Raw genomic sequence first — 60,948 nt, 5'->3', positions numbered from 1 at the left:
CACCTGATCATGGCCCCCTGGTCCACGTGATGGGGCCAGCAGTGGACATCAGATCCAGATTAGGTGAATTGGATTCTCTTTCTTGGGAAGTTGAAATGAGGGCACTGATTTTTAAAAACTGGGCTCCAAAATGGGAACTCATAAGAAGCAAGCTGATTGGGAGAAGGGAGAGCAGAGAAAATAGTTTTTAAAAGTAAGAGGCCAGGTTGAGAGAGCAGTTGGTTCCAGAGGAAGAAGCTGCCTTGGTTTCTGACAGCTTTCTAGTTCTGGGTTCTTGTTCCTCAAGGGGATCTGCCTCCAGCTTACATGCAGTAACCCTAGTCTTCATATAATTTCAAATGCTTTTGGCTGCAAGTAATAGAAATTGTAATCCAGAGTATTTTAAACAATAAGAAAACTTATTCATTCCTTTAACAAGTATAGAACCAAGGTGGGCATCAGGCAGATATGATCAGAGTTCCAGCTACATTGTTCTGCAATTCTCCCTAGACTTTTCCCTCCATAATATGTAGGCTTTGATCTCACACTGGCTTTCCTCATGGTTACAAGAAGGCTGCCAGCAACAACAGGGGCAACATGATTCCTTGTTCCCATCCATGGAGCCAGGAAAAGCATCTTCCCTTCAATCCTGGACTGTAAGTCTTTTCTTTCTGTCTGATTAGGCCACTGCCATTTACATGCCCATTCCTGGACCAGTTGCAGTCTCTGGGAGAATGCTGTGCACAGACTGGCTTAAACTTAGGTCTAGATCCAGTCATCGGCAAGGGATGGCTGTGATTGGCTAGGAGTCATTGAGATCTATCAATTCTCAGTCATAAGGAGATGTGTGTGAAACTTCCCCTGGTCATGTAGGCTGAATGGGGAGTGATGGTTACCTGAATAAACTGGGATCTTCCAGGAAGGAGGAGGGGAGAACAGATGCTGAGAGGGGGAAAAATCACTTTGAATTATTTCGAGTGAGTTTCTGATCTCTGTAGTCACAGGGTCCTCGGACAATCAGCTTCCTGGTCTGTGGCCAAATGCCTTTGCCCAGCTCCTCTGCAGCTTGATTCTAATTTTCTCCATTCTGTAGACTCTGCTGTCGCCAACACTTCTCACTGCTAGCTCATCGTTTTGGCAAGCTGACGTCTCGTTCTGCTCCAAGCCCCACTGATGGAGCTAAAGATCCCTTTAGCAGAATTGATTCTGGCATGTTCTAATTTTAAAAGCCTTGCACTTCTCTGCATGTGGGATGCTGAGATCTATGCCCATGAAGGCAGAAAGAGTAAATTCTTCTGAGGAAATCCTATTTTTAACAAGTCCTGAACCTAATTGAACTTAATCATTTTTCGGTTGTTGACACTTGAAATATGTGAGTCACTGGGCTCTGTATGGAGCTGAGGGCTAGAGTGGCCCTTTAAGTATCAGAGACATGGTGCATATCAATCAGCCTCCAGAAGAACTCCTGAGGTTAGGAGCTGTGGCTGCACTCAGGTTTGTGGGAAAGCACAGAGCTCTCGTGGTGGACAGCCATGGGTTCAAATACTCACTTCCCCACTTACTGCAAACATCACCGTTTTCTCTCAGCCTCAGTTTCCTCATCTGTAAAATGAGATGGTTACACGTGTCCTAAAACATGTGTGGGCCTTGAGAAGAAAAGACTCGTTGTGAGTAAGTGGGTACAGACTCATAACCAGAGTCTACCAGCCATTGCTGACAGAGGCCTCCCACCCATCATTCTACACTTCGGGGGAAAGCCACAGACTGAGCGATCGGCCTCCTGCGCCCTGTTCCTGCCGACTCATAAGGGAACTCCTGATGCCATCTTTCAACCAATGGGCTGAGATCTGCTCTGGACAATCAGAACTGCCCTGACCAGTGAGGACAGTGCCATTTGGACCAATCAGACTGTGCAAATTTGGATTCCTCATTTGCAAAAAATAGACCAATCAGGAAACAGGGTGGGAACTTTCTATAAAAAGCGGGCTCCCCCTTGTCTGGACAGAGCACACTTTGGTTTCCTTCTGGGGTGGTGATTCCCTGGGTTTCCAAACCTGAATAAAGATCCTCCATTTCCGCACCTCAGATTGGGAACTTTTGCTGACAACTTTGTGTGAGTCATCAAGGCCTGAAATGAGGCTACTCATAATCTTTATTTATTCTATTGGCATTAATTAGTATATATTTCCTTGCAGAAATGTTAATGTGTTTGATTTTGACAAGTTGCCCAAACCCCATAGGCAATAAATATACTTTCACACTAACATCCTTCGTGGCTATTATATGGCTGCCAGCAACATCGGGGGCAGCAGGCTTCTTCCTGTACCATATTACCTTCCTGAAACCCCCAAATTTGGTAGTTCTGACACATTTGTCCAGAGAGTTTAGGGATAAGAGCATGCAGATCTTCGTATGGTTGAGCTGCAGTTCCCCCAAGGGGCCAGGAGGCAGGGTGGGCATCTCATGAAGTCCAAGTTACCCTAGGAAACCAATCATTTCCCTTCAGCAGTGTGGCGGCTTCTTGAGTTGAGCCCCAGAGGAAGTGGTTGGCTTGTATAATGTTCCAGGGCCATTTGTATAAAAAATATTTATCTTTAAACTACCAAACTCAGGCCAGGAGTCAGAGGCGACTCGGTTCAGGCTGGGGTTCCCCGTTTCCTGCTCACAGAGAGCGGGGCGCGGCGGTGGGGGTGCTCCCGAGGAAAACTGATGGGCAGATTCCCTTGTACTGGTAAAGCTCTCAAATTATTTCTCTCCCCACCCCCTCTCTCTTTTTTGCAGAGCAGAAAGAATTGGGTTTCTTTGAGACCGTGCACGTAAAGTACCACCATTGGCAGTACCACCCGGCAGGTGCGCGCGAGGGTGAGAGGGAGTAAGGGGGCGGGGCCAGGAGACGGTGAGTGCAGGTGCCGGTGAATGGCAGCTGAAAAGGCGGAGTGATCCGCAGGGTCAGGGAAGCCGAGCGTCCCCTGAGTCAAGAAGTTAGTGTCATGAGGATCGAGCTAGTTTGGGGTCGCTGAGAAGTGTGTCATCACCCCCTCCCCCCACCAAAAAAAAAACCATCTTTCCATTCACCAGCTGTTTTATGGTCTCCACTTAAGAGCCTTGTGCCCTCCCAGCGCGTTCCAGGGGAGAACGCCCCATCCGTCCGGGTCACAAAGGCGCCTGTTCCAGGGGTCCGAGAACACCGGGGCTTGCGGCGGGGGGTTGGCGCAGCACGGGCCGCGCGGCAGGGAGGCCTCGCGACGCGGTGGGACACGCCGTCACAGCGCTTCTGCGGGCGCCCGGGTAAATTCCCTGCCGCCTGTGCGGTTGCACCTGCTGCTCCACAGCGTCCCCTACTGGGAAAAAGCAAAGGTGTGGCTGTCCGCCGCCCATCCCAACTTGGGGCTCTCTAAGCTTGGAAAATACATGACCTCCTCACTTAAACATAAATTACAATGTGTCAAATAACCCCAAGAAAGTCCAGCAAGCTTCCACTTCACCCCGTAGTGATCCCCCAATTTTGTTTTTAATTTGTGGGTGTTACTGCGTCCCTGCGACGCTGGTGCCGCAAGTTTATATTTAGCATTCCACCAGGTTCTGCAGCCCGGGCTGTTTTTACAGGCTCCTCCTCTCCCAGAGCTGGCATTTATAATCCAGGCAGTGGCTTCTCCCAGGGCCCCCGCAGAGCCCGTCACGAGTCAGGCTTTTCTTTTAAAGGCAGATCGTTCAGCTTTAGCAGCAGAGGAGGAACCGGCCTCCTCGACCCCAGCTAGTTAAATATTAGACAGTCAAGATGCTACCCACCCGGGAGCAGACTTCATTCGTGCAAACAGTGGGTGCTAAGAGCTTCTCGCAGGCCCAGCACTGCAGATACTGTGGTGGGTAGACCGGGGCCCAGGGAGTGAGAGGCACTTGCGTGATTCCCCTTGACCCGGACCTCTGGGGTCCTCAGCACTTTCTGTTGCACACAACTGCTCCCGGGAAGTGGGCGGCTTTGAGATGCTTCCTTGGAATTGCAACCTCAGATTCCCGCTGGCTCCAGGCCACGGCAGGAAATGTGGAATTGGCGGAAGGAGGAGGAAGTAGGGAGGAGTGGAGCCTGCAGCCGGGAGAGAGAGTGCATGACCCACATTCCCATTTTAAAGCATTGCCTGCCCGGTGCTGGGCAGAACTGAAGGCAGGCTGCATTTGCCGTGGCGGCCTTGGGCGTGAGACCCCTGAGTGAGACGGGGCGTGCCTGGGGCCAGGACATTTTGAGGCCTTCTGAAGGCCTCGCCGTGAGGATGGGCCGGATTTGTTCTCGGGTAACAGAGCGGGCCCAGGGAACTGAAGTGGCTTGCCCAAGGTTATAAGTGGCCAAAGCGGAATTTTTGCTGAGATCTGATGATTGACCTTGACTGTTGGGTCGATCATCAGGGGTCCTGCAGTGCTTAAACCTCCACACGGCAGGACCTCTTGGTGGGGAGCAAAGCTGGAAGTTCCTGCCTTGGGCATCTAGCCCCTGAGGTCTGGGAGCAGAGGTGCAGGGGGTCTCACAGCCCCCGAGGGTCTGTAGGGTTAACATTGTGGTCCTCTCCTCTGGATACGCCCAGGCCAAATGAGTTTCAAGTTATGACCCAATAAGAACACCTTTCAGTACCGGTGGCCCCCGCTTCAGAAGACAGGGTCCCACACAGCCGAGACGGGACGAATCTCGGTTTAACCCCACGGGGGGACACACTGCCTGGGCACACCATTCGCTCACTCGTCTCTGGGAACGCAGGGAGCAGGAGGGTGACGGACACGTCGGAACCATCTGCCCGGCTCCTAATAATAAATCGTGAGAGGAATTCAGGCAAATGTTGCTTAAAAAAAAAAAAAAGAAGAAGAAGCCTATTTTCACACCCGGGCAGCCATCTGCCGTGTCCTCCTCATGTGCCAAGCTGTGGGAGGAGGAAGGGACCGCGGGGGGCGGGGAAGGGAGACTGCGCCCCCGGGTTCCTGCACCACCAGCAGGGGCGGCTCACCAGTTCTCTCCCTTTTGCCACTGTGGACAGGGTGGTGCAGAGAGAGGAAGGACCGGTTGCTGGCTTGGACCCCCCTGGGTCCGGTGTCTGAGCGGAGGGAAAGCACAATTCCTTCAAGATGCCGGTGGTAGGTATTAATAGCTCCCGTGTAGAGAGAGCGTACTGTGGGCCATCCAGGGTGCCCACGCCAGCCTGTGTAATCGTAACAACCAGTGTGTGGGTGCCCGTTTTGTAGGTGAGAGACTGGAGGCTCGGGGAGGTTAGTGACTCACCCAAGGTCACGCAGGAAGTCTGTGTCTTCACTATGCAATGATGAGGCCTAGCCGCCTTCCAGCCTGGCATCTTCAGGCTGGAAGGGAGGGAACAGATAAGCAGTTGACATCGCCCAAGGGTAGTCTTCCACCGTCAGCCTCCGGCCTTGCCCTGGTCACCCCCTCCTCTCCTCTGCCCCTGAGCTGAAATAGGGGCTCCTCTAGTCGCCTAACCTCTAGCCACCCAACCCGTTGCTCACGCCCCCATCTCGCCCAGTCGAAGAAGCACTGGAGAAGAGACTCCGAAGATCTCCAGGAACCTTCGGAGAAGGCAAAAGAGCAGCAAGCCGAGGTGGAGCTTCGGAAGCTGAGGCAGCAGTTCTGGAAGATGGTGGAGAGTCGGAAGTCCTTTAACTTCCGCTCCCAGCAGGCGATCGCAAACCAGCAGTAAGTGCGAGTTTTGTGCTAAATGAGCTTGGAGAAAAGTTTGGTTCTGGTTCCCTGGGGCTGGCCTTCTCTCGTGGCCTCGGGCCAGGGACCTACTTCTGAACTCAGTCTGGGGATGATCTGGGATAACTTCAGTGGGGAGGGGACATTTATTCTCAGAATCCAGGGTGTCTCAGGGACACCAAGGGGAGCGGGGCATCCGTGTGCCAGGCAAGGACCCTATTGAGAAAAAAAACATTTCTGGGTCTTAGGTCTTATTTCTTTCTACTCATGGTTTTTCTCTGTCTGAGTCTCAGCTGCGGCTGGTTGGAGATGGCTTCTCCAACTCCTGAGCTACTGAGGGCCACACAGAGAGACTGTCATGAATCACTTCCACTCCCGATTTCCTGAGAGAGAGAGAAACTGATTGGGCCAGCTTGGGTCAGGTGTCTAGCTCTGGAGCAATCATCTGTGGCCAGAGGCGGGGCTGGGGCATAGGACAGGGGGTGTCTTTCCCGTGGTGCTGGCACTGGGGGTGGGAGTGGCAAGAGGAGCAGAGTCACCAGGCCAAGGACACCCCAAAGGATATTTCCTGCTTGTGCGTCCTGATGGGACCTGCAAGAAAGAATGTTTGAAATCGGGTTGCCCTGGAATGATGGTGTGTGTAGTTTCTTTGGGCAGTAGGAAGGTGCTCCCCAGGGTTGAATAAACCAAAAAAACTCCCAATTTTCTTAGATTCCCTCCGAGGGAATGTCATTTCTTAGCTCCATCCATAATGTTTGTACAGGCAGAAACCATTGTTGGAAAGAAGATCTTGCCGTTAGGTGGTGAGTGACGTTCAGAGGATAGGAAAAGGGGTTCTTTAGATCTTCCATGGATTTGACGCAGTCACAGCCACTGCTGGTCCTTGCGGGATCTGCATGTCAGTTAGAAAGAGGCGGGGCACTTCTGGCCAAGATGACGGTGTAGGTAAACACAGCTCGCCTTCTTGCACAACCAGCTCGAAATCACAACTAAACTGCAGAACCGCCACCAATCAGAACCATCAGAAATAGAGCTGAATGGAAGTCCTCCAACGACAGAATTAAAGAGCCAGCTACATCGTGACTGACAGGAGGGGCAGAGCTGTGGAACGGGCTGGTCCCACACCCATGTGTGGTGGATAAACATCGGGAGGGATATCTCAGGATCGCAGGGTCCCAGCCCCACAACAGGCCCCCCAGCCCAGGGTTCCAGTGCCAGGAAGAGACGTTGTCATAACTTCTGGCTGTAAAAACCAGTGGGGATTGAGGCTTTGGAAGACGGAAACTGCTGGAATCCCTGGAAGTTCCTCTTAAAGGGCCCATGCACAGACTTACTCACACTCACTCGCTCTGAGCTCCAGCGCAGGGGCAACAAAGATGCCAGCAGGGACCACTATTTCTTTTCCGAGCCCTCTCCCCAATGGAGCCACGGATCCAGCAGTCTGGCTCCACCAACCTGGCTCCACCGACCTGGCTCCTGTTGGTTCCACCCTGCTGATTCCCTGAAGCCCTGCTCCGCCCAACTTTTTGGTCAGCCTAAGCTGTTTCCAGAGGCTGTTCCATACGAATGGCTCGTCTTGGCCCATGCCTCACATTTTCCTAAATTCTCTCAAACAAGCAGCATGTGGCTTTGACAAGCCCTACACCTCATGCTAAGTTGCCCCCGGCCTGGCACTAGCAGCAGCTGGCCTTGGTAAACAGCTTAACCCTGCCTGAGCCCCCTCAGCCCAGCACAAGTAGCAGCCATCTGCAGATCACTTTGTAGCTTATGCTGTGCGACCCTGGACAGAACACAGGTGGTGGCTGGCCTTGGACATGCCAAGAGCAATCAAGGCTCAACTACAAGAGGAGGGTGTACACAGCCCACACAATGGGCGTACCTCAAGTACCCAGCTTGGGTGATAGGGGAGGCTGTGCCACTGGACCCTATAGGACACCTACTACATTAGGCCATGCCACCAAGACATGGAGTCAGAGTAGATCTACCTAATACATAGAAACAAACACAGGGAGGCTGCCAAAAATGAGGAGACAAAGAAACATGGCCCAAATGAAAGAAAAGAACACAACTCCAGGAAAAGAATTAAACAAAATAGAGACGAGCAAGACAGGCAGAGCTCAAAGCACTGGTTATCAGGATGCTCAGTGAATTAGGGGAAGAGCAGATGAACCCAGAGAAAACTTCAACAGCATAAAAAGGGACATGAAAACCATAACAAAGAACCAGTTAGAAATGAAAGATACACTAACTGAAATGAAGAACAATTTACAGGGAATCAATAGTAGAGTGGATGAAACCAAGAATCAAATCAATGATTTGGAATATAAGGAAGCAAAAAACAACCAATCAGAACAGCAAGAAGGAAAAAGAATAAAAAAAAATGAGGATAGTGTAAGGAGCCTCCGTGACAACTTTAAGCAATCCAACATTTGCATCATGGGGGTGCTGGAAAGAGAAGAGAGAGAGCAAGAAATTGGAAACCTGTTTGAAAAAAATAATTAAAGAAAACTTCCCTAACCTGGTCAAGGAAATAGACATACAAGTCCAGGAAGCACAGAGAGTCCCAAACAAGATGAACTCAGAAAGACCCACCCCCGTACACATCATAATTAAAATGCCAAATGTTAAAGACAAAGAGAGAATATTAAAAGCAGCAAGGGACAAGCAGTTAGTTACTGACAAGGGAGCCCCATAAGACTGTCAGCTGATTTTTCAAAAGAAACTTTGCAGGCTAGAAGGGAGTGGCAAGAAATATTCAAAGGGACAAAAGCAAGGACTTACAACCAAAATTGCTCTACGCAGCAAAGATATAATTTAGAATTGAAGGACAGATAAAAAACGTCCCAGACGAGAAAAAACTGAAGGAGTTCATCATCACCAAACCAGCATAATATGAAATGTTATAGGGTCTTACTGAAGAAGAAGAAAAAGAAAATCAATGAACAACAAAATGTCAACAAATACATACCTATCAACGAGTGAATCTAAACAACAACAACAACAACAAAACAAGCAGAACACAAACCGAACCATAGATACAGAGAACATTTTGATGGTTGTCAGATGGGAGGGGTGTGGGGAGGTTGACCAAAAAAGGTGAAGGGATTCAGAAGTGCAAATTGGTAGTTACAGAACGGCCATGGGGATGTCAAGTACAGCATAGGAAACAGGGCAGCCAAAGAACATACAAGGTCTGTGCAGAAGGTATCCAGCCATGCAATATGAAAAATAGAGACATTTATTCAAGAAGATACAAGAGACATTTGTACACAGGACAATGACCCTTCAGTCCCCTTCAAAGTAGGCACCTTGAGACCTCACACAGTTCTCCCAGTCACCATCAGCTGCCCCGTTGTATTTTCCTGAATCTCATTGACGGTCTGAAATCTCTTCTCTTTCAAGGTAATTTTAGTTTTGGGAAAAGTCAGAAGTCGCAGGGTGCCAAATCTGAGCTGTAGGGAGGCTGAGTCACCTGGGTGATTTGATGTTTTGCCTAAAAACCCTGCATGAGACATGATGCACGAGCAGGTACATTGTCGTGATGAAGCTGCCAGTCATCAGTTGCCCACAGCTGCAGCCTTCTAAATCATCCCAGTAGTTTCCATGAAGGAATGTTCAAGCTTAACACAAAACTTGGTGCCGATTCGCTGCTCTACTCGCTCAGTCATTTTGAATGCAGCGGCCACACAGTGCACATGCTCACTCAACGGTGCCTACCACCCCCACCAACTAGTACAGTGAAGCCATCACTGTTCACGCATGCACATTCCAGGCCACTCTCCTTGGCTGCCAGGCTACAGCGATGTCAGGTAAACTGTTCTCATTATATTACCAATGGCTGCACTTTTTCCAGACAGACCTGGTATGTGCGTGACCCATGGACAAGGACAACGGACTGGGGACGACCGAGGCAGTGGGGGTGCTGGGTGGAGGAGGCCAAAGGGGGAAAGTGGGACAACTGTAACAGCATAATAAAATATAATAAAAAAAAGAAAAGTAAAAGGCACCCTTTCTCAAGACACTTTATTGCCATCTGTTGTAAACATTGTCATTACCTAGGGATTTTGTTAGAGCAAGACGGAGTGTCTCCCAGAAACGTGTAATAAGTCAACGAATCAGTGAGGGTTTTTGCGACAGACAGTGCTGCTCTGGGCCGTGCAGTCCACCACCCGCACTTCGGAGCCTGGCGATCCGGATCGCCCCACGGGGGACACTGGGAAATGCCTCTTTCCCGGCGTGTCCCGGACAGTTTTTCCTGAACCGCCCTTCTGCACCCCACGCTACCCTGCCCCCGGCCGTCGGGTCTGGTGTCACTGGGACACAGCAGAATGGGAGAGGAGTGGAGGAGCTGAGACTTTCCGTGCTTCAGAGCGAGAGCCCCGTAAATAGCGCCGGAGCTGGGGTGCGGTGAGCCAGGTGCCTCGGGTGCAACAGTGAAGGAAACCCGTTTCCCCAGCGCTGCCCCCCCCCCCCCCACACTCCACGCTCCTGAGCTACCCTGAGAGCGAAGACCCCCTTCAGCTCTCCTGTGCCCCACACCCCCTCACCGCAGTCCCGGCCCTGCCTGGGGGACAGCCAGACCTTCCCTTTGTTGTGACCCCTCCCTCTGAGAGCCTCAGTCGGAGGGACTGTCCTGCTCCCTCTCCGTCTTTCCTCTTCCCCTTTGCAAAGACCCCCTGCCAAGAGGGGCTTAGCCAGGAGAGAAAGGTCCCAGCTGCCGGGTTTGGAAGACTAGACGCTCTAAAACTGAGTGTGCGCTCTGGGGGTCCCTAGCCACGTGTGGCTATTTACATTTGCAATTAATTAAATACAATTTACAAATCAGCCTTGGCTAGTGGGATTCAGTGGATGGAGCGCAGGCCTGCGAACCAAAGGGTTACCAGTTCGGTTCGATTCCCAGTCAGGGCACATTCCTGGGTTGCTGCGGGCCGGGTCCTGTGGTGGGGGGTGCACAAGAGGCAACCACACACTGATGTTTCTCTCCCTCTGTTTCTCCCTCCCTCCCCCTCTCTAAAAATAAATAAATAAATAAGTAAATAAATAAATAAAATCTTAAAAAATAAAAACCAGTGCTTCAGCTGTACCAGCTACATTTCTTTTAAAGATTTTATTTATTTATTTGTTTATTTTAGAGAGGGAAGGGAGGGAGAAAGAGAGAGAGAGAGAGAAACATCAATATGTGGTTGCTGGGGGCTGTGGCCTGCAACCCAGGCATGTGCCCTGACTGGGAATCGAACCTGCAATGCTTTGGTGCACAGCCCGTGCTCAATCCACTGAGCTATGCCAGCCAGGGCTGTACCAGGTACATTTCAAGTGCTCAGACAGGCGGACGCTATCCGAGGGAGCAGCTAGAGGCCACTTCCATCACTGCGCCCTGTTCCGGTGGATGGTGCTGTTTTAGAACGGCGGTGGGCAGCGGACAGCAGCGGACGGCCCTGGGGGCAGTCCGGCCGGCTGCCTGTCCTGGTAGATAAAGTGTGCCTGGAGCGCGGCTATGCTTACTTGTTTACACATTGCCTATGGTTACTTCGTCGCGTGGTTGCAACAGAGACGTCTGGCGGGGAAAACCTAAAATATTTATTCTTTGGCCCGTTATAGAAAAAGCTCTGCAGATGCTTACCCTAGAACATTCTTTGCTGTTCTAGCGTGGTGCTTCTAAAAGTTTCATGGACACCAGAGTCACTTGAGGATCTTGTTACAAAGCAGACTCTGTGTCCGTAGGTCCTGGGTTGGGACCCGTGCTCCTGCGTCTCTCCAGGCCTCCCCGGGGGCGTTGAGGCAGCTGGTCTGCAAACTGCACTGAGCAGTGGGTGTAGGGGGAGGGTGCCCGGAGTTTGCCAGAAGCTTGACCTCTGGGCCATTTTTTATCGTTGAGTTGTGCAGTCTCCTGAGCCTTTTCCCTTTTCTATATCCTCCTTTGCCCTCATCCCCCACCCTCTCTCTTCTCCAGAGTAGACAGAGGGAGAGAAAGGAGGAGACGCCTGTCTGCCAATTTAACAAATCATTAGCACCCCGAGTAGAGAAAACTGGTGGAGGTTAGAGGTTACTGTGCATCGCTGTGTTGATGCAAAACTGAAAAATTCCGCCTGATGGGTTTGCCTCTCATTATCGGAGATAATTGGCTGTAAAGTCTGGAAAGAAAGCTTGCAAAATCAGACAGACGCCAGTGAGCTGGGGGCAAAAGAACGTGTGGGGGCTCCCACCTTGTCTGGGTGATGGGTTTTGACAGGCACAGCTGCAAATTGTTCCCTAGGGGGAAAAAATGCCCCTCAGAGAAAGGCAGAGCGGTGACGGGTGCATCGGATCTCAGGCGGTCTGCGTGCTGGACCCGGACCCAGACCTGGGCAGGCCCCTCCCACCGCTCGGGTGGGATGCACGTCCCCGGTCTCCCCTCACGGCGGAGTCTGGCGTGTCTGTCCGAGGAGGGTGGATTCAAGCACTCAAGGCTAATCACACACTGCCTCCCGAACAGGAAGGAAATCAAGACCCTGCAGGAGGAACAGGATGAGGTCACCCTGCTTCTGAGTCTCATCAAGTCCTCCAGGAACCTAGATCGGAATGAGAAGAACTACATAGAGCTGCGCTTCCTGCTGCAAACCAAGGAGGACTACGATGCCTTGATTAAATCGATGAAGATGCTCTTGGCTGAACTGGATGACAAGGTATGGTCTTCCTCTTAAAGGGTTAACCGGAGCGCAGAGCCCAGGGAAGGGGTGGGGGGAGTACCCGTGATGCCTCAGGCCAGATCCGACATCCCCCCCCACGTTCACTTTCCTGAACAGGACTGTGGTCCCCGTCTGCACCACCTGGTAACCCCGATCTCCCAGCTCCATCCATCCATCTCTCCACTGCGACCTGCGGTGCTTCCCACTGGGCTCCGAATAAATCCCCCAATTCTTACCGTGTCAGTCAGGAGATGTTCGGTTTGGCCGCAGTAACGAACATCCCCCCACACTCAGTGGTTTGAAATAATAAAGGTTTCTTCCCCATTCATGCTTCCTATCTACCAGGGACTGGCTAGGGGCTCTGATATCTTCTCATCCTGGGGCCAGGCCGATGGGATGGCCACCGTCTTGGCCATTGCCGGGTGTTGTGGCAGAAAAAAAAAAACAGCCTCACACTGGCAATCAAATGCTGTTATGATAGGTGTCACTTCTGCTCATGACTGACTGGCTCAGAATAGTCCACCAAACCCACAGTTGCCCCAGACTCCTACACCCAAAGTGGTTCACTCTACCCGTCCTCAGGAGTCCGGGACGTGTGGCCCTCCCGTGGACTTGGGGAACAGGGAATGAGAGATGTTTCCCGTGTTAGAGCATTAATGCCCGTACCCCTTACCAGGGCTTGAGGAGCCCTGCACGATCTAGCCCCTGCCTACCCGCTGGCCACATTCCAAATAACTTCCTCCTTAACTTATCTCACCCTGCCCGAAAGCCTTTTTTTCCCCCCTTAAACATGCAAAGCCTTTTCTCACCTCAGGGCCTTTGCACATGCTGCCCCTGCCCCCGGTCACCCTGGCTGCTTGTATTTTAGGTCTCAGCTTAAGCGTGACTTTCTCAGGGAGGACCCGTCTGTGCCCTCTCTGCATGTTCCCGTGCCTCCCCCTCGTGGTCGTCGGGTTCCTGGCCGGGAGCAGACCCCGCGCGCTCAGTAGGGCATGTGGGGAAGAGTTTTGTGAAGGGGTGGTTTTCAGGGGTGTGAGCGCAGAGTAGGGACACTGAGGCACTGGAGGGTTAGCGACAGTAGACAGGAGGGTCAGCCTGGAACCTGGAGACAAGGAGCAAGGCAGGGGGAGTAAGTACCCCAACCTCTCGCTCTCCTTACCCTCTGCTCCCCAGGGCAAGGTGTCATGGTGGACTCCTTCCAGGCCACGCTTCGGGGAATGGGGCGGGGCAGGTGGAGCAGGGAGGAGATGGATGTTGCGGGGGGTGGGGGGAGGCAAACAGAAGATCCCAGCACACCCCCTCACCCTCTTCACGACACCACCCGGCCCCTCCTCCATGTCCCTTCTCACTGTGGCCATTAATACCAGTGTCACCTAGTGTCTCCCTCCCCTGTCACCTCCCCAGGGTCCATCCCAGTGCCCAGAGCACAGCAGGTCCTCCATAAATACCTACTGATTGGGTGCCTCTGGAAATCCCAGCGCGACTTTCCTCTGCTTCAGACTCGTCAGTCATTTCTACTGCTCTGGCGAGGAAGGCGCAGCTCCCCAGGGCGGTTTGCTGGCTCTGCGGCCTCCTGCCCCTCCTGCCTCCTCCGCCTGCCCTCCAGCCCCCTCCTGCTCTGTGTCGCGGCCACGCTGGCCGGCTGCCTGCCTTCCTGACCCGCAGTGCTGTCTCACTGCAGGCCTCGGCACCGGGCTGTTCCCTCTTGCTCAGAGGGCCCTTCCTCTCGGCCCGAACCCCTATTCATTCTCCCAGTCTCAGCTCAGATGTGCTGGCAGCTACTGTAGGTGTGTGCCTGGTGTGGACGGAAGCCGCACCGCGAACTGGTTACGCACGCCGCTGGCGGTGTTCGGAGATGACTCTCTCCACAGTGTTCGTATGAGGAACAGTGACGTGCGCTCTCTGCAAAGGTGGCAGGGGATGTCTGGGCCCGGAGAACTTGGCTGGAGCTACAAGGATAGAGAGAGACACTCAAGTTCTTTCCTGCTGGCTGCGGCAGGGCGTATTTCACTCACCTGAAGTCGGAATCCATTATCCTCATGGGTAGTCTGTGGTGCATGCCTTGACTTACTGATTATTTTTAAACAGACTTTAAAATTTGAAATCATTTTAAATTTACAGAAATGTTACGAAGATAGTTCGGAGTTCTCCTAGACCCTTCACCCAGTTTCCCCTACTGCGAGCAGTTACTGTATCCACTAGAACTGAGACGTTGCCGCGGGCACAGCGCTGCTCGCTGGACGGCAGACTTGACTTGGGTTTCCCTGGTGTGTTCATCAAAGTCCCTCACCGTCCCCGGGGCCAAGGCCGCACCTTGCATGCAGGGTACCACGTTTGGTCTTTGCTTCGCAGAAAGTCCGCTGGAAATGAGTGGCTTCAGGGTTGTTTCAGTGTCTTGAAAAGATGGTGGTGGCCACGCCTGCCCCTGCACCCCACCCCTGCACCCTGCAGCTCCGCTCCGCGGGCATCCTCGGAGGAGGGCGTGCTGTTGCCCTTTGGCAAGGCCAGGCCCCTCCCGTGTTGGGTGCCCTTGGCACCCTCCCCCATGAAGACCCGGCTTCATCAGCGACCGTCCTCACTGCTCCCTTTGCCACCCTCTCTTTCTTTGTCTCTTTCATCTTAAAAAAAAAAATCTCAGAGCCAAGCACAACCAAAAAGCAAAATAGAGCACGACACTTCTGCAATTCCAAATCACTGCCGGCGTTTCCCTTTTCTAGAAGTGTCTAGAAGGAACTGTCTGTGTTCCACGTCCCTTGCTCGGTGGGCACTGTCTCCCGTCCCGCTCCCAGCGGCCATGGCAACCTTCCCCGCCCCGTGCCCCACCAAGACGCCGCTTCCGGAGTCACGGAAGCCGGGGACCCCGGATCTGTGAACACTCATCTCTGCCTCCGGAAGCCGCCTGCCAAGCACTCAGCCCACCTGCGGATCCCTCAGGACGGGGGTTCTTAAACACGTCACCCCCAGCGCCCATTTCCTTGCCTTCCTTCCTGAGACAGCTTCCTTTCTTCCTGCCTTGCTCCTCCCTTCTTCCACTGAATTATTAATGATGCCCAGTCAAGGGTACACTTTTTAAGGTACACCTTGATGAATTGTTACACCTTTACACACCTGTGTAACCATCACCGAGATCCAGATATAGAACATGCAGCACCCAGAAGGCCCCCTGGGCGCCCTCCTGTTACCCGCCCTTCGAGGGGCCTGTCTTCTGACCCCGAGAATCAGAGACCTGCTTTGCCTGCACCTGAAACTGCATGTGCACGGCCCCCCCTAGTGGTGCTCTTCCTGTCTGATTTCTCCCGCTCCGCGCTGTGTCTGCCAGCGCCCCCTTTTGACAGTAAACACTTCGTAACACCTGCTTCACGGTCCTGAAATAAAATTCATAGGCCGTGTGATCCTTGACCCTTATTCTTTGAAATCATTGTGATGCTCTAATGATCCTGTAAAGGAGAAATAAAAGTGATTTATACTAAAAATTATGTATATACATATTTGTGTATTATGTATTTAAATATTTGTAAAATTACTTCTCTAAGTACATGTGGAAGTGTGCATTCTGGTACGTGAATGTCTGGCCTGACTTACCTAGAACAGGACCAGCAAACTGACTCTGCGGAGGGACAGGGAGCAAGTAAACTGGCTCCGTGGGCCACGTCACAGCTGCTTCACTCTGTCTTTGCAGCGGAAAGACAGCCATAGACAACAGGTACAGAACGGGCAGGACCGTGAGCCAATAAAACTTTATTTACACAGACAGGCAGCGGGCTGGGTTTGGCCAAGGGCCTGCCCTGAAAGATAAAGTCAGAGGCCTGATGCGCAGACTCACGGAGCGTCGTCGCGCCCGGCTGACTGGTTCTCCTCGTACCCTCAGCACAAAGAACATGGTCCCGGTGGTGCTGGTCACATGACTCCCCCAATGGTGGCCAGCTCTTGGGGACTCTCCAAACAAAGAGCACGCTCTCGATTTATACAGTGATGACATTCCTGGATGACGTAGCGTCTTTTAGAAAAGAATGAGGAATGCGGTGTGTTTTTATGTAGAAGGCAATTTGATTCTAGGTACAGGAAATCATAGAGGTTCCCCCCCCCCCCCCGCATAACATCCAGGGGGGTGCTGGGCAGTCGACGGGACAGTCCTGGGGTGCCTGGTGCTGTCTCACGTGTTGCATGCAGGACGTGTGACACTTCATGCCCCCTCCCCCCCTTTAAGTGCCAGTAGTGTCCTGTCATCGCAGGAGCCCCAAAGTGCCTGCTGGAGTGTTTCCGCTGGAAAGCGTGGCTTTGGGGTTAGGTGGACTTTGTGCCGCAGTGACATTTCCATGCAGAGGTGAGAGCAAAAACCCTGAGTGGCCTCGTTTTACCCAAGACTGGCCACGATTAAGTTGAATGGAGCAGGCGTCAGAGAGAGAAATTAAAATTCCCCTTTTGGGAAAAGAAAAGTTGCGGCTTTTGTTTCAGCACAATCAAGCCAGTGAGCTGTTGAACTTGGACCCATAGAGATGTTAACACAGCTGGGTTTTATCTTTCTTTCTTTCTTTTTTTTTTTTTCAGATTGTTCAGATGGAAAAAAAAATCATAAACCAAAAACAGATCTTCGCAAAAATACAGGAGGCCCATAGCCCCCGGAAACTGCAGAAACAGATCCACGTGTTAGAAACGCGTCTGAATCTCGTACGTAGAGGGTTCTCTGCGGCTCTGCAAACAGCTCTGCCTCCCTTTGCTCGGAGTCCAGGGTGACGTCTGCGGTGCCCTCAGCAGCACGTGCTCGTTCAGTGGGTTGGCTCAGGAGGCGGTGAACTGAGGGCGTGCGTCTAGACTGGGGGTGGGGGGCGGGCGGCCTGTGAGAATTCAGCCCCTGCTCCCTGTGTCCCACCCACCCCATCCCAGCCTTCCTCGTCGGCCCGCGGTTACCCAAGGTGCCTTTCTCCCTCGTGCCCTCTGCACCTTAGCACGTGTGCCGTTGTCCCCACACTCTCTACCAGCCCCCGCCCTCCTGGGACGCCTACTCCTAGTTCCCTGCTTCCAAGACTCCTACTTGTTTTCGAGAAACAGCTCTACTGTTACCCTTCGCCAGGCAGAACGAGTTAGCCCTTCCTCCCCCATGCCAATCTGCTCGTGCCTCTGTGACGCTAGGACCTTTGGTGGTCGTCGATGTTTCTGAGACTAGGGCATAGGCGTGCGTCACTCGATGGAAAGAAAAGCGGTGTTTCCCGATCACCCGCAATGCACCGTGACTTTGGCATGAAGCAGGAATCACGTGCAAACTGGTTTAAACAAAAATGGGTGACGCGTTGGTCACCGAAGTGAAAAATCCCGGGGAGAAGTGGTGCCTTCAGCCACAGGTGGGCCTAGGTGCTCCGAACCTGTCTTCAGGACACTGCGTCTGTCCAGCTGAACTCTGGGGGGGCTCCATTCTTGGGTGGCCCCCAGTGTGAACAAACACCAGCAGACAGGGAGCCTCCCTCCCCCGAGAGTTCAAATCGCAAGTCCCAGGGCTCCCATTGGGCCAGCTTGGGTCATGTGACCGACCATTCCTGACCCAATCACTGTGGTCCGAAGAATGGAACAGTGGGCTGGAGTCACGTGACTACCCTGGACTGCCCTCCCCGCTCCATGCTGGGAAGGGCAGCATTATCCAACTGCCTGGTCTGCGAGTGGGGGGAAGTGGTTCCCCTATAAAAGCAAAAAGAAAAGGAGGCGGCGGGCTGGGCAGGGACAAACCACACAGTCCAGTCTGGCTTGTGAAGTTGCAGCTCCCAGGACATGACTCAGAAGAGAAGGAAAGTGAATCGATTTCGAGGGAAGCCTGTTACTAACTCAATGCAGGGCAGTGGGTCTTCCATGTCCCCGCGCAGTGATCTGCAGCCAGGCCCCCGGATCCCTGGATGCACGTTACAATGCAGGTTCGTGGGCCTGCTCTCCAGTCACTGAATCAGAGCCTTCCAGGCCTGTACGCAGGCATCTGCACTATTAGTAACAGCCCCAGTGGGCCTCAAGGTCCCCTTGGTTAAGAACCTTTAGTGCCTGGCACGGCGTGAGGCTCAGAACAGGTGCTCACCAGACACCTGTCGCATGACAGAATGAATGCATGATTTAAGGATGGCTCACCTGCAGAGGTTGGCTTTTTTGCGAAGAGGTCTATTCAGATTCTCGGGTTCTCCCTGGGCCAGCTCAATAGTGCCTTGCTTCTGCGATGCTCTGCAAAGCCCAGGATGCCCCCCCCCACCCCCCAGAGAGGCATCCGGCCCACAGTGCCTGGCTGGAGAAGCCCTGCTTCAGAGCAGCCCCACCCCAACTCTCCCCACGTCGCCAGGTAGTTGAAGAGCCCGGGTCAGTCGGCCTGTGGGAAGTTCTGCTCTCTCCACTCGGCTGATTGATTGTTCCTCACGGTGTCATTTAGTTGTTCCCCTCTTTCCTGTAATTACTGAGAACTAGAAGTTAGGTGTAAAAGTATGTGAGAAATTCACCCTGGCTGGTGTGGCTGAGCGGACTGAGTGTAAGCCTGCGACCCGAAAGATCACCGGTTCGGTTCCCAGTCAGGGCGCAGGCCAGGTCCCCAGTTGGGAGCATGCAAGAGGCAACTGGTTGATGTATCTCTTGCACATCGATGTTTCTCTCCCTCTCTTTCTCCCTCCCTTCCCCTCTTTCTAAAAAGAAATAAATAAAACCTTTAAAAAAGTATCACTGAACACAGAATAGAAACACATTCAACAAAAATAAAAGTATGTGAGAATTTTGAAGTCCAGAAAAAGTAACTTGCCCAAGGCCACCAAGCCAGTTGGTGGCCAGTGTAAGCCCCTCAAGCAGTGCTGCAAGCCACGGTTCGGTGGGCCAGCAGTGAGGGGTGGGGAGGAGACCCTCCAGCCCCGGCAGGAAGCTTATCTCAGGCCTGAGGGATGAGCCCCGTTTTGAAGCGCAGCGCCCCCCACAGGTCACCGTGCAGTTTGACAAGGTGCTGACCACCAACGCTAAGCTCCGGAAGGAGATCGAGGACCTGCGGTACGAGAAGGCTGCTTACGACAACGTCTTCCAGCAGCTCCACCGGCGCCTGTCGATGCAGAAGAAGACCATGAACGTGGCCATTGAGCAGTCTGCGCAGGCCTACGAGCAGAGGTGGGCTGAGGGGAGGGGCCCTCGGGGCAAAGAGGCCTCTTAGTCCCCCCGCCGAGCACCTGACTTCCTAGTCCGGCCCCCCCCCCCACCCCCTGTGCTTACGGGACCTTCTGTCACCATCGTAACTCTGAGCACTGAATGTGTGCCGACCCGAGATGCCAGGTGCTCTGGGTAAATAGTTCAACCCCTAAAGGTGCCATAGGAATTACCCCTCATTTTACGGACCAGGGAGTGAAGGCTTAGAGAAGCCAAGATACCCGAGATCCAGGTAAATGGCCGATGTGGTGGAGCTGAGGTTCAAATCCCCACGCTGGGCTGGCTCCTCCAGGTGCCCCTAGGGGTCTCCCTCAGTCCGGGCTGTCCCCTGAGTGTGAACTCACAGGGGCAAAGACACGCAGGTTAGCTGCGAAGGTCACGAGTTTTGGGGTCAGTGAGATGTGGGTGTAAACCCCGGCACCACGTCGTGGTAGCACCTCTTCGGGTGGTGGTGAGGGTTCAGTAGTATTTGTGTAGTAAGGAGCAGCTGGGACACGGTAATGGGCCAGCGGCAGTGATGATGATGGAGATGAGTGTGCTGCTGATGACGATGGTGGTGGTGATGATGGTGGTAGTGACGATGGTGATAGAAAAAGAATTTCCTGGAGGTGGGCTAGAGCTGGAAGCTCCTGCCATTCAGGTCAAGAGGGCCGTCCCTCCACCCTCTGCTTAAAAGCAGCGATGGCCGTCGGCGGGAAGTCCCCCTGGGCTGGGAGGGCGAGGGGAGCGGAAGGGACGGTCCTCTGGACCCTCAGGCTCTGTGCCCCCCGCCCAGACTGGAAGCCTCGGCGCGAATGGCGGCCATGAAGGAGCGCCAGCAGAAGGACATCTCTCAGTACAACCTGGAGATCCGGGAGCTGGAGCGCATCTACGCCCACGAGACCAAGCTCAAGTCCTTCCTGCTCACCAAGCTGAACGACCGCATGGAGTTCGAGGAGCAGGCCAAGAAGGAAGAAGGTGCACCCCACCCCCCTGAGGGTGGAGGGGGCCGGATCTCAGACCCTGTTCAGGAGCTCTAACTCCGTCCCAAGGGCCATGGCGTGTAAAGGGGTTGTGGGGCCAGCTGTGCCTCGGAAGGTCTAGAAAGATCCTTCTGAGCGCCGCCAAAGTGGGGACCAAATCAGAAAGGGAAGGCTGAGTTCAGGGGAGGTGGCTATTGCAGGTGTCCGGGCTGGAGGAAGCAGGCCTGGAGAACTCCCTTTGTTCCAGTTCCATGGATTTGCCACCACGTTCTGAGCCTGCTTCAGGCCCTTTGTCCCCAGGGCCTCCTTGGATTTCATCCTGCTCAAAGGTCACCTCCTTCGAGAGGACATCCCTGACCGTCCAGCCGCCCCGTCGCAGCGCCTGAGGGGCCTCCCCTGTGGCTCAGGCCACAGTGGCGGTCACCGGATCTCTTTTTCTGTCCGGTGTCTCTTTTTCTCTTTTCCTTTTTGTCCGATTCCTCTACCAAATCTCCGTGGGGCAAAGATTTTTGTGTCCGCAGACCCCAGCTCAGCATCTGGCACATAGTAGGTGTTCAGTTAGCTATTCACGAGGCAACTAAGGAGTGAAGCCCCAGGCGCATCTCCTGGGGAAGCACAGCCTCCTCTCCGGGCACGGTGGTGACAACGCAGAGCCCAGAACCCGTCTCTGCGGGGCCGCGCCGGGCACCTTCCCGGCCAGACTCCCCGTTGCTGCTCTTCCCTCTCTAGCTCTCAAGGTGAAGAGGCTCAGGAGGAAGAGCAAGGGCGAGAGCTTTGAGAGCTACGAGGTGGCCCACCTCCGGCTGCTGAAGCTGGCCGAGGACGGCAACCTGAATCAGCTCATCAACGACTTTCTGGCCAAGGAGGAGAAGAACTTCGCCCGGTTCACGTACGTCACGGAGCTGAACAACGACATGGAGACGATGCAGAAGAAGATCCAGAAAATCCAGGTCAGTGTCAGGGGGGTTCCTCTTTCCTGGGCCCGAGACCCAGTGGCTCCCACAGCCCCCTCCCCCGCTCCCTCCCCCCCCAAGGGGGCTCCTCGGAACGCTCGCTGGGGCACTCTGCGTCTCCGGGTCACATCGGTCTGGGAGACGCTACATGTCCCGGTGCTCCCCTCACCTTTCAACCTTCCCGAAGCTGGTGTTTGTGTCTCAGTGGATACACACACCCAATGTGGTCATGCGCCCTCGCTCCCGGCGACGTGTGTGATCCAGGGTTCAGGACCCTGTAGCCAGGGCCACTATGGCCTGTGGCCTGTTTTTGTGCAGCCCCTGCACTGAGGGTGGTTTTTCCATTTTTATAGGGGTATCAGAAAAAAAAATAAAAGAGGAATATGTAAGACAGACCAGATACGGCCTGTGAAACCTAGGATATCTACCATCTAGCCCTCCGCCTTAAACGCTTGCTGACCTGTGTCTGTCGACAGTTTCACGGGGTCGAGTTGGGACAGCAGCTCGTCCTGGAGAGGCGCACCGGGCAGGAACCCCGTAGATGCTCTGACCAGTCCCGTTGTGACGGACGGAACCTGCCGGCCTTGGCTGGTTGATCCCGTGATCTCCCCAGCTCAGTCCTCTCCTGAGCACCCATCGAGAGCCTGTGGGATGTCTGCAAAGCACAGAGTCTACACTCAGGGCGTCACTCCAGGCTCCTCAAAATTTGGCTTCGACAGGCCCCTGCAGACTCAGCTCCCGTCGGGACCCCCAGCAGCCCCTCAGCAGCTGCCGGTCGCAGCTGTCCCGTGCAGTTCCCTCCTCCGGGGCTTTCCCTGTGCTGGTTCCTCCTCCCCACCGCCCTGCTTTGCTTCCGGTGAAATACACTCATTTGTCTTCACCCCGTACAAACGTCACCTCCTCCGGGATGTCACCGTTCCTCCTCCTGAGGCCCCAGTGCTTGGTGCATAGGACAAGAGAAGCCACTTCCTTTTGTAATGGCACTGTTTCCCAAGTGTTGGGTTCGTACGCTGGCTACACACCAGTAGACGGTAGCTGCAACGGACAGGTGAAACTTTGACTTTACTAGGGAGGAGTTATCACGAGGATTCGGAAACATACGGCTTGAGAGCAAACTTGAGACTTGGACATTGTTAGTGCGGTTAGTGGTAATAGTAAACAAATGATCAACACAGTGAAGTGAAATTTGGTTCACCGAAAGACTATTCATAGATAGTGATAGATGGATAGATAATAATGTTGGAAGAGACAGAGGTGGTTGTAGCCGGCAGGGCTGTCGTGGGAGACAGATGGCATGCCCTCGGTGGGCAGACTGGGGTGAGTTCTTCGAAGGCGAGGGGCTGTTTACGAAGGTCTAAGGGAGTTGAGCAGGGAGCGTGCAGGGCCAGCGAGAAGAGAGGGCTGCAGGCCCGGAGAGGGCAGGGAGCAGTTTCTGGGGTCAGGCGAGAGGTGTGTAGGGCAAGTCGTCTGAGTGTCCTCCCCGGAGGGATGTGACCACACTAGTGACCTGCCAAGGAGTGGGCAAGTGCCCCTCAGCCTCATTCTCCTCCTACTGTGGAATCCCCCGCTAGTGCGTCCCATTGGCTGCGCCCAACCGGAGCCGAGGGCAAGGGGGCCCCTGCCCTGGGGCAGAGGGTGGGGCGGGAAGGGAGGGTCCCGGGACAGGTGGAGAATGTCCCGGCTCACCGAGTCCTCCCCCTGCATCCCTGGTGCCCAGGAAGGCCCTGCCCACCGTGGGAGGCACCAGGAAATGGTTCCCCAACAGTGACTGACCTTGACCCTCCCATTCACCTTGAGTACTCTCCTCTCCTCCTTTTGCCACACAGCCTGTCTCTGGCATTGGGACGCACGTGAGATGAAGGACGACCACGTTCTCCCCCTTTCTGGTCCTCAGTCTCCTCATCTGTAGAGTGACTGCTTGGACAGGAGCAGTAGTTTCCAAACTTTTACCAAAAAAATTGATAGAGCATTTTTTTTTTGTTTAAACCCAGGTTATGAGGAACCACCACTGTATATAAAGCATAACACAGAGCAGCCCCGGATGTAGGGGTGGGGAGAGAGGTGTCTGAGACCCCAGTGTTCTGCCTTCTTGTGGCACCCCTGCTCAAAGCAGGGCTCGGATTTTTTTAAAAAAAGTTGAAGACAACTAGAATTCTAACCCCTGGCCTCACCCCTCCCTGGAGGACTGTGGCCAGAGGCCCTGAGCTGGGCGCCGGCTGCCTTCATTCTTCTTTCGCCTGTTCTTCACCGCCTCCAACATTTTACACTGATTAGTTGCCAGCATTGAAAAATCAAGATATTCCACATGAAATTCTGGACTTCTGAGTTCTCCCGGAGAGTCAGATCTGACGACTCCGGCCCTCTTTTCTTCCCCCACGGGAGGCTGAGCGCCCCTGCCCCTATAACCCTCCCCGCGGCCGCCTCATTCCTGCAGAGCCGCCGCCCGCTGTGAGTTCAGGACCTCGCGTTTCGGTGCTGCGCCACTGCCCTCTGGTGGCCATATTTAGTATCGCAGGGACGGTCTTCGCAAACGTCTGAAGGAATGATGGAAGGACGGTTTGGGAGTTGGCAGGACCCCGAATTCTCATTTTTCCCGGAAGGAGCACTTACTAGTCCCGGTGGAGTGACAGAGTGAAGCCATAGAGAGGGATCTGAGGACCCCATTTGTAAATTGACCGGCCAGGAAATGGTTCGTGAATGGAGTGGACCTAGATCTTTCCCATTCACCACCATCATGGTACTTTTTCTCTTAGCTACACAGCCTGCTTCTGGCGTTAGGATGGATGCAAACTCTTTCCCCAACGGTGCATCCCAGGTGCCTCCCGACACCTTCTATGTTCCTTTTCGTGGCTCTGCGGATCCTGGGTGCTCTGTGGTAGAATCACAAGATGCTTCTTAAAAATGCATTTTCCCCAGGCTCTATCCCATACCTACAAACCTAGGTTCTCTGAGAAGGGGCCACGACTCTGCATTGAAACCACAGTTTTATTTGAGACCCTTCCCCGTCATGATATGCATGTACCATCATTGACTAAACCGACCCCCTATCAGTAGACATTTAGGATGTCCCCAGTGGGGGCCATTGTCAATAATAATGCAGTGGACAGCCTGGAGCGGCCACCTCTGCCCACTCATCCTGTTATTTCCATGGGACGGATTCCTAGGGAGAGACTTGATCATTCAGAAGGTGCGCACCTTCTATACCTGGACGTGCTGGTCTAGCCAGGGGTTCTCAGATCTGGCCCCTGAACCGCAGCGGCAGTGGCGGCGGCGGCGGCGGCGGCGGCAGCAGCGGCAGCACCTCCTGGGAGCGTCTTAGGAAGGCACGCTCATGGGCACCTGCAGAGCTGCCGGGTCCGAGCCTTGGGGGGTGAGGCCGGCACTCAGTGTTTCCACAGGCTCCCAAGGGATTCCGACGCGAGGACCCTGCTCCGGAGCCCCCTGTCCATTACAGTAGCCACGATTTAAGTTTAATTTAAAGGAAACTTAGAAATTAGTTCCTCCGTGGCACTAGCCACATTTCAAGTGTGCAATGCTCGCGTGTGGCTGGTGCTGTAGTACTGGATGGGGCAGACAACGTTGCTGCCATCTCAGGAAACTGTATTGACCACACTGTTCTAGACATTTATCCAGAAAAAATGAGCTGCCCACCCTCCCAGGCCCTCACTGTTGTTTTGATTAGGAGACCTCCAGGGGCACAGAGAGGGCTCGGGGGTCCTGGGCTCCTTGGGTGGGATGATTTAAATCTTCCTCGACTCCTTGAGGCACAGGCTCCTCTTCAGGTGCGGCGGGGACGGAAGCACCCACTTTTCCTCACGGTCTGGTTTTCTCCCGGGCAGAATGAGATCGCCCTCCTGCAGTCCCAGCAGAAAACGTCCCAGGATGACAACTACTCCGTCCTGAGGCAGCTGGAGGTAAGACCAGGACGGGGAGGGAGGGACTCGGGCCGGGGGTGGGGGGTGTCCGGCATCCGTCTGTCTGTCAGGCAGCCTGTCAGTTGGTTCTCAGGAGGAGTGAGACACCCGCCCTGTGAGTCTCTGCTGGCCTGAGTCATGATCGACAGGTTTGGGCCCTTGGTCGCGGGCAGCCATTGCTGCAGGTCTTGCTGCAGAGTTCTGCCTCTAGGGCCTGCCTGTCCATTGCAAAGGCTTTAGGGAGCCCAGCCCAGGGCCGCGCACCTGGAACCTCCTCCCAGGCTGGCAAGTGGCAGACAGATGCCTGCCTCAGGCTCTCCTGCCTTCTCCCCCTTGTCCTCGCTGGAGCCCACTCTCCACGAATCATAGTTATTACAAACATTTCCTGAGCCATTACCACATACCAGTAACACTAGGCTGAGTGCTTTGCTTGCGCTGTTTCATTTAACCCTCTCAACAGCCCCGTGGGGTACACGCTGCGATCTCTCCATTTTATAGTGAGGACACTGAGGTTCAGGGAGGCAGAGCCACTTGGCCGACACCATGGATCTGGGACACTGTATGAGCTTTGCACTGTAGTTAGCTGCTAACAACAGAGCCTCCGAATAACTGTGGCCTAATCTAGACAGAAGTTTAGCCCTGGCTGGTGTGGCTCAGTGGACTGAGCGCTGGCCTGTGAATTGAAAGGTCACCGGTTTGATTCCCGGTCAGGGCACATGCCTGGGTTGTGGGCCAGATCCCCAGTGTGGGGCGAGTGAGAGCAGCCGATCCATGTATCTCTTGCACATTGATGTTTCTCTCCCTTTCTCCCTCCCTTCTCCTCTCCCTAAAAGTAAGTAAATAAAACCTTTTAAAAACACAGAAGTTTATTTACTTTGTTAAGAAGTAAGTCTGAAGACAGGCACTTCAGGGCTGGTCATGACATCATCAGTGACCCAGGCTCCCCTTGTCTGTTTTGCCACCCTTAGTGTGTGGCTTACATTCCCTAGGATGCCTCCTAGTTGTAGTATGGCTGCTGATGGTCCAGCCATAACATGCACATTCCAGATAGGAAGAAAGTGGGAAAGGCAAAACAAAACAACAACAAAAAAGGCCTTGCCAGTGAGTCATTTGGCTTAAAGTTCTTTCCCTGAAGCCCCAGCCAGGGACTCCTGTGTTTACGCCACACTGGCCCTCCCCATTGCGAAGGAGAGTTGGAAATGCCGTTTAAGTACAATCAGGGTTTTGTTATCCAGGTATAAAGGGGGAATAGGTAGCAAACACCTGCCAACGATGTGAACTCAGAGAGTTGAGTGCAAAGCCGTTTTAATCCAATAGTTTCTGGCCCAGGAACTGTGCTCCTAGGTCATTTCCCTTCCCTTCTCTGGGGCTTATTTCTGTTGTTAGCATGCACCTGGTACACAGCCACGGCTGTGTACACAGCCACGGCGGTACACAGCCACAGCGGGTGCCATTCTCTGTTGGGCCACTGGAGGGCAGCAAAGCACATACTGCCTATGGAGCTGCTGCGGCTCAGAGAGGCCAGCCCCAGGAACCCAGGAATGAAGAATTAGATTTCCAGGCAGGGCCCAAGTTCAAGGAGACCCTCCCTAAGCCAGGCACAGGCCTGTGGTCCCACGTCCTCGGCTTAGGGTCACCCAGCGTCCAGGTGCTTTCTTGGGGTTGAGGCAAGTGCTCCAAGGCTTCTGGAGAAGCCTCCTGCATCTCCCCAGGAGGCTGACCAGACAACCCCAAGAATGTCTCCCACCATCAGCTCTTCCTTCTTTGGATCTAACGGGACTCCTGGAAGCCTTTTCAAATGCAAGTACTCTATGCAGGAGAATTTGTCTTAGTAACTATAGGCTCACGAGATGCGTGCTTAGCTCCTGATAAAGGTCACTTCCACCTGCTCTGTTCTTGGGCCCTTTCCACACACCTTCCATTTCGCCATCTGCCGCCCCTCCCCGCCCCGCCCCTGGGAGAAGCGGGGCCAGTTTCTAAACGGGTTTTGCATAGGAGTTAAGCAGCCAGGCCCTGGGAACCAATGCTCGGGTGTGACTCTCAGGAAAGTCCCTTCCTAGCTGTGTGACTTTGGGAAAGTGGTTCAACCTCTCTGAGCCTCAGTTTTCTCGCCTGTCAAGTGGAGATAATAATCATTTCATAGGACTGCTACTTTCCCCTTGTCCAAATAAAGAGTTGAGCCCAAGGTCAGGTAGTTAGATGACTTGATGCAGGGAGCTAAAAACAAGTTCCCGTTTCTTCTCTGACCTCATTATTCCTCATCTGAAAATGGGGACCGTTATGCAGATAAATTGAGATGGTGCATACAAAATGCCTGGAGCATTTTAGGTGTTGGACACATGTTATCACCGTCACATCAGGCTTTTTTAAAAAATTTTGATCACGTGAACTTCTGATGCACTTTTAGAATGCGAGGGCAGCTCTTGCTGTCCCAGGAGGAGAATGCAGCTGGAACAGGAAGCTGCCTGGGGTAGCGGTTGAGAGACAGTTGGAATCCTGGCTCCCTTCTCCTGGCTGTTTGCCTGAGAGCCTCAGTTTCTTCACCTGGAAAGTGGGGGTGTGGATGGGGCTGACCCCTGGGAATCACGATCTGAGACAGAGCCCTGGGGAATGCGGTCGGTCCTTGCTGGGCCCGGTTCACCTTTGCAAGGGGAGGACTCAGAAGGAGGCGCAGGAGGCACTGGAGCTCTCAGCCTAGATCGGTGGTTCTCAGCCAGGCTGCGAGTCGGGACACCTCGGAAACTTGAGCATTCCCGACGCCCAGGCTGCACCCCAGACCAGCGGCGGCTCCGAACGAATCTCTGGGACTGAGGTCTGGGCAGCCGATATGTTAAAGCTCCTAGGTGACATTAACTTGAAGCCAAGATTGCAAGCCAGAGGGCTCGCAGAGGTTCTTAAACCTCACTGTGAGTTGGAGTCAACCGGAGGTTCACTAAAGCACGGACTGCCCGGCCGCCCCCAGAGCCTGTCTGGACCGCAGCCCCAATGCGCATTTCTGACAAGCTCTCCAGTCCAGCCGGGGCTGCCGCTCTGGGGCACCACTTCGAGACCATGGGCTGGAGCCATCAATGTATTTTAAGCTGCGAGGGCTGAAGTCGGTTTGTCGGATTGCAACCAGCGTTTAACAATAACAAGGCAGAAAAGCATAGAACAGAATAGAACAGAAGATATTAGAACATACATACACTAGGAATATTGATTTGTGAAACTTTAATTTCATTTGATTAGTTAATATATAAACACACACACACATATGTAGGTGGGTAGGTAGGTATTAGGCTGCAAATGTAAAATGTATTTTTTTCCCTGTGGGCCACAGTTTTTAAAAAAATGAGTCACCAGCTTTTAATTAAAAACAAACAAACAAACCATGAATCCAGTACACATGTAGGCATACATACTTATATGTAAGTAAAATAAAACCCACCTTAAACAATACTTACCTTTATTAACTGCAGTGCATACTAGCATTTTTTTCTTCCATTCTATTTAATTCTTTTATTTTTAATGCTGATTTGAGGCTCATTCAATTGATCTCCTGACCCCTTCGAGGTTTGAAAACCTGGAGTTTGGAGACCCTGGCCTCACAGGGTCCTGAGCCCTCATTCCCCCTGAAAGGCTGCAGGGGTGGGCTGACCCCAGGGTGGCAGCCTGGCTGACCTGGGTGGCAATCGGGGTCTGCCTCCAGGAGAAACTAAAGAAGACCACCGAGGAGGCGGATATGTATGAGAACAGCTACAAGGAGATCAGCAAGACCTTGGAGGACCTCAAGAGCTCAGTGGAGAGTCTTTTTAAGAAGATAAATTGTGATGCCACCAAGATCCTGGTGCAGTTAGGGGAGACGGGGAAAATCACGGATACCAACCTTTCTCAGTATTTCGGTGAGTCAAGCTGGCCCCGCTGAACTCTTAGGAACCATCTCCAGAGTGTTCTGTAACCAGGCATGAGGACTTGTTGTTTTGGTGGTAGTGAGTCTGGTGGTGGAGCGTGTGAGCAGTAATGCCAGCCTGCCTGGGTTCAAATCCTGGTCTACTCTTATATGCTGTGTGACTTTGGACAACTTTCTGAACCTCTCTGCGCGTTAGTTTTTTTTCCACACACACACACACAAAAGAAAGAAAAGATGTAAGAGATAAACCCAATACTTACCTTATAAGGTTATTGGGAGGATTGAGTAAATGAATAGTTCTTAGAGAAAAACTGTATGATCGTTGCAGCAGAAGCATTTGACAAAATTCAACATTCATTCATGATAAAAACTCTCAAAAAAAACCCCACCTACAAGTAGCCTCATACTTAATGGTGAAAAACTGAATGTTTTTCCTCTAAGATCAGAAATAAGGCAAGGATGTCTGCTCTCCCAGCATTCCTGTTGGACATTGTCTCGGTTGTCCTAACCAAGGCAACGAGACAAGGAAAAGAAATGAGAAGCTTACAGATCGGAAAGGAGGAAATACAAGCGCCCAGAGCCGTGCCTGGCACGTGGCCAGTGCCTATTAAGCAGAACACACACATCTCTAGTCATAGGCCTTGGGCTCAGCACAGAGAGGGAGGGATGTGCCTACCCAGAGGATGACAGTTGGAATGAACGGCCGCCACTGCTTGTAACAGAAAAGCTCAGGTTCTTAGTCACACAGGCTGTGTCTGCAGACTCCCTAAGGTGGCCCCTCCTGCCCGGCCAGTGAGTCGTGAGGAGGGCTCACAGACGTAGCACACGGTGGTGCTCACGGCTAGGACTCCCTGCAGCCAAAGGATCCACAGCAAAATCGGCAAAGGGAAGAGACGCTGGGGGTGAGGTCTGGAGGAGGCAAGGAGGTCAGACAGGACTCGGTCCCCCAGCCGTGCACGAGCTGTGACGATACACATGAAATGCGTCAACCAGGAAAGCTCGTTCGAGACTAGTCCACACCCAAATTCAGACTCCCAGGGAGGAAAGCAGGTGTTTAGCATAAAGCACCACATCTTTTCTTTTCCTTTCTTTCTTTTTTTTTTGTACACACAGTTTAGGCAGAGTGAGCCACTCTTATTGGTTAATGGTGGTGGACACCTTCCTGCAATCCAGGTTCCCTGATGCCGGGTAAGGGCCTTTGGAAGGACAGCGATCAGGACGTCTGCGTTAACTCTTTCCTGCCCACAGCCTGTCTGGTTCTTCAGAACGTGGGCCCAGCTTCCATTTCTCATCCCCCGTCCTGCTCTCCCTCCTCGCTCAGCACCTCCGGTCACATCGTGCTCCTCTCTCCACTTCCAGCCCTCCCCCCCACCCCTGGGCCTCTGCACAGGCCGCTCCTGGAATCGCTGTCCCGTATTCGGTTCTTCCTCAGCCTCAGATCTCAGCTGAAATGTCCTCTCCCCAGCAAGGCCTCCCTCCGCTGCCTTGTCCGGGGCCCGTCACCCCGCCCCCTGCTGCGAGTTCCTCCCGCGGCAGGCCTGTTCCTGCGTGCTCACCCGGTGTGTCTGCAGGTGGTTCTCTCTCTTGGCACCTGTGAGGTTCCTGAGATCTGATAGCCAGCTCCAGATGCAGATTTTCGGTCCCTGATTCACAGCAAGAATGGCAGCAGTGTAGGTACTGTGAGATTTGTCTTTCTCAACTCATCCAAATCCAGTAGTCACCGGATCCAGATAACGAGCATCTGGGTGGTGAGGGGTCTCCGTGTTTATTTGCTGAACTTGTCTTTCTCTCCATCTTCCCACAAACACCGAAGCGTATGATGTTTATCAGGGCAGGGGCTGCTGGTGTGTTACTGGATTTTTTTCCTCCATGTAGCCACGGTCTCTAGCACCGTGCCTGGCATGGGGGGCACCCAATAATCACCTGTGAAATGAATGAATGAATGAAGGAAGGAAGGAAGGAAGGAAGGAAGGAAGGAAGGAATGACAGAGTCCAGGGACTGCATGGGACTATGTGAGGCAGTGAGGAGGACCGTTCCCCCAACCTAGGCAGGTCAGGGAAATGTCCCTGCAGGTGGTAAGGCCTGACCTAAGTCTTCAAACATCGGTAGGGGTCACTCTGAGGAGGGTGTAGGGAAAGGCATTTCAGGCAGAAGGAACAGCATGGGCGAAGGCCTGGAAGCCTGGGACAGAGCGAACTCCAAGGAAAAATCAGTGGTTTAAAGCAGGGCTGCCCACGGCTTCCAACTTTTACTGTACAGCCAGTGTTTCTCAGCCTTCTAAGGAGCCTTTTTGGATACTTTTTCCCTAATCGCCTCATTCTCATAAAAACTTAATACTGTTAATACACTGTATAGCTGTTTATGTCCTGTATGCATATCTGCATATTTATATTTATACCTTATTTATAAAGCCATTGTCCTGACAGGAGCTCATGCCCCCCCCTCCACTTCCTGTCCCTTCCCTTCCTCGGCAGCAGGAAGGGGGGCACCACCCCGAGATCGCCCGCAGCCGGGTCTCCTGGCAGTGACCTTACTCGCCTTGGTGTTCCCCAGCCATCATCGAGAGGAAGACCAATGACCTCCTGCTGCTGGAGTCCTACAAGCGGATCCTGGAGATGGAAGGGGCGGAGGCCGAGAACCCGCCGCTCTTCGCCAACCCTTTCTGGGGCGGCGCCACCATCCTGAAGAACGCAGAGGCCCTCAAGGTCCTCCCCCCGGTGTTCGGGTCTGACCCCTTCAGCGACAGGCTGGATGAAGGTGAGTTCTCTTTCCCCTCCGGTCCCCCCCAGCTGCTGGGCGAAGGGTGTGTAGGAAGCCTTTGCTCTAGAGGGTTGTAGTGTTGGGCCTCGGTTTACCCCCCCTTTATGAGCCCCGGGGCCCGTCACTTTCACTGGGTACCGTCTTGGATGTGGCCACATGACACGGTTGTCTGGGGGCGCTTCCCCCCACGGCCCTGTGGCCGACCCACAGATCCTAAAGTTTAGTTATCCTGGACACGTTTAATTCACAGTGACTTTGTGACCATTTACAATGAAACTTGAAATGCCCGGAAGTTTCCAAATTGGCAAGTTGTGGGCTCACGAGATTCCCCGATCTCATCTCTCGCCCTCACCCTCTGCTCCTGAGTCTCACGCCACCCATGACCTCCCTGGGCCCTGTCCTGTTGGTGGTCCCCAACCCCACGGCTCACGCAGCTGCGCCGGGGTTCACGCCAGAAGCCTTAACTGCGGCCCTTCTGGCCCTGGCCCGTTGGTCTGTCTTCCTGCCCCTCTGAGGCGGAAGCTCATGACACTCCCCCTCACCGGGGGAGAGGGTGGGGGGCAGCCCTGATCTCTGAAGATGGGGCTGGAATCGGCCCCACCGGTTGCTGGGGGGCAGTTTGGCAACATGCGTGGGAAGCCTGAGAGACGGATACGCCCAATAAACCCGGAATCCCACCCGTGGGAGCTGGTCCTCCAGGAGAAACATCTTCAGGGGTCTACGAGGAAGGTAGGGGGAGGTTCACTGTAACCCCACATTGGAAATGTCTGAAATGCCCATCCAGTAGAGACTGGTTGAACGAGTTACGATTCATTCTTACATACAGTGGAATAGGAGGCAGCTACTAAGCAGAATGCAATGTATATAATATTATATATATATACATTCAGTGGTTCTCAGCCAGGGGTGATTTCCTCCTGAGGGGTAAACTTGGCCAGGGAAGCAGCTACAGCCCTGCGATGCATGGGGCAGGCCTTCCTAACCTTGATACATGACAGGGGGTGGTGGAGGCGGGGGGAGAGAGAGAGAGAGAGAGAGGAGGAGGAGGAAGAGGAGGAGGAGGAAGAGGAGGAGAGCAGGAGGTGTCTTGACCATGCCAACCAGAACACAGAGGCTGTATCGGTTGACTTACAGGGGATACTTCTGGGAGGCAGTTTGCAGAGAGCTTTACATTTCTAAGCTAAACAGTTCTGTGTTGTTCGAATTCTTATTTTACAATGACCTTCCGTCACTTCAGTGGTAGGTTTTGAAAAAGCTGCCCCTCTTCTCTGAGCAGCGTTTCTAGCGTGCGGGGGGCTTCGAGGCTGGGGGGCGGGGCCTGCCAACGCGCCTGTGTGCGCACACGCACGCACCTGCAGTTCGGTTTCAGCGAGAAACCTGAAACGGAGCGGGAGCAGGAGCTGGGTCTGGCGTCAGCCCCCTCCGGACAGCGCCCCCTGGCCCTCTGAGGTCCTGAGGAGGAGGCTGGCGGGGCCTGGCTCCCAGGGTCACGGCCTTGCAGAAGAGGCCTTCTCCTCCCTTCCTCCACTCAAGGGAAGGCTGATGAGCCCTGGGCTCTCTTAGCGTACTAGCCTCTGGCTGCTGTGTGTGAACTGGGAGAGGCAGCCCCGACAGTAGTTAGAAGTGCCCGGTCTGCGTGGACATGGTTTGGCAATCAGGCGGGGGCTGGATTTCAGCCCATTCATTCATTCACCTGTCTCCACCTGGTCCTCCGTCCTGAACAACCTCCCACGGTGGCCCTGTGCCCTGGAGCTTAAATCAGACTCACCTGGGAGAGAAAAACAGTTTTTGTCTGGGCACCCCTGGGCACCTCTTCCTCCCTGAACCCCGAGAACGGTCACACTCCGGCCCCCCGTGCTGTGGAGGACCTGCAGACCAGGCGGTGGCGTCCCTGCCTTGGGCACCCGTGAATGGGGCCTGAGGCACCGGCCGGGGAAGGACGTGGGCTGCATCCGATGCCTCCTTTCCCGCGCAGTGGACCAGCCCCTGGACCACAGCAGCCTGCGGCAGATGGTGCTCAGCCACAACACCATGCGAGAGTCTCGGCGGGACTTCAGCTGGGCAGCGTCCCTGAAAAGGGGGACGACCTGAGGCCCGAGAAGGAGCCGACGGTCTGATGTGGACGGGGCCGCATTTGTGCCACAACCGGAGAGAATAAACGTTTTGTTCTGTGACCCCAGTGCCTCTTCACACTCGCTGCCGGGGGCTGGGGCGCCAGGAGCCACCCCGGAACAGGGCAGAGGAGCGGGGTGGGGGGGGGGTTGCCTTCCAAAGCCGACACAGGATGCAAGAGTTGAGTGAGTCACCATGGCCCCCAAGAACCCGAGAGGGTGCCCGGCACGGGCCACCCCTCGGCCGCTCCTCTGGGTGAAGCAGGGATGAGTGGAGTGTAGGGGTCGGGGGAAGCCACAATGTTGGTCTGCATGCCCCGGAGTCCCACGGGTGCAGCAGCCCCTCACAGGCAGGAACCGGAGCCACGTAAGCTCTGTGTCTGAATCTGTGTGTGTGTGTGTGTAGGGTGAACGTGGCACTGTAGAGCCGTGTCCAGAACGCCGTGCCCCGAAACACAGGCTGCACTTGACTGCCCTGAGCCGGGGCCCCTCCGGGGTCTCCCGGCGCCTGGCTAGGCTTCTGCAGGAGACCCAGGCAGCAGGTTGCGGGCAGTGTGTGGAACAGGGTGGGTCGCCATGGGGTGGGGGTCCCCCCATCCCTGCCTGTCCAGCTCGCTGTTGGCTTTGAAGGGGGCCCCAGGCCCCGGAAGCCAGGGGGTGAGGTCGTGGTTCGGGCAGAGGGAGCGGGCCCAGAGCTCCGCCTGTAGGGGCTCTGCTGCTGTTCTTGAGCCGGGGGGCGGGGGGGCCCGCTCCAGCGCTGGCTCTTCCAGCCGCTGGGCCCCATCGTGCCTTCTGGGTGAGCCCAGCCACTGCTCCCGTCCCGTTTCAGCTCTCAGCTCCCACCCCATCCTTCGCTTTGGCTGTCCTGAGTTCCTGGGATTCTCTTAACAACGTGTGAGTGTGATGTTCACCTCCACTTCTTCCTGAAAGGCGCCTGGATTTGCCTTTGGGGGACAGCTGTGTGGCTGGGGAAGGGGCTGATTTTAGCTCCAGGACAAGGGTTCATCATGTGACCCAGGTCTGCCAGTCGGAGCACTACACCTGTTTCAGGTTGGCTAGGTACCCCGGAGGCCCTTTTCTGGGACTGGCAGGGAGCTGGGGGGGAGAGACGGGCCCTCTTTCCAGGAAGGTTGCTGAGGGGAGAGATGGGAGCTGAGAGCAGAGCAACGTGATAGGAAGTAGAGCAGTGGTGAAGCCTCCTTGGGGACTGGTGGCCCTGTCTGAGCTCCTGGATGCAGCTGTGCCTGAAGCCCTCGGACTTCTTAGTTATGGGAACCCATTTGTTTCCTAAATTGGGGTTCTTACAAGCCCGGGTAGACCCAAATGCATTAACAGTGACTTTGATCACTCAAAACCAAGAGTGAATTCAAGCCCAGGCCTAGTTTTTGGACCTCAGACAGGGTCAGAAATTGGTACCCCTCCCCCAGTTTGCCAGGAGAGAAGTACAGACAAGTTCTCCTTTATCTAAACTTAGAAACTGACCTCCTACAATGAGCAGATGTGATTTTGGGGGGGGGCAAATGTACCATATTATGCATGCGAGGCCCCTTCCTTTTAAAACATCCTGGGGCCGGTCGTGCACACGTGGGAGGAGCTCTCCGCTGGCGTCCCAGGGGAGCGGGTGCAAGGGAGCTGAGCTCTGCAAACGCTGGAGCTCCCTGGGAGAAAGGGCCGTGCTCCTCTCATTAATGTCCCCGTAAAGTGTGACCCTGGACAGCGACAGTCCTGAGTGGCTGCAGAGGCCTGCGTTAAACAAAAGAGTCTCCGAGACTCAGCGCTAACCACAGCGCGGCCACCACCAGGCTGTTCGCCGCCTCCGTGGGACCTAGCAAAGGGCCAACCTTACTCCAGGCACTTGGGTCAGAGACACGCTGTGAACAGATGCACGACCTCTGGTTTATTTGAAGAGGCCCCTGCGTGGCTTTCCACCTGCAGAGTGTGTGCGGCCTCGTGGCACTGCGGAGCCGCCCAGGCTGCACGGAAGGTGGAGGTAGATGTGAGAGGCAGCCAGAAGGCTCGGAGGCCAGGGGCAGGGATGGCGGCCTTTCTGGGCCGAGGGCGAGGACAGCAGGCACCGCCCTGCCCACAGAGACAGGCCCAGGCCCAGGCCCAGCAGCGAGCCCCTCCCTTTAGTCCTTTTCTTCTCCGTGGGTGATGATGTGCACCAGGTTCTTATAGTCCAAGTTGCCAGTCACGTCAGGCGGGAAGGCGGCAAACATCTGGTCGATCTGAAAAGAACCAGCGAGAGGTGCAGAGGATGATGGGAAGGGAGGTGGGAGGGGGATATGGGACGGGGCACCCGTTGTGTCAGGGGTTGTGTCAGGGAGGTGTGGGGGGTCGTAGACGTGGAGATGCACTACCAGATCCCCTTGCCCCCCGGGAAGTCCTTGTCACCCAGCTGCGGCAGAGAGCAGCAGGGCCCAAGGTCACGCCCTCCCTGGGGAAGCCCATAGCCACCTGGTCGGTGTGGGGTCAACTTGGGACCTCTCAGACGGGCTGTTCTAGCCCCAGGGAGAGCGGACCAGGATGTCCTTTGGGCCTGAACCTCAGGCCAGCATCCCCCTTGAGCCCCCTGCTCCCTCGCCCTTCCTTCCCAGGGGCTGAGCCCAGGGGCCCCCTTGCGGGGATGTTCCTCGGAACTCAAGCTGCGGCGGGTAACAGGCTGTGAGGGAGTCTGCTGGGCCTGGTGGGGACTGTGGCAAAGTGGGGACACGTGGGCCACTTACAGAAGTGGCAACTGCTGAGGGCCAGCTGAATGTGGCCATGTGGGCAATGGGGTCAGACTCTGAGGGACTCTGATTCTAGGAATCTAGATGTTTTTTAAAAAATGCAATTTCCACATTTAAAAAATAATGACTGTTTTTTTTTTTTTTTAATATATAGACTATTGATCGCCAACTCGGGATAACGCTGCCCTTATCACGCGTCAGCACTTTGCACGTACTGCCTCGTTTCGTCCCCACTGTGCGCTAGGGGGCAGGCCGTGGCACTGGCCTGGCTTTACAGATGGGGAAACTGAGGCCCAGGGACGTCACGGAGCCGGTCCCAGTCACAGAGCTGGTGGGAGGCGCAGGCAGGCTCTTCCAGCTGCTTAAGTGTTGGAGGGAAAATCTAAATAAAGTTTTTCGTGGAATGTGGAACGTGACGGGACCAGGCCTGCGAAGGGTCTGTTGTAAACATCAGCAATGACGGGGCCGTTGCCTGTTCATCCAGGACTCCTGGCGAATTAGCAAGTGTCCCTTCCTGCAGGCACATTACTGCCACCTGCCAGAAAACTGATGTAGTCTGATTTAAAAAAATTATAAAAGACACGTTACTGCCACCTGCTGCAACACTACTGCAACAAATACATTCTCTGCGATGCATCTCACAAGAGCGGCATCCGGGAGAAGCGTGCTGGGTGCAGCCTTTGCGGCAGTAGCCGGTACCCTGCACGCCCCCTGTGCTCGCTCAGATGCCGAACCAGGCGCCCTGCGTTGCGGGGGAGGCAGGCCTGGGGTCGGACAGACCTGCAGTAGCATCCGTGATGTCCTTTCGGGCAAGCGACTCTACCTCCCCGGGCCTCAGTTTTCCGTCTAGAAACGACAGTCGTACCCATTCTGGCCTCGCGGGGTGACTGAGGGAATGAAACTCGGCAAGGGCAGCAGCAGGGTCTCTCCCAGCGTGGGGTCGGGAGCGTTTTAGAAAAGAGGGCGACGCAGCCCCCAGAAGGGAGCTGGGGTGCAGTGAGCACCCAAAGGGCTCTGTTACCTCCTCCTTGGAGAATCTCTCCGCCTGTGTGGTCAGCATCTCCTTAACGCTGCAGAGAGAGGAGAGCAGCGTTGGCACCAGGTGGGCCAGGGTGCGGCGGGGGGGGGAGCAGGGAGCACCCACGTCCGCCCCCCCAGATCCCACTCACTAATCGGCCTTGAGCACGCCCTTGCCTTCGGGGTCAAACACTTTGAACGCATTGAGAATGGTCTCCTCGGGGTCTGCCCCTGAAACAGAAAGCGGGGTTGAAACACGCCCGGGAACCTGTTGTACCCCAGGAGGCAGGACCCAAGCCTCCCCCCGCACCCCCCGCCCCCCCCGGTTGCGGGGAGCCACAGCCAGTCTATCCTGCTGAGACCCTGCCTTCCTCTGAGCACTGAGCCTTTGCAAAGAGTGGGCTGCGGATCTGATTACTTTGGAGCAAAACCCAAGTTCAAAGGTGGATCTAGATTTAGAAGGACTGGGATTTGAACCTGGACTCCAGCGCGTGTTAGGTACGTGACTTTCTGTCTCCGGGCCTCAGCTCCCCATCTGTGCACTGGGGGTGGGCACAGAACCTACCCCCCAGGTGCTGTTAGGTGGGGTTGCACACGTGAATGCTCAGCGTGAGGCCTGGCTCGGGGCAGGCGCGGAGCGCTGTTAGCTGCTGTTTGCTTTGCTTTGTTTTTCCTTTTCTTTCCCCAGTGTCACTCCGCCTCCCTCTGCTGGCCATCCTTGTCTATCTCCTAGGGCTTGAATCCACACCCGAAGATGAAGACACACAAAGACAGACAGACACACAGACACACAGATGCACACAGACTTACCCTTCAGCTTCTCCCCGAACATTGTCAGGAACACCGTGAAGTTGATGGGACCTGGCGCTTCCTTTATCATGGCGTCGATTTCATCATTCTGCACGTTCATACGCCCTAGGACAGAGAGCATGCACTCAGGGCCCCGGGTGGGGACAGAAACAGCTCTCAGCGGGCTGGCACTTGCCCTTGTAATTCCACTCCGGGGCACCTAGTCTGGGAATCAGCCGAGACCGAGTGGGCGGGCCAAAGAGTCAGGTGAGAAGATGCTCTTGGCAGTGTTGCCTGTAATAGACACCTGGAAGCAACCCAATCTCCAACGTAGGAGGGGTTAGTGGTTTTTAAAGTAGTGTCTTTAGAACCTGGGACACTGTATACAGACATTTTAACATTTTACTCAAGTGGGAAATGGCCATCTTGTCAATTAGCTCTTCCCAGCCGGAGGTGGGAGGGGCAGGTCAGCAGCAGTGGAGGGAGCCTGTGCAGGTCACACCTGCTGTAACCTACGCAGCCGTGGGGGTTCCGGTGCAGCCGCCTGCGCTGGCCCTTCCCACAGGCCCCTACGGCACCTTTGTGCAAATTAGAAAAAGATCCCCCTTTAGGAAAAGATCCCCTCTCTTAAGATAATTGATGTTTTTTTTTAAGACATAACTTTTTAAAAAGATTTTATTTATTTATTTTTAGAGAGGGAAGGGAGGGAGAAAGAGAGAGAGAGAGAAACATCAATGTGCAGTTGCTGGGGGCCGTGGCCTGCAACCCAGGCATGTGCCCTGACTGGGAATCGAACCTGCGATACTTTGGTTCGCAGCCTGCGCTCAGTCCACTGAGCTACGCCAGCCAGGGCTAAGATAGTTGATGTTTTAAATAGGAAGACCCACAGTGGCTGCTCTGTAGAACCGCGCGGTGTGCTGCCTGGGCCGCTGTCCACGGTGGGCCTGAGTTCAGGGAGTGGGAGGAGGGCAGGGGCATGCTGGGCGTGGATGCTAGGAAGAAGCTCTGTGGACTTACGCTCACACTGCTGAGAAGTAAACTTTTAAGGAGCTGGAGCCAAAATAAAATGATTCTAGCCCTGGCCAGTGTGGCTCAGTGGATTGGGCGTTGTTCCGCCAACCAAAAGGTTTCGGGTTCGATTCCTGGCCAGGGCACATGCCTGGGTTGCAGGTTCAGTCCGCTGTGGGGGTGTGTATGAGAGGCAACCAGTAGATGCTTCTCTCTCACACTAGTATGTCTATCCCTCTCATTCTCTCTCCCTTCCCTCCTCTCAGAATAAAATACAATCTCTTAGCCAATTTGATTGATAAAAAAAATCTTAAAAAAAAAGAATGATTCCCAAATAGAATGATTCCAATGATTAACTCCCCACCCCATTCACCTAGAAAAGACTGGGGGGCTGGACTGTTAACAGTGGGGAGTGGCCTAATGGGTCGTGTTTCTTCTTTATCCTTTTCTAAGATTTCCAAGTTTTCTATTGTGAGCTACCACTGCATTCAAATCGCACAGAGAAAAAGTTAGTAAAAAACGTGAGGGCACTCACAGAGTCAGCCCTCCTTTGCTGCCCTCTGAAACCTGCCCTGACTGGCCCGCCTGCCTGAGCTGTGTCTTGCTTGGGAAGAGGAAACGCTCCTCACCCTGGCGGTGATCCCACCTCCCGGCCCTAGAGGGCGCAGCGTACCGAGAGCGGCGAAGGTGTCCCTCAGATCGTTCTTGTCGATGAAGCCGTCCCTGTTCTGGTCCATGATGGTGAAGGCCTGTGGAAGGGGGGCAGTTGGCCGGTCAGGGCAGGAGCGATTGCAGGGAGGGGCCCCAGAGGCTGGGGGCCACGGGGTGGAGGGGGTGGGATTCTGGGGTTTTCAAGGAACACTGAAGGACGTCAGATCCAGAGTCTAAGGTTTGGAAATGTTAGGCATAGAGTTACCGTGTGGTCCAGCAACTCATTTGCTGGGTTTCTGGTGAAGAGAGTTAAAGCATCTGTGCACACCAAACCCTGGACACGAATGTCCATCGCACACAACCCGTTAGAGCCCCAAGCTGCGAGCAGCCCACACGCCCATCGCAGGAGCGACGGATGAGCGAACTGTGGCCTCTCTCTGCAGCGGGTGCTCTTCCGCCGGCACCAGGAAGGAAACCATGACACATGCTACCAGGTAGGTGAGCCTCGAAACAGGATGCTGAGTGACGGAAGCCAGGCACAAAGGGCCACATGTTGTGGGATTCGATTTCGATGGAATGTCCCGAACAGGCAGATCCACAGAGACGGGAGATACATCAGTGGTTGCCAGGGGCTGGGGGAGGAGGCGTGTGGAGTGACCGCTGAAGGGCACGAGGTTGCTGGTGAGGGTGGTGAACATGTTCTGAAATTAGGTGGGGGAGGATGGTCACGAAACCCCGTGGCTATCCTGAACAGCCACGGAATTGCACACGTACCTAAAAAATGCAGGTTCGTGGTGTGCGGATTATGTTTCTATAAAGCTGCTGTTGTTGGAAAAAAAACAGTTAAAAACTAGGGTCTCCTGCCCGCCCCCCGCCTGGACAGCCCATGCCATCCGTGAGAGAGGGCCGGTGGTCCCCCCCAGCCAGCAGGCGGGGAGACTCCCAGCGGTGCTCTGTGAACGCCCAGGCGTATTGCAAATGGCGTGTCATCTCGACATTTTCTGGGCTCTCTGACGCAGCTGATTGTTGAAAGCATCCGTAGCCCCTGCCCGCACCACTGGGAGCTGACCTCCTCTCAGAGGTTGGGAGGGGGTGAGGGAGAAGGTGACTATTTCAGGTTCAGATATGACATTTCACCCCAGGAAGTCCTCTTTCCCTGGTGGCCTACGGGGCATGACATTCCTGCGATCTGCATGTTAGTGGGGACAAACGGCGCAAGTGTGCCTGTCCCATTTGGAAGTCCCAATGGTTCCCCCTTTGCTGTCAAACGCGCCGGCATCTAGTGTAGCTTAGCATGCCTTCCTGTGAAGGGCCAGGCAGGCGTGCGGGTGACGCGGGGCGCGCCCGTCCCAGCTGCTGGAAAGCGAGTGAATCGTCTGTCCTCCCAAACCTTCAGGAGGCGGCACGCTTTTGCCTAACTGGTACTTCGTTTGCCTCAAAGGGCACAGTCCGGCAGCATGTGACAGGGTGTCAGACCCCGCTGGCTTTTAAGAACCGAGGACTGTAAAATTTGAAATCCAAGAGATACCGCTTTTCATCATCTCTCACACTGGCAAAAATAATGTTTTAGACTATGAATGCCCAGTGTTGACAGAGGTGTCAGGGGGAAGCATTTTCTCCTCTTGGGGCCAGCAGGAGGAGGAATTCACACCTCGTTTCTGGAGGACAATTTGGACCAGTGGTTCTAGTTGTGTTTAGTTCCTTTTTTTTTAAAAAAAAATTCCTTTGACCCAGCAATTCTGCTTTTAGGATTTTACTCCAAGGAAATAACCAGAGATGCATGCAAAAATGTGTGTTGTGTATAAAAGTAAAACATTCTAAACACATGTAACATCCCACCATAGGAAGTGGCTTAAATAAATGGTAGAGAATATGGTCACTGAATTAATTGCTCAGAGAAAAGCACCAGGCACCAGTCCGCGTGTGCAGAAGGCTGTAACTTTGATTAAGAAATATATACATATGTAACAAAAGTGATTTGAAGGGTATGGGCCAAAATGCCAACTGAGGATCTATCTCTGGGTGGTAGAATTACAGGTTGTTAGTATTTTCTTTAGGCTTTTCTGAAAAGTTTTTCTACATTTTCACACACACACAAAACGGCTTGACTTTGATGACTAGCAACAGTTATTAAAAATAATTTCTTCAAGTGGGTCACGCGCATGTGCAGACCGAGTCTGGGGTTGTTCGGAGGATAAAGACATCTAAGCCAGAGGTCCCTGCAGGGAACTCGGGGGAGGGGAAGGTGCTCCCGAACTGGGGGGGGGGGGAGGGGGAGTCTGCCTCCAGGCCGGAGATTCCCCAGCTGCACGCACCTCCTTAAACTCCTGAATCTGGGTCTGCTCGAACATGGAGAACACGTTGGAGTTGGCTCCCTCTAGTCTCTTCTTGGCTTTCTTGGGCGACTGCGGGTGGGGGGACATCGATTAAAACAGTCAGAAGCTGGAAATGAGAAAACGGGGTCAGGCCCTGCCTCTGTTCTGGGTGAGCCTCAGCTGCTCATCTGTGAAATGGGGGCGTGGCGTCCACGCTCCTCTCAAAACGGTGATGCTGGTGGGATAAAAAGACGCCAAGTGACATTTCCCAAAGGCCCCCTGGTTCTCGTGGATCGTGAGAGATTGTGGATCTTGTGGCCACTCCTTCTGAAAACTCAGAGAGCTGGAGACGTGTCTCCGAGGACGGAGGCAACCCTCTCAGATCAGCCCTGGCCGGGTCCAGCGGCTTCTGCTCCGATGCACTTCACAGAAAGTTCAGCAGCGCACAGAAGGGGAACTGACTGGTTGGGGCGGGGGTGGGGGGGGGAGTCAGGCTCACGAAACCATGAGGAATGCGGAGATGAAATGACGCTTTTTCAGGGTGTTACAGCGCCCCGACCCCTCCACATGATTTTCCCTGGATTCAAATGGCAGCGAAACCTCTCTAAATGTTCCGGCCTTGCACCGCGCAAACTGCAGAGAAGAGCGAGTTCACATCCCCCCCTCCCCAGCTCTTCTCTCTGACTTTAAATAGTTACAGCAAATGCTTAAACACTGTACATACATCATTTCATTTAGTCCTCACGACTGCTCTGCCAAATAGATGCTATTGTTCCTGCGCCATTTTACTGGGGAGGCAACTGAGTCTCAGAGAGGTTGGGTCACTTGCCCAAGGGCACACAGTCACCAAAAAAAGCAGAGCTGGAGTTGAACTTGGGCAGTCTGGCTCCAGGGTTTGTGCCCCCCCAACCCCTCTCCGACACTGCCCCCAGTTTGAGGGCTCCCTGCTTCGGGAGGGGGACACCTAACCACACAACACATGGAGACAGATTTTAATTTTGCAAGTTCAAAAGGTGAAAACAAAAAGATCTTTTCCCCAGCTGCCTGAACAAGAGAAAAGAATTACAATTTGATCCTTAAAAGCGTTCAATCCCATTTTGCCAGCCCTGGGAGTTATTGATTCCTCCAGAGGTCAGTAGACAAGCCATAAAAAAGCCAACTCTCTTATTTTGTTTTTGCAAGTCCCCGGGAGCTGCTGTTATTTGTGGCTTATCAGGGCATCGATTGGGGTTCCTCGGCGCGCACACAGCAAGCGGCGCTTTCTCCACCAGGGCCTGGGGTCCTCGAAAGCCACCTCCCCCGGCTCCCCTTCGGGCCTCCGCCGGTCGGTGGCATCCCCTACTTGCCCCCCCAGCATCCCTCCACTCCCAGAGCCCTCGGTACTCACCATGGTGGAGAGGACTCGGCGCTGATTCCCTAGAACAATCCCACAGGCTGTCCGCCCTCTGCAGCCGGAACAATAAATACTTCCTCCCCGTGTTTAAAAATAACCCCATGACCACTTTTGGCAGTAATGGGGGGGGGGCGGACGCCGCCTAAGGTCCCCCCCCTCACCCCCACCCATGCCATTCTTCTGAAGTAAGGGCAGCTCACTCACCACCTGGTGACACTTGAGACCCAAAAAGGCATTCAAGGTTGAAGAGACAGGCGGCGGGGTCGCGGCGAGAGATGCTGTCAGCAGCGCTTGGGCCGGCAACACTTGTGCTTGTCAATTTTGAGGGAGAAAATGGCAGGGAGAAGGGGGACTGAAAATTCTCTAAGGTTATCAGGCACAGGCCCCACCTCGGGGCCTTGGCACCGGCAGTTCCCTCTACCTGGAATGCTTGTCCCCTGACACCCGTCCCCCCCTTCAGACCTTTGCTCCAAGGTCACTTTCTCAGGGAGCCGTCCCGCCCACCCTAGGGAAGCAGCCATTCTCGAGCCACACTCCAGCTCCCTTCTCTGTTTTCCCCGAAGCATTGCTCACCCCCGGATACACTATGGAACTCACTTATTTCGTTCCCAGCTCATGACCAGCTCAAGGCAATGGCTCCACAAATACTTGTTGCCTGACTGAAGAAACAACTCACCTACCGAGAGCCTGTTACGTGCCCATCACCGAGAACACATGCCTTAGGCTTGTACTGAATTTTCCGACCTCCCCTGTGGGGTAGGGAACCACCTCATCCTCTGTGTTCCCATTTCACAGATGAGGAAACTGAGGCCGGGAGGGGGAGTGCGCTTCCCTGGCTGGGGCCAGGCAGCGGTGGCACTGGGAGTGGATCTGAGGCCCATTTGCTTCCAGAGGTTCCTCCTTGGTCTTGGAAAAGGCAGCTTGCTGTCAGAACACGAGGTGTCGTGGTTGTAGCTCTCTCTCCTGGGACCGGTTTTCTCCTCCGGCCTGCGGGCAGCCTTGGGCCTTGGGATCCGGGGAGTGAGAATGCAGGGCCTGGCATCAACTGTGTTGATCCCACAGGTGTGGGTGTCGGGCCCAGAGTTCTCACTTGTAAGAAAGAGAAAAACAAAGCCCTGCCTGGCATAGCTCAGTGGATTGAGTGCGGGCTGCGAACCAAAGCATCGCAGGTTCGATTCCCAGTCAGGGCACATGCCTGGGTTGCAGGCCACGGCCCCCAGCAACAGCACGCTGATGTTTCTCTCTCTCTCCCTCCCTTCCCTCTCTAAAAATAAATAAATAAAATCTTAAAAAAAAAAAAAAAGAAAGAGAAAAACAAACAAAAACTTGGGGAGACACAAGTAAAACCCAAAAGTGACTTCCTGGATTTTAAGACTTGATTGCTGAACTAGAAAAATTCAGGAGAGAGATTGCCAAAAAGGGCGGTCCCGTTTGCAATCCACGCGGTGGCCGGGGAAGCGAGGTGCAGGGAGTAACCCCTCGGGGCAAAGTCACAGAGCGAGACGGACGGTACGTCAGCGGTTCACAGGGAGAGGCCGAACGGAGGCCTGTGCCAGTCGGCCCTCGAACGACGCGAGGCTGGGGGTGCCAGCCAGCGCCCCCCCCACGCCCCCCAACCCGTGTGCAACTTGTGACTCCGCAGCCGGCCCTTGGCCTCCGCAGATTCGACAAACCGCGGGTGGGAATCCGCCGCTGCGAACGCGAAGACACGTTCCCCCGCCGCCGTTGGTTGGCTTCCCGGAAGCGACGCCCGCGGACACGGAGGGCGGACTGTGTCTCGGGGCGGGGGAAGAACGCGAGTGGGAGTGGGCCCCTGCGCTCAAGCACGGCCCGTGCCAGCGCCAGCTGTCACCCCGGAGCAGCCTCCTCAGCCGAGCAGAGAGCAGGACCCTGCGGGACCCCACGCGGGGTGGCGGGGAAGATCCGCGCCCCGCGGTCCCTGCCCCGCGGGGGCGGGGGGCGACGTCCGCGAACTCGGGACCCGGCGGGCGGCAGCCCGAGGCCCTGCCTGGCGGAGGGACGTGGCTCCCGCGGGAGAGTCTGACCATCTGACCGGCCTCTGGCTCAACCGCGGACGCACCCGGGGGCTGCGGCCCATGGGGCCGAGTCCCCCCCCCCCCCCGCGCCCCACTCCCCTCCTCCGTCGGTGGGAGGACGGCAGAGAGATCTCCTCCGGACTCTCCTCGAAACGACCCGCCTTGCGTGGCTGCCCCGGGGCTTGGCAATCCGACACGCCGAGGCGCGAGGCCCGGCCAGCGGGGCGGCCTTAGGCAGGTGTGCGCCCCTCTCCCAGCCTCGGTCTCCTCGTCTGTAACGTGGGGGTGTGACCGCACCCACCTCGTGGGGGTGTCAGGAGGATGAAATCGGATGAACGCGTCGTGAGCACGCCGTAGCTGTCAGCCGCTGGGGGGATTGTTTTGGGGGCGCTTGACTGTTACACCTGGGACCCCCCCCCCCACAACCACCTCCTGCGAACTTGGGACCAGGACGCCACTCACCTTTTCTCAGGCCTGGAGGCGGCGGCCCGACCCAGAGGAGGGGAAGCCGCGATCCGGACCAGCCCCTCTCCCCCCGACCACGTGCAGCCTGCCCGGAGGCAGCGTCTCGGCGTCGGCGTCTCCATTCGAACCTGGACCCAGCGCCTCTGCCTGAGTCCGCGGTGCCTTCCGCGCGACCGAAGGAGGGCTCGGGAGGAGGGCAGACAGGTAAGGACCGCTGGCATTTCTGTGCGCCTTCGACGCCCGCTTCGCAGGTCACACGGCTCCTGATACTTTTCTAAAGCGACCGTGAACGTTTCGGCCTCCCAATGGCATGGGGAGGGGCTGGCCAGAAGGAGTGTGGCCGTTAGCTCAGTGGAAGGAAGGAGGTGCCAGGGGCCTTTAGCGGCGGGGGGTTGGGCTTCCCAAGACGAAACAAAGAAATGTACGCTGTGTACGGAATGCCAGTTAAATGGGAATTTGAGGAAAACGAGGAGTGATTGGGGGTCACTGGGATTGTGTCTGGGCCTGGGTGCCGGCTGCCCCGACCGGTTCCGTGTGGGAAGATTCACGGAGCCATGGATCACATGCTCTGTGATCTGCGCCCTTCTCTGCACGCGTGTTACATGTCTGTGAAATGTGCAGTTCGTGCAGCGTGAGGGGGAATGCCTTCTTGGCATTCACCAGTTTAAAACGTTACAGAGGTAGTTGGCATGCGGATAGAAAGCTTCCTTTCTGCCACTTTGGCCACATCTTCCCCAGAGGACACCAGTGTTTGTGATGTGGTGTGAAATCTCGACTAGAGTTTTTATTCTTGGTGCTTTAAAAAACAAAAACAAAAACAAAAACGGAGCTACACCCGTGGTGAGGCGCACAGCTCTGAAGTGCCCCGGGCGGTGAGCTGTCACAGGTGCGCACACCCTGTCACCCCCCCCACCCCCCCCGGAGAGAGACACAGGACACTCCAGCTCCCGGAGCTTCCCACGGTGGCCCGTCCCCATCAGCAGCCCCCACAGGGGCCATTTTCTGACCCCAAGCCTGTAGATTAGTTCCGCCATTCAGGGACTTGATAAAATTCCTTCCAGACTTTTTAAAATTAGAATTTACAGAAAAGTTGCCAAGTTCTCATACACCCCGCACGCAGTCCCCCCGGTGTTGACAGTGCACGTTCTTGCGGGACATTGGACAAAACTAAGGGATGGGCGTGGGTGCACCACTGTTGGCTGAAGGCCAGGCTTGATCTGGATTTCAGTTTTGTTTCCCCCCCACTGTTGTCTTTGTTTCTGGTCCGGGATCTAATTCAGGATACTATGTTGCATTTTCTTTTTTTAAATTTTTAAAAATATTTTATTTATTTATTTTTAGAGAGGGAAGGGAGGGAGAAAGAAAGAGAGAGAAAAACATCAATGTGCGGTTGCTGGGGGCCGTGGCCTGCAACCCAGGCATGTGCCCTGACTGGGAATTGAACCTGCGATGCTTTGGTTTGCAGCCCGAGCTCAATCCACTGAGCCACCCCAGCCAGGGCTTCTATGTTGCATTTTCTAACTCCTCCCCGCTCTGTTGGCCCATAAAAATATGCCTTGTCTTCACATGACTATCATACCACATGCATACATACATGTGCATAAAAGTGCACTTTTTCACAGAGTAATGGCATCATAACTCACGTGCACACACACACACATACACACTGGCCATCTGGGCCTTTTGACTCCACAACTGGTGCACCTGCAGACCTTTCGAGGCGTCCCGAGCCTTCACCTGCCTGATGAGGATGGGATGCGTGTCTGGGATGCGTGGCCTCCTCTCCGAGGGCCGAGCGGGAGGCCAGTGGCAGAGCCGCTCTCACAGCGGGAATGGCTCATATGCGCTCAGGGCACCAGCTGAGCGGGGTGCCGAGAACAAAACAAAAACCAAACAAACCTTTTTTTCCAGAAAGGATTAGATACATTTTTACAAAGGAGTAACACAGTCGCCGCAGGAGATCGGGACATGGTGGGAAGAGCTGCTGCTGGTTTGCCCATTTCAGACTGTTTTTATCTTTCATTTCACACAAGGAGGTGGGAACCCACGTCTTCAGTTTGGGGGCTTTCAGGGGTTTTTGTCCAGCTTCAGCTGGAGGCCTTTTTAAAATTCCTTTCTTTTCGCAGACACTTTTTCCTCCTCAGTTCCCTGAGTTCGAATCAAAGTCATTGTGCCCCACCTTGTAAGGTAAAAAGGAAACCCTTCTCTATGTGGTGGTTTTATACAATTCTTCGGCAGATCCAATGAGTCCACGCACTGACATCGGTAAATTAAAGGTTAACTGAGTAACGTTCATACTGGGGAAGGCGCATGGAGGTGTTCCCTGTGACACCATTGGAAGTAACCGCCTTAGCAGGTCTGCCTGCTGGGGGGGGGGGCGGGTGTAACACCCCTTTAAGGAGGGTGGGAAGTCAGCCCTCCCCCGAGGAACAAAGGCATACCCGGCCCTGCCAGCCCCAAGCGGGGTGGCTGATACACTCTATCATCAAGAGATAGTGCCTATCTCCCCGTGTCAGGGCGCCCAGGCGTCAGCGAGAGCTGCCAGGCGGGGAAGGCCGCCTTTCCAGGAAGGGGACCAGGCCTCGTACCCGGGGCAGATGGGCCGGCCGCCTGGATGGGGCACCCGCCACATACCAAGTTCAACTCGGCCGAGCAACATTAGCAAACGGCGCCTCGCTTTCCCCATCTGTGAGATGGGGCCAGTAGTGGTTCCTGGGAGGGTCGGAAGAGTTCACTCGTACGTGCAAGGAAGGTGCTAGGGCACTGCTGGGTGCGCCGTGAGTCGACACCAGCTTATTCCGGAGTGCTGGCTGTCACCTGTGTCCCGGGAGACGGGGGATAGAAGACACACAGCAAATACGAATTCATTTTCTTTCCTCTCCCTCACCCTTTTTTTCTATTCATGACTCCATGGCCCTCTTAGGCACCCAGATCAAAATCCTTGGCCATCTTGATTCTGCGCCATGGGTGACAAAATCTCTCTATTCTGCCTCTAAAATGTCTTGCAAATCCTTTCCTCCCCACCCCTCCCCGCCCTGCCCCAGATCTGGCTTATAGCAGTAGCTCCTGATTGGTTTGGGGCCTCTCCTCTCCTGCCTCCAATATACTCCAAACCCTTTCCCCGATACCCAGCTCTGATGACGACCCATATAATGTTCCAGAACACTCACTCGGTGGCTCCCCACTGCCTCAGAAAATCTCCCCTCCTCGGCTTGGCCGTTAAGATCTTTGGCCACTTGACCCTGGCCCACCAGCAGGGTACGGTGATTGGAAGCTGGGTGCCAGGTCAGCTCCGCTACTTCCTCCACGGTGCGTCCGTGGACAAGTGACTCAACCACCCCAAACCGCCGGTTCTTTACTTGATAGATGGGGGAATCAATAGTGCTGACCTTAGGAGACTGTCTTTAAAGGGCACCTAGATAATGGTGACACTAATGGCAGCAGCCAACGTTTATGGTGTGCCAGGCACTGCTCCAAGCGCCCTCCACGTGCTGACTCACGCGGTGCGTGTGAGCGGCTCTGTGCACAGAGCACCCGCGCCACACGTTCAAGTGTGCATGTGTACACACATGTGCCCGTGTGCGTGTGTGTCGTTATTATTGGCGACCTTTCCAGCCTCATTTCCTGCTCCAGCCCCGCCTCACCCTGCACGCCGCCCGTGCAGAGCTCCTGGGAAGAGGCCCTGGGACCCTTGCTGGATGCTTCGCCTCTGTGGACACGTCCCTGCCTCCAGGGACCCCTTCGTGGCGGAGGAAGGATGCACACAAGCTGGCCGAGTCCGGGAGGGGATACTAAGGCTTGTGCCGGATCCCTGGGGGGGGGGCAATGAGGACTGGGGACAGCCGGCCTGCCTGCCCACCACGGCTGCCACCCAGCCGCCGCTCTGTGAGCTCACCGGCTGAAGTCCCCGAAGAAATCAAATCACCACTGTCCCACGTATCCAGAGCTCCCTGTGTGACAGGGACGGTGCTGAGTGCTTTGCCTGTCATGTACTTCGTCCTCACAACATGGCGAGGAAGGAACCAGTGTTAGTATCAGACCCATTTTTCAGGTGAGGACCCTGAGGCTCAGAAGAGCAGTCCCTCCGGTGGGCCCCACTGCCAGCGCCTGTGGGACTTGAACCCGGCACGTCGGGCTCCACCGATGCATGAAGGTCTCCGCACCCTGGTGTTGGGTTTTGGGGCTCGGGGACCTGGACCCCAGCTATTGCCACTCCCAGGGAGCTCCAGGGGTCCCATCCAGCCCCGGGCAGCCGGGCAACCCTTCGGTGGCCTTTTTGTCTCTGGTATTTTTAGCCCTGGATGATCCGCGTTGCCTGGGTGGGGGGCAGAGGCCCCCAGACAGCTCCATCCTTCCCCGGTGCCCTTCACATGCCTCCCCCCCCGCCCACTGCCCGCCCACCCCGCAGGCTCAGCTGTCGCCGTGGTGCGCCTGGCATTCCGGGGACATTGTTCTTCTTGGTGAGGCTCCCATTCCAGCGACAGCTGCTGCCCCGGCCTCCCCCCACCCTCCTGTCCGCACTCTCCTCTGCCCGCCCGCCTGTGGGCGCCCCTTTGCTGAGGCCAGGCGTCCTGACAGCTGAGCCTGTCGCTAAGGCCCGGCTCCGGAGCTGCTGCGTAAAGGTCGCGCTCCCAACTCGCTAGGCCTCCGACCTGAGGTTCTCAGGGGAAGGGTCTCTCAGCACGTCTTCAGCTCACACGCCGCCCTGCAGGGCCCGGCCCCCTCCGCCTTCTGGCTCAGATGCTGGCGCTTTGGGGGCTGTGGTCCTGGAGCAGGAGCTGCATTTTGGGCCAGGTCGTTCTTTGTCGCGGGGCCGGGGGTTGTCCTAGACCTCCTAGGATGCTGAGCACCGTGCTTCTACCCAGCAGATGCCAGTAGAAACCCCTCTCCCCCACCAAAGAGGTCTCCAGATATTGCCACCTGGGCCCCGGAGGGACAAACCATCCCCGGCTGAGAACTGCTGACCTAGGGGAGTGTTGCTGTGGAGGGGGAGGCACGGTCCCTGCCAGGAGGGAATCGGACACAGTCCAGGTAGGGGTGCTGAAGTCCACTGGGCACCCTTGGCCTGTCCCGCCGGTGCCTCCTGGCCCAGCCCTGGGGAAGGAGGGAAGTCTGGAGGCCGGTCTGGGGTGGAATGCCACTGCTGTCAACTGCTTGCTGATGACAGAGGGCAAGTGGCTTTTTCTCGTTGAAGCTGCCTATTCTTGTCCGCGAAGTGGGTTGGGTAAGAACACCAGCCTCGTGGGGGATGCCGCATGGGGGATGCTGGCCTGAGGGGACACCGAGCAAGATGCAGCTTGGCTTTCGCCTTCCGCCGTCTTCACACACCCCGTCTCCTCGGGTGGTCTGCGCCTGCCGTTGGAGGAAAAGGCGAGACTTTCCTGCTTGCGGCTCTTCTGCCCACCCGATGGTCATTTAGTCCCACGCACAGCCTTACTTCTGTGTTCAGAGTGTCCAGCCCCACATGGTAGCCGAAATCAAAACCTCTCCCTGGAATTCACGTTGAGACTTCGGTCCTCTCTCCGCGCAGGCCTGCAGGGGGCGCTCAGCTCATCCGACCTGGATGGGCTCACACCCCGTGGCCACCCACCCGGGGGGCTCCAACAGCCTCCCCAGGAGTCTCCTGCGACCAGTCCTTGGCCCTCTGTGGTCTGTCGGCCCATGGCAGCCAGAGAGACCTTTTCAAAGCCAGTTGTCACCACCCGTGCTTTTAAAGGGCTGCCCACTTTGCTAGGATAAAAGCTCTTCCGTCACCTGGACCTTTCCTCCTTCCCCTCTTCGTCTAGGTCAGGCTTTCTCGGTGTCACCATGCGTGGCCCTGGAACTTTGCTTCTGCGTCGGGTCTCGGAGGACCCTTGCAAGGGAGGGATGGTACACACACGGCACCTTGCGTGCACACACCACCACTCCCCAGCCCACTGCCCATGGCAGACATTGCTAGTCAATCACGGAGGGCCACGCTCAGTTGGAATGGGCAGGAGAGACGAACAGACATCCTTGAGCTCTCAGGCATGATCGGGGGTGGGTTGGTAAGGAGTGAGGTCATCAGCACTATTGACATTTGGGGCCGGACAATTCTTTGTGGGGTGCATTGTGGGCTGACCTGTGCATTGGAGGGTGTTGAATAGCATCCCCGGCCTCTTGCCACTAAATGCCACTCCGTCATGACCATCAAAAATGTCTCCAGGCATTGCCACATGTCCCCTGGGGGCGTAAAATCGCCTCCATTGGAGAACCACTGGCCTAGTCAACTTTTGTTGGTTGTTTCCCAGCTCCTCAGAGGAAGGTCTCCGGCACCTGGCTCCCCCCGCCCCGCACTCACGCAGCCCCGGTTCTCATTGGTTGTTAGTCTGGTGGTTTGATGAGCATCCGACTCCTGCTTGCTTACCGTCTTCCCCAGCACTCAGCACAACGCCTAGCACACAGTAGGCACTCAGGAAATGCTGGTTGAATGGCTGAACGATGCTCTGTTGCCGCATTCGCTGCACTCTGCCTTATCACCTTGTCACCTTCTAGGACAGAGGCCAGGATTCATTTACCCTCGTAGGGCTCTCAGTCCTGGCGCACAGTAGGCAATTGCTACAGGCTCGTTTCACGGAACTGCATGTAAAGGGGACTGAGGGTGGTCCCGAAGTGAGTCCAGAGCACAGGTGGGGAAGGCCTGGGCAGACTTCCAGTGCAGTGTCTCGGGGGCTGAAGTCACTGCCCCTCACACCCACCTCTACCTGTCCAAGGCTTCAGGTTGGGCCCCCTCTGGCTGAGTAACAAGCATCAGGGTGACAGGCCTCCAAGAAGTCTTGAGTTGAGTGTGGATGACGCTCTGTATCCCCTCCTCCCAACTTCCGAGAGAGGTCAAGGATGTAGCTCACTTCTCCTGCAGCCCCAATCGGGCTGTGGTGGATTAGCGATGTCTGCCACGGACAGTGGATCGGGGAGTGGTCCCTGCATGCCGTGTGCTGTGCATGTGCTATTCCTCCTTTGTAGGGGTCCTGCGAGACCTGACGTAGAAGCAAAGTTCCAGGGCCACGTGTGGTGAGGAGAACCGGAGAGAGTTTGGGGGCTGGGGCACGTGGTGGAGAGTTTCATTTCCCCAGGAAAAGCCAGACAGAAAGGGCTGCATTTGCCCTGTTCTCCCGCGTGACTGCAGACAAAGGAACAGGAGCCGGAGGGATTAAGGGAGAGTGTGTACTAATACCCTCTGCATCCTGGCCCGGGGCCAGGGCATTTTACAAAGAGCAAAAATAGACTGGTGGAATGAGAAAGACAAAGAGGGGTGGATCACGGGATCCGACCTGGAATGCAGGTGAGAGGCCAAGCAGGGCTTGTGAGGTGAGCCCTGCTTCCACAGAGGGCGAGGCGGGGGGAGGGGCCGTGCTGCTGGGGCCAGGGCCACAGGCTGCGCTGGGAGCAGACGAGGGAACCCAGACGCAGGCTCCTCTAAATCCTGAAAAGGGAGCTGGGGCCCCCGGATCAGGAGGGACCGAACCCTTTGGACTGCAGGTGACAGAAGTCCGTTAGCAGCCGCTTAAACCAGTGGGAGATTGTTTTTCTCTCATGGCGAGGAGCTTGGGAGCAATGGACAGTTCTCGGGTTGTTCGGCAGCTGGACGTGCTCAGGGACCCTGGTGTCGTCTTGCGATTCTATTGACTTCTCTTCGTGCTCCCGAGACGAGACGGTGCCCGCAGATCCAAGGATCCTGGGCTGGGGCTGGGGGGTGGGGCAGGGGAAGTGTTGCTTTACACACACATCTGCCGTATTTTGCCACGTATGATGCACACTCATGCATTTGGCCCAAACTTTCAGGAAAAAAAAAACAACTTTTGTTTTAATTTGTTAATTCAATTATGTATTTATTTATATTTAGATACTTGTTTTTTTGTATTATAAAGGAATATTAGCATTAATTTTGAACGTACTATGCTATAAGAAATTTTATGCAATAAATAATTACAAAACCCAAGAACAGATACAAGGTATTTCAGGTACTACTCAAGTATAATGCACACCTTTATTTTTCCCCTCAAAAATGTGGGCAAAAATTGCGCATAATACACAGCAAAGGACAGTACTTTTTTTACACTTAATTTTCAATTACAGTTGACATACGATATTACATTAGTCTCAGGTGTGCTGCATAACGATTAGACGTTTATATACCTTACGAAGGGCTCACCCCAGTGAGCCTGGTCCCCATCTGACACCGTGCACCGCTATCACCGTGTTGTTGCCGTGTTCCCTGTGCTGCGCTTGGCATCTCCGGGACCATTTTCACAACTGGCAGTTTGTGCGTAACCACTTTCTCCATCCCCCCTGCAACCCCCCTCCCTTCTGGCAGCTCTCAGTTGCCCTCTGTATCTGTAAGTTTTTTTCTGTTTCGTTTGTCCAATTTTTTTTTTTTTTAGATTCCACATATAAGCAAAATCATGAGGTATTTGTCTTTTCCTGTCTGATTTATTTTACTTAGCGTGATACCCTTTTAGGTCCATCCATGTTGTTGCAAATGGTAAGAATTCATTCTTTTTTCTGGCTGAGTGGTATTCCACCACATAGGTGTACCACATCTTTACGCATTTGTCTATCAGTGAACACTGGGGCTGCCTCCATACCTGGGCTATCGTAAAGAATGCTGCAGGGAATACAGGGATGCATTTACCCTTTCAAACTAGTGTTTTGGAATTCTCCAGATAGATACCCAGAAGTGGACTTGCTGGGTATTATGGTAGTTCTATTTTTTAAATTTTTTGAGGAGCGCATCTACTTCTTATCAGGGAGAAACACATCTTTCCCAGAAGCCTCCAGGAGACGCCCCAAACATTTCATTGGCCATTACAAAGGGAGGTGCCCTGGTTTAGACCAAGCCTGGCTTATCTTCTTTGAAGTCAAAGGCTTTTTAGCCAAATCCTGAACAGAGTTCTGTTAACAAGAAAAAAGATGGCAAATGGATTTGGGGCAGGCAACAAATAGTGTCTACTCGTCCCCCCACCCCCAGTATTGCTGAAGTCATCCCCCCCCCCACCAAAATATATAGTGCCGTACAAAATGTTCAGCAACAAAACGTTTCCGTAGTCAAACAGCAAGTCCGGTTAAATAGGCTCTTAGTTTTAGAACTTCTCAGAGCCTTTAATAATTATTAGCATTTACTGAGCAATGACCACTCGCCAGGCGAGTGTCACTGGTTCCATCCGCATCATCTCATTAAATCCTTACGCTGCGTCGACGGGACCAGGAAGTGGAAACCAGCGAAGAGAGCGGAGCCAGGATTCGAACCCAGGCCTGTGACTGTAGAGCACCATGCTACATATACCATTCCCCAGAGAGCAAGCATCTAGTAAAAGGGACAAATTATTCCTCTCTGGGTAGATACTTTGTCAAGGCTCAAACCCTGGAAGTTCCCTCCCTCCCTCCCCTGCACACTCTCCTGACCCCTGGAAGAAAAATTCAAATTTAAACACGTCCTCGTATGGTCTTCCCAAAATTGAAGCCTACCCCCCGTTGCTCTTTTTCACAACATCCTGTTCCTCTCCCTCAGAGCACGGAGCGCGGTTTTAAATTAGGTACATATTTGGAGTTATTTCTGTGTTAAGCATCTGTCCGCCACGCTAGAATATCAGCTGCATGAAGGCTGAGATTTCTGTCTGTCCTTCTCGGCCGTCTCCCCGGCACCCAGAACGCTGCCTGACACACGGTGGCTGCTCACTGACAATGCCGACTCAGGGAACAGACTTGGCGTGGCCAACCCATTTCACTTTCTGTAAAGGAACTTGCACGTTCGTTTCCAAGTCTCAGTAAAAACAGGGTTGGAAATTTTCGTTTTGGGGGGGGTGATAAAAGACACAAAACCTGAGAACTACCTTAGGCCTGGAATGACCCCAGGGAAGCCAGAGGTTCCAAAAAAGACCCCTGGAGAGTGGACTCTGAACCGCAGCCACAATTGTGTATCAGGTTAGAGGTTGGTAAGAGGAAGGTGACTTCCTTCCAGGCCAGTCTTGGCCCAACTTCTCAACAGGAGAAATCCGCCCCCTGGGACAGGCGAACTCGGGACCCTGCATGTGAGAGAGCGGACCCCTGTTCCCTTCTCAGTTTCTCTTCCAGTCAGAAGAGGCCTCCACAGATTCATCTGGTTGCGCAGAGAAAAACACGGGGTCTCACTCTCAATAACCTTCCTACTTGGTTCCTTTCCAAACTCCCAGGTTTAACAGTGAAATGCTACAGGAGGCCACAGCTGAACACTGCAGTTCTTCAAACTTCCCAGAAGGGGGCGGTGCTGCTTTAGGGCTCAGAACAGCTGTCTGCTCGCTTGCAAATGAAGGGAGAATAATCTCTAAACAGAGAGGGACATCTTTTCTGCCACCTGTCCCTCAACAGCCTGCCAGATCCATCCCAGCTACATCACTTTGGAAAACCAGAAAGGCGAGGACGGAAGTCTTTGTACAGGAAAACCATTTTCTTTCCTCCCTCCCTCCCTCCCTTCCCTCCTTCCTCCCTCCTTCCTTTCCTTCCTTCCTCCCTCCTTTCCTTCCTTCCTTCCTTCCTTCTTTCCTCCCTCCCTCCCTCCCTCCCTTCCCTCCCTCCCTCCCTCCTTCCTCCCTCCCTCCCTCCCTCCTTCCTCCCTCCCTCCCTCCTTCCTCCCTCCTTCCTTCCTTTCCTTCCTTCCTCCCTCCGTCCCTCCTTCCTCCCTCCCTCCCTCCTTTCCTTCCTTCCTTCCTTCCTTCCTTCCTTCCTTCCTTCCTTCCTTCCTCAAATATTTACTGCACTTCTGCTATGTGCCAACCCCAGTTCTAGGTTCTGGGAAGCAACAGGGAACAAAACAGACAAAAAATCTTGGCCCTCCTGGAGCTGACCTTCTGGCTGGGGACTCTGGGGGCGGGGAGGAGATTGCAGACGGTAAACATAGTAAATATGCAAATTGTGTGTCAGGTTAGGGGTTGGTAAGTTCTATGGAATGCAGGAGGGGAGTACAGCACGGCATGGGGAGAGAGAGGTGTGTGGTGGCAGTTGTAAGCAGAGTGGGGAGGGAAGGCTCCTGGAGAAAGTGACATTGGAGCAAAGACCCGAAGGAAGTGGAGGGTATTGGGGAGGAGCATCCCAGGTGAAGGGGACCGCCAGGGCAAAGGTCCCCAGGTGGGACTGAGCTGGCACGTTAGTTTGGTTTTAGTTTTAAAAAGTACAAAGTAATACTTCTGGTGGGGAAAATCGGGTATTGAAAAAGAAAAATATCATGTATCATGCCTACAGAAAAATAACAACTGTTAACATACTGGTGTATGTTTTTGTGGTCTATTTTTAAGCATACATTTGTATGCTATATATACTATACAAATATATACTATATATTCCTACATACGCAAAAATGTATTACGAAATGGGGCCATCCACACATATGGTTTTATAACCACTTATTTGCTTACTGATATAACCAGAAGATCATTTCTTGCCAATAACTATTGATCCACGCCTTTACTGTGAGAGCAGGAAAATCCCATCGTATGGATGTCCTGTGTTCTCTTCAACCATCTCCCCCTTTAAAGGGCCGTTTCCCCCTTTTCTCGAGTACATACGGCGATGCGGCCACCGTCCTCGTGACAGTTGCACGTGGGCCGAGTACCCAGCTCCTTCCCTGGGCAGCGCTTCTGCAAGCGGGAAGGCGGCCACAGGCCGTCGCGCTGCGAGCGCTTTCACGTGTGCGAGCTGTGTGTTCCCTGAGAGCGCCTGTGGGACAGTCCCCGGGGACCCCGCGGTGGCCCGAGGGTGGGCTTCTTGGTACACACTTGTCTTTTCTGAAGAGAAGCAGGTTCCCTGCTGCAGGCTTGTCTCTAGGGGCTGGCCATATGGGCGATTCTTATTTTTATTTTATTCTTTATGCGTTTCTATATTAGTTTTTTTTTATTTTGGGGCATGCATTGCTTTTTATATTAATTTTTCTCACAAAAGAAATGTATGCTTTTTATAAAAACCAAACACAAGAGAAGCATGCAAAGCAGAAAGGGAAGGTCCCTAGAAACTGCCATTATGGATCGGTGTGTCCGGCTCTTAGACGTGGCCCGGCCCCCGTCTGCACGTCTGATTTTACTGACGTGCACTCGCATCTCTCTCCCCTGCACTCACCGTGCCCCAGCTGCCCCGGCCTTCTCCCTGCTCCTCGAACGCGCCAAGCTCATTTGGCCTCAGGGCCTTGGCACCAGCTGCTCTCGCTGCCTGGAGCCTTCCTCCCAGACCTGTACGTGGCTGGCTCTGTGTTGTCTCTCTGTCTCTACCCAGATGTGTCCCCCCCGAGAGAGAGGCCTCCCCTGGCCGCTCGGAGAAAAGAGGTCCTTCTCTCCTGCCTTCCCTTCACCTTCCCTTACTTTCCTCTTAATGCTTACTGTGACCTGAGTAGGTTTGGTTTCATTGATTTGCTTCTTCATTTTCAGTCTCCCCTGTTACACCAGAAGCTCCCTATAGGCAAGCATTTTTGCCCGTTTTGTCCCCCGCTGTCCAGTGGCTGGTACGTGGTGGGTGCTCAGTGAACATTTATGAGTGCTGTTGGATGAGTGGCATGCATGTGTTTACAACCCCAAATGGAGAACTCTTACAACTCAACAACAAAACGGCAGACGACCCTACTTAAAACTGGGCAAAAGACCTGAGTAGACATTTTTCCAGAGAAGATAGGCAGATGGCCGAAGAGCACGTGAAAAGAGGCTCTGCATCGTTAGTTGTTAGGGAAACACAGCTCAAAGCTATAAAGAAGTCCCACTGCACGCTTATCAGGATGGCTGCAGCGAAAAAGGAAATAGAATAAAAGGTATCGGTGAGGACGTGGAGGACGTGAAAGCTTTGTATGTTGCTGGTGGGAAACGGAAGACGATACAGTTGCTGTGGGAACCGGTCTGGCGGTTCCTCAGCAAGTTGTCCGTGGAGTTCGTGGAAGATCCAGCAGCCCCACTCCTCAGTGCGCGCCCAGCAGGGCTGAAAATAGGTTCTCGACCAACGTTCATAGCGGCTCCATCTGTATGAGCCAAAAGTTGGCCATCACCCGCATGTCCATCGGTTGATTAAATGGACAGACACAATGTACTTTACCAAGACAGTGGGATATTATTCTTTAGCTATTAAAAAAGAATGACATTCTGATAACCTGCGACAACACGAATGAACCTTGAGAACACAATGCTAAGTGAAAGAAGCCAGACACGGAAGGCCACATGCTGTGTGATCCCATTTCAATGAAACGTCCAGAATACGTTAGCCCGCAGAGACAGAAGGCAGGGCGGTGGTTGCCCGGGGCTGGAGCAGCGGGGGGCGGGGGGTGACCATTCAATGGGAAGGGGGCTCCCTCTGGGTCGTGAGGATGTTCTGGAACCAGAGGGAAGTGAGGGGGGCACAGCACTGTGATGCGCTACATGCCCCCCCCACCCACCAAGTTTTCACTTTAAAATGGTTAATTTTATGTTTTGTGCATTTTACCTCACTAAGGAAAGATACTGTCATAACAGTAATCAGTCAATCATCGATGAAATTAAGACCATGCTATGCATTTTAGAACAACCAAATAGGCTCGTTTGAAACATGTCTTTTTGTTCTTGCTTTCTTCACTTAATCGCATCTCTTAGATACCGCTCTCTGAGGCAGCGATGTTCACCCGGTGCGCTGCAAGGATTTTTAGAACAGGCCATACCTGACTATTGAGTCAGGGGCACTGACCTCTTTCCCCTTAGATGGTCAAGTAAAAAAAAATGACAACAGCCAACACAACCATAGCCATCCCGTGTGAACGAATCAAAATTATACTTATTTTTTGTCAGATCAGCAAAAATATATATTTTTTGCTGTGTTGCAGAGTTTCAGTAGTTAGTTTACGCCCCGTGAGATGAAAACGGTTGAGAGTCGCTGCTCCGAGGGGCTGCCGTGTGGTCTGCGGTGGCTGCGGAGGTCTCCGTCATGCGGAGGTCACGTGAGTTCTTGTTGGATCCCCCACGGACGGACCCCGCGGGCTGTGCTGCCGTTACCGCAGTGATCCGTGGAATCCGCCTGAGCGAGCTCCGGTCTGCGGCTTCCTCGAGGGCAGTGTCAGGCCGGCCAGGGCTGGGCGGGCACACCGACTCTGATGGGCCCCCTCTTGCCTCGGCCGGTGTGGGTCAGTGGGCTGGGCGGCATCCTATAAACCAAAAGGCCCCTGGATCAGGGCACCTGCCCGGGGCGCAGGTTCGGTCCCCAGCTGGGGCGTGTACGGAAGGCAGCCGATCGCGGTTTCTCTCTCACAGCGCTATTTCTCTCCCTCGCTTCTCATTCTCCTTAACATTAAAAACAAACAAAAAAGTCCCTCTCTCTGTGTTCCCTGAGTGCCGCCGAGCACAGTGCTTTATTTCAGGGCTTGTGCAGAAGGGGAGACAAAGGAGGAAATAAGCCAGAGGAAGGCGGGAGACGGGGGCTGGGAGGGAGAGGAAGGCAGGGCAGAGCTGTGGTCCCAGCATGGGCTGGGCGGGGGGGACAG

General features: G+C 54.4%; 2 protein-coding genes across 2 annotated transcripts; one reads left to right on the top strand and one right to left on the bottom strand.

Moving 5' to 3' along the window:
* The first annotated feature begins 4,991 nt into the window (after nt 1–4,991).
* On the top strand, nt 4,992–34,052 carry CCDC63 (coiled-coil domain containing 63). The gene is made up of 11 exons (XM_045845419.1): nt 4,992–5,097; nt 5,499–5,668; nt 12,144–12,333; nt 16,885–17,004; nt 19,265–19,446; nt 20,258–20,439; nt 21,174–21,394; nt 25,237–25,311; nt 29,000–29,192; nt 31,755–31,958; nt 33,937–34,052. The coding sequence occupies exons 1-11, from the start codon at nt 5,089–5,091 to the stop codon at nt 34,050–34,052; spliced, it is 1,662 nt and encodes a 553-aa protein (XP_045701375.1). The 5' UTR covers nt 4,992–5,088.
* Nucleotides 34,053–35,946: 1,894 nt separating this feature from the next.
* Nucleotides 35,947–44,064, bottom strand: MYL2 (myosin light chain 2). The gene is made up of 7 exons (XM_045846152.1): nt 43,969–44,064; nt 42,582–42,671; nt 40,289–40,364; nt 38,629–38,733; nt 37,971–38,049; nt 37,823–37,871; nt 35,947–36,300 (listed from the first exon to the last, which is right to left on the bottom strand). The coding sequence occupies exons 1-7, from the start codon at nt 43,969–43,971 to the stop codon at nt 36,202–36,204; spliced, it is 501 nt and encodes a 166-aa protein (XP_045702108.1). The 5' UTR covers nt 43,972–44,064; the 3' UTR covers nt 35,947–36,201.
* Between the last annotated feature and the right edge of the window lie 16,884 nt (nt 44,065–60,948).

Source organism: Phyllostomus hastatus, unplaced genomic scaffold, assembly GCF_019186645.2.
Source record: "Phyllostomus hastatus isolate PE091 unplaced genomic scaffold, TTU_PhHast_1.1 phas_contig_1162, whole genome shotgun sequence".
Lineage (NCBI taxonomy): Eukaryota > Metazoa > Chordata > Mammalia > Chiroptera > Phyllostomidae > Phyllostomus > Phyllostomus hastatus.
This window is presented reverse-complemented; position numbering and strand designations above follow the sequence as displayed.

Coding starts and splice junctions, on each gene's coding strand:
- CCDC63 (XM_045845419.1), top strand. Junction 29,193..31,754: donor CAACCTTTCTCAGTATTTCG/GTGAGTCAAGCT, acceptor GGTGTTCCCCAG/CCATCATCGAGAGGAAGACC. Junction 31,959..33,936: donor CAGCGACAGGCTGGATGAAG/GTGAGTTCTCTT, acceptor TTTCCCGCGCAG/TGGACCAGCCCCTGGACCAC.
- MYL2 (XM_045846152.1), bottom strand. Junction 38,734..40,288: donor GGACACCTTCGCCGCTCTCG/GTACGCTGCGCC, acceptor TCTCTGTCCTAG/GGCGTATGAACGTGCAGAAT. Junction 38,050..38,628: donor GTTCGGGGAGAAGCTGAAGG/GTAAGTCTGTGT, acceptor TTTCTGTTTCAG/GGGCAGACCCCGAGGAGACC.